Source organism: Paramacrobiotus metropolitanus, unplaced genomic scaffold (assembly GCF_019649055.1).
Source record: "Paramacrobiotus metropolitanus isolate TYO unplaced genomic scaffold, Prichtersi_v1.0 Parri_scaffold0000248, whole genome shotgun sequence".
Taxonomy (NCBI): Eukaryota; Metazoa; Tardigrada; class Eutardigrada; order Parachela; family Macrobiotidae; genus Paramacrobiotus; species Paramacrobiotus metropolitanus.
The window spans coordinates 904-71,055 of NW_026570468.1; the positions used below are offsets into that span (position 1 = coordinate 904).

General features: G+C 43.8%; 12 protein-coding genes across 12 annotated transcripts in view; 7 read left to right on the forward strand and 5 right to left on the reverse strand.

Annotated features, from left to right (window-relative positions):
- The window catches only part of LOC129601539 (uncharacterized), a 1,009-nt gene extending 676 nt beyond the window's left edge, over positions 1-333 (reverse strand). The window contains exon 1 of the mRNA XM_055500379.1: positions 61-333. Within this exon, the coding sequence (XP_055356354.1) occupies positions 61-258 (198 nt within the window). The 5' untranslated portion in view covers positions 259-333. The remainder of the gene's footprint in view (positions 1-60) is intronic.
- Positions 334-9,615: 9,282 nt separating this feature from the next.
- On the reverse strand, positions 9,616-14,136 carry LOC129601537 (WD repeat-containing protein 70-like). Its single transcript, XM_055500377.1, has 5 exons — positions 13,712-14,136; positions 13,381-13,584; positions 12,621-12,964; positions 11,503-11,790; positions 9,616-10,955 (listed from the first exon to the last, which is right to left on the reverse strand). The coding sequence occupies exons 1-5, from the start codon at positions 13,749-13,751 to the stop codon at positions 9,804-9,806; spliced, it is 2,028 nt and encodes a 675-aa protein (XP_055356352.1). The 5' UTR covers positions 13,752-14,136; the 3' UTR covers positions 9,616-9,803.
- A 222-nt stretch (positions 14,137-14,358) lies between these two features.
- Positions 14,359-16,583, forward strand: LOC129601540 (uncharacterized). Its single transcript, XM_055500380.1, has 2 exons — positions 14,359-15,040; positions 16,007-16,583. The coding sequence occupies exons 1-2, from the start codon at positions 14,586-14,588 to the stop codon at positions 16,377-16,379; spliced, it is 828 nt and encodes a 275-aa protein (XP_055356355.1). The 5' UTR covers positions 14,359-14,585; the 3' UTR covers positions 16,380-16,583.
- A 943-nt stretch (positions 16,584-17,526) lies between these two features.
- Positions 17,527-18,375, forward strand: LOC129601538 (uncharacterized). Its single transcript, XM_055500378.1, has one exon. It carries the CDS (start codon positions 17,597-17,599, stop codon positions 18,146-18,148), a length of 552 nt encoding a protein of 183 aa, XP_055356353.1. The 5' UTR covers positions 17,527-17,596; the 3' UTR covers positions 18,149-18,375.
- Positions 18,376-19,617: 1,242 nt separating this feature from the next.
- LOC129601526 (uncharacterized) lies at positions 19,618-22,095 on the forward strand. The gene is made up of 2 exons (XM_055500365.1): positions 19,618-19,922; positions 20,527-22,095. The coding sequence occupies exons 1-2, from the start codon at positions 19,623-19,625 to the stop codon at positions 22,093-22,095; spliced, it is 1,869 nt and encodes a 622-aa protein (XP_055356340.1). The 5' UTR covers positions 19,618-19,622.
- A 2,340-nt stretch (positions 22,096-24,435) lies between these two features.
- Positions 24,436-25,278, forward strand: LOC129601528 (cysteinyl leukotriene receptor 1-like). The gene has a single exon (XM_055500366.1). It carries the CDS (start codon positions 24,436-24,438, stop codon positions 25,276-25,278), a length of 843 nt encoding a protein of 280 aa, XP_055356341.1.
- Positions 25,279-25,894: 616 nt separating this feature from the next.
- LOC129601529 (uncharacterized) lies at positions 25,895-30,590 on the reverse strand. Its single transcript, XM_055500367.1, has 6 exons — positions 30,089-30,590; positions 29,745-30,027; positions 29,327-29,645; positions 26,714-27,023; positions 26,387-26,642; positions 25,895-26,271 (listed from the first exon to the last, which is right to left on the reverse strand). Exons 1-6 carry the CDS (start codon positions 30,509-30,511, stop codon positions 25,895-25,897), a joined length of 1,968 nt encoding a protein of 655 aa, XP_055356342.1. The 5' UTR covers positions 30,512-30,590.
- A 2,478-nt stretch (positions 30,591-33,068) lies between these two features.
- On the forward strand, positions 33,069-34,043 carry LOC129601530 (uncharacterized). The gene has a single exon (XM_055500368.1). The coding sequence runs from the start codon at positions 33,069-33,071 to the stop codon at positions 34,041-34,043; it is 975 nt and encodes a 324-aa protein (XP_055356343.1).
- A 1,295-nt stretch (positions 34,044-35,338) lies between these two features.
- LOC129601531 (prostaglandin E2 receptor EP4 subtype-like) lies at positions 35,339-36,301 on the reverse strand. The gene has a single exon (XM_055500370.1). It carries the CDS (start codon positions 36,299-36,301, stop codon positions 35,339-35,341), a length of 963 nt encoding a protein of 320 aa, XP_055356345.1.
- A 1,534-nt stretch (positions 36,302-37,835) lies between these two features.
- LOC129601532 (alpha-2 adrenergic receptor-like) lies at positions 37,836-38,810 on the forward strand. The gene has a single exon (XM_055500371.1). It carries the CDS (start codon positions 37,836-37,838, stop codon positions 38,808-38,810), a length of 975 nt encoding a protein of 324 aa, XP_055356346.1.
- Positions 38,811-63,840: 25,030 nt separating this feature from the next.
- On the reverse strand, positions 63,841-66,374 carry LOC129601533 (myosin heavy chain, cardiac muscle isoform-like). Its single transcript, XM_055500372.1, has 2 exons — positions 64,363-66,374; positions 63,841-63,850 (listed from the first exon to the last, which is right to left on the reverse strand). Exons 1-2 carry the CDS (start codon positions 66,372-66,374, stop codon positions 63,841-63,843), a joined length of 2,022 nt encoding a protein of 673 aa, XP_055356347.1.
- Positions 66,375-68,374: 2,000 nt separating this feature from the next.
- LOC129601534 (probable G-protein coupled receptor 19) lies at positions 68,375-68,920 on the forward strand. The gene has a single exon (XM_055500373.1). The coding sequence runs from the start codon at positions 68,375-68,377 to the stop codon at positions 68,918-68,920; it is 546 nt and encodes a 181-aa protein (XP_055356348.1).
- The last annotated feature ends 1,232 nt before the right edge of the window (positions 68,921-70,152 follow it).

Genomic DNA, 70,152 nt, shown 5'->3' on the forward strand with positions numbered 1-70,152 from the left:
GCTGGTCTGTATTCATCAGCCTATAATATTCTGAGGATGTAGGTTCCTCGATAAATATACCAGAACGTTCGGTAGCTTCGGGCAATTCATCGGTTTTGCATCTTGGGACGAAGAGTTAGGAGAATCGTTCGGGTCGCTGCTTGATTCTCCAGTACGAGGAACTTTCTCGTCTCGCTCCCCACGTTTGAGCTTCTGGTCGAACGTATTATCACTATCCGAGGAGATGGCCATCGGTTCAAGATGATCGCGTGATATCATTTTGATGGTTGAAAACGGTAAATTTAATACAACAAAAAACGTTGTCCACACTCCACAGTACTATTGTACTGTACAGTGTGTACACAGTTGTTCCCACAGAACTGTAAGCTGCAGTAATAAATAAAACAATCCCAAGTTAGCGACAGTCGCAACACCATCGCAATACTCGTAATGTTGTTGCGTCAGCCTGCATGATGGCTGCATCGCAAGACTCGCATTAAAAGGCCTACTGTAATGCCTGCCATTTATACCGGCCTAAAAAATGCGGTACATACATAGCCTAAACAAGCTGATTTAACATCTGACTGGTATTATGTATAGCAATATAATAATAGCATTAATATTATTATGTAAGTTCATGCAGAGAAACCACAAAAGGAAAACTATTCAAACCGCCTGTTTGTGCTCTTTGGCAGAAGTAAAATAAGTTGCCATTTGCCAAGTACACAGTACATATTATCGACCGGAGTGCAGCGAAGGTCCTCTAATTCAGCACCAATGCAAAACGTACTGTATCTGTGTCCGTTACGGAAGTGCCAACAAACGATAACACAAATAATAAAACAATAACAAACAAACAAACAATAACGCAAATTGCGCCTACAACCATTCGCGGTAACTTTCATTCCGTGCATAACCACTTTTGAATCCGTTAACTCTGAGTACCGGCAAATGCGAAACGGATTTATTTTTTACTTGTTAATGAATTTCCACAACAGCTGTTTGTTTTGAAATTATTTCGATCCAAGCTGTGTACATTTCTCATAAAATCTACTGAACTTCAAGGTAACAGCGCAAAAAAATGCAGTTTCTGTTGTCTCCTCCGAGTGAATTTTCAGACGTCGAATTCAGGAATTTGACACACGGAAAATTCGCTGACCACCCCTCCTGCTGATCGACAATTTGCTGAGGACGTTTTGCTGACCGAAGAAACGATGACCCGACCGGTGAATCATTGATAGTACATAGCACATAACTGGAAAAAATGCGTTGGCGTGCCTTGACAGGCCGGAGCGTTGCTGGAAAGGTTGGGAACGGTGTGGTCACACATTCAACCGAGCATTTTTGTCGTGTTCTCTGAGTTTCCCAAATTCAATGACAGGCTAGGGCGTTCGAAAGTGCCAGACAGTATCGTCCTTTATAATCAGTTGCGCAAGAAATCCGCAGAGTCGGATGCCGAGCCGAAACGGAAACAGCCGTTGTGTGCCGCTGAGCGCGTATTGGCGTTGCCGCTGGAAGTGCTAAAGGAGACCTTTCAGTCATTGGACACCGTTAAAGGCTGCGCTGCCGCCGCACCTGTCAACAGTGGGATGCCATTCTCACGTCGACGAAGCTGTGTACTGATGTACGTGTATCGCGGCAGCGGACCCGATCGTCAACGCGCGCCAACTCTCAGAAATGCGAGCATCAAACACATAACTACGACTGCATTTTTTCAGGCAATATTCCAGCGATTTCTTGCGAGCATCAAACACATAACTACGACTGCATTTTTCAGGCAATATTCCAGCGATTCTGATGATCAGCTCCAATGTGCCAAACCATGTACTCACGATCCCAGTACTCCACCGAACAATCCTACAAGACAATCAAACCATACTTATCGATTATGATTTTTCAGTTAGTGCTAATACGTTGTGCCACAGGTAAATGAAATAGTACATAAATATACCAATTATACGACGAAACAAGCATGTGTGTCATTGTGTGAAATGTTTTACTGTTACGATTTTTTCCTAAGTTCAAAAGCTGCTGCATGGAAGAAGTACGAGAAGCCCACCATATGGTCAGCATGCTCATGTTGCCTGCCCTTAAAACTGGAAAACTGGTATTTTAATTCGAAATTTAGAAGTTCTTTATGAGCCAGCATACCGGTACAGGGCACGAGTACTTGCAGAAGTGCCGGTGCATTTTGTCACTACAACAATCTTCACACTTCTCCAAGGAACCATCCAAAGTCTCTGACGAGCACACGACGCCGATCCATATCCATTATCAAGTCCCTTCGGTTCTGTGAACACAACGAACAGTATTAAATTGTCTTGAAATCTGAATTCCTAAGTTCCCATACTAAATTAACTCATATCTCCAGTCGCCACCGCCAGATTAAATCGCTTTGCACGACAGCAAAAAAACAAAGTTTTAGCCCCATTCTATTCTTAGTGGAGCTAAAGTGGCCATGAGAATTTTACCTTTCAAAGTGAGGTGGCGGTGACAGACGGACACCACATTTTTCATAGAAACTTAATATAGAGAACCTTCGCTACGCTTCGGTCGAAAGTGTTAATATTACAAAACCCACCTGCAATGCGTTCTCGGAGTAGTCGGGCTTGCCGCAGAGTAAAGGATGCATCGCTTTCACGTGTGATACCATATGCTTCGTTTCGGCCATCGCGATATCATTGCATCCCTGGTGAATGAACCCAAACGCTTTAGTGACTTCAGAGTAAGTTCAGACACATGTCAAAGTAGAAAAAGAGCTCACTGGAGCAGGGCATCCAAAGAACAGGTCGGTTTCCATGCGCACCTGCTCCTCGTGCGCAACAGCGATATGACTTTTTATTTGTCGCGCGTAGCGAAAGCCAGTTCTTTTACATGGTTCAAGATTGCAGACGTAACGTAAGCAGCAATTCTGTGAAATAAAGAACGTTCTATAAACTGCTGTAAAACGCATCTACCTAGAATTCTGGAGGATAAATATAATCATTTTGCTAATTACTGCAACCCCACCTCTACGACGGTAGGAATGACGAATTTATCTGGAATAATCTGGCTAGGAAACGGTTGTTTTGCATCCAGATCGAGTACCCATTCCGGAAATGTTTTACGCCCGTTCAGATGGTCGAGATATTTCATATCTTCCATTTTCTGTTATCAGACCAAGGGTTAAAATGAATCCTTGTATAAGTAAGCATTGAAAACAGTAAATGTAGCAATATGTTTGTTAGGCCTTTAAAATAATCAGGTGGATAATTATAATCCAATAATAATAATGGTGTTAATAATAATCCAATCTGTAGAAAATTCTTCGTATGATTCCACCGTGGAATCATACATGAATTTTCCACAGATTGGATTTTGTATGTTGATGCGGGTGGATTAATTGTGGTGAACAAAATCTGCAGGCTACGCTTTTGTCATACCAAATCATTCTCCTCCAGAAATGCTTCGAGAAATTCCTTCTGGTCGTCATCAAGCTTATCGCAGCATGACAGTGTTTGCAGTTTTTCATAGAACTCCTTATGAGCAACCGTCATGTGGTCATCCAGAAACACCCCGGAGTACTGATCGTACACCACAACCCGGCATTCCTCATTTCCGTTGCATTCCGCGGGACAGGGACACAGTAGATTAACCTGAACGTTAGTCAGTTCGTGCGCGGCTTCCAGATGAGCCTTCAGACTATCCGTCGACGTGAATTCCACTGTGTTACAAGCGTTGGTTTCGGTTCCGTACGGGCACTTGATAGGATTGTCTCCATACTGCAGATTGTAAGCGGTCAAGGCCAGTTAACAATAAATAACAAAAACATAAGTGACAGTAACCAAGGATCTTATTAGCCAGCCATAAAATTTATCGTTGGTCTCTTACCGATACTGTTCCCATAACAAGCACATGATTGGCCAGTTCCGTTTGGCGAACAATAATTTTATCAGGAATTACGGTCGTTTTCAGCACTTTCGTATCGGGTCGCGCGGAGTATTTCTACGAATAAAAAGTCCCGTTCCTATCACGTTTATTTTCAAGCAGTCCAGAATACCGTAGATTATTCCAGTGCGATAAATAGTTATCATTATTCAGTTTCAGTACAGTAAGTACTTTGTTCAGCTTTAACAACCGTTCACAAAATTCACGGAAATCCAGCCTAATTTACTCTGTATAATATGTAATTAATCGTAATTATAATACACTTAAATTCTACAATTAATTGTTAATACCCAGATTATGCTTTTAGTGATCTTTGCTCTTCGGCGTCAAAGCGCAGACCATGAACAAATTTTTTAAGGAAAAAATTACCAGCACATTCGATTGTTCCAGGGCCTTCATCGGCTTTCCGTCTTGGAACAACTCAGAGTTAGGAGAATCGTCCGGATCGCTGCTGGATTCTCCAGTACGAGGAACTTTCTGGTTGCGTTCCCATCGTTTGCGCTTCGGGTTGAACGTATCGTCACTATCCGAGCAGGTGGCCATCGGTTCAAGATGATCATAAGACATCGTTCTGGAGCAGACCATAAATTTAATACAGCAAAAGTTACAAAACTCACGAAAAAGAACGCCGCGATGGCGCCAAACGCGAATCAACGTTAAAGAGAAAGTCCCCAAGTGCAGAGTCGCATTGACTTGTTGACGCGCCGCAACAGGCTACTACTCTTACATGCGTAGAACGTATTTGCAAATGGATAGCAAACCGGATAAAAACAGGTATTTGACGCTCAAAAATATAATATTTACAGTAAAATTTAGTATTAACCGTTAATAATTAACGATAAAATAGTATTTGCAAACTGCAGTGTGGCAGTGTGCTGCGCGAAAATCGTTGGTCTTCAGTGACTCTTCATTCGCTTGTCCGTTGTGGCTTGTCTGAACAGTTTAATCTGAAACTGGAACCCGGCGGCGGAAACGTTTGCGGCGCCCGTCCGCAGTTCAGCCAACGTTTTCAGCCGTCTGTTCACAACGATGGATCATGCACACAAACAGCGAATTATGGTAAGTAATTTTATTGGTCAAAACAGACGTGATACACAAAATGAAAGAACCACGAAAAATTACAACAAGAACATCTTATTTAATTTATCAATTCCTTCCATCGTGCCCACTGCTCAGCATTGATGCCGCGTTTCCGTTGAATTTCTATCGACAAGCGCTTTCGTAAAAATTGTATTTACAGTAACATGTAAAAAAACTGACAAAACTGAATTAAATTTCTTTTTAAAAGTTGTCACTGAAGCTAATTCTTTTACTCCCGTTAACGGGATCCTTGCGGGCTCGCTCAAACTGCGCCTGCTTACTGCGTTGCTTCTCTTCCTTGTACAAAGGGCACAGCGAACGTGGTAACAGACGTAATTCGCGGTCACCAAATCCGCCAGCTTCGGTTTGACGCGTTTCTCGGGCGTCCGGATAAGCGCAGGCCCTGTTGTAGGCGCAGGTGGTGGGGACGGTATTCAGGCAGCTGGAGGATTTCAATTTCAGGCAGACTTTGTGATTCTCCTTGTTGTCGATAGACCAGATGTGGAGAGTGCCGTCGTAGGAGAAGGTCAGAATTCCGATTTGATTTTGGGCGAAAACCAGCCGAAAGTTAGCATAGCAACGTGGCCCTAAACAGAACCTTACAAACTCAAACTGCACTCGGTAACGGAGAATATCGGCAAACAGTTTGAGAAAATACAAAACTAGCTTATCGAAAATTTTTCGGCAATAAAATATAATTTAACATTGCTATAATAAAAACCACTTTGTATTACGCATAACGTTAAACATAATACTGTAATATTAAAAATAAATTCATGAAAGTTAACAATTAAACGAAAACACATCACACCAGCATTCAAAACTGGAAACGATAATCTATCAAAATCTTCTTCCTACCAGCAAAAAGTTATTGATAAACGGTAATATACTTCAAGCAGTATTCCAGATTTTTTGATGATCAGCTCCAATGTGCCAAATCATATGATCTCGATCCCAGTACACCACCGTGCAATCCTACAACGCAGCAATAAAACTTGAAGATTATGCCGGAACACGCATCTATAGCACACTTTTTAACGCAATATTGTTTTCTTAATCAACGCTCCGCACATACCTCGGCCGGACAAGAGTACTTGTACAAGTACCGCGTGCACTCCTCCTTTTCGCTCTCAGAACTGCTGTCATCAGAATCCTCAGATGAACCGTACAAAGTCTCTCTGACCCGTACAGAACCACTATCCATTTCCATTATCATGCGCTCTCGTTTCTATGAACACCAAAACATAAAATCAGAATCTGCAGCCGGCATTTTATACGAACACGATGGCTATGCTGTACAGTAGCCGCTTGCCGTCTAATAATCTTTTTAATATCAGTATTGACGCAGTATGCGTCATTTGCTGCGACTTCCGTATAGCATGTCAGTATCTTTATTTTCAAAATTAGTATGCTGTGGTTTTTGTGAAATAGTGTCAAATGCCCAGAGGAGACATATGTCCCACTGCACAGGACAATAAATAAAACTGATATTATTGTTATTATCACCGTACTGCGATGAGAATAATCCTAATTTCAGATTTTAAAAAAAATGAAATCTGTAATCTGCAGCGGCCCCATGAGTAAGATTATCAGAAAGAAAACGCTACACTCACCTGCAAAGCGTTCTGCGAGTAATCAGGCCTGCCGCACAAAGAAGGATGCATCGCTTTCACGTGCGATATTATGAGATTCGTGTTGGACTTCACGATGTCCTTGCATCCCTGCAGAAAAAGCACAAACGCTTCAGCTACTCACAGCACATGCGCTTTAGCCACGAAAAGGACAAACGCTTAAGGTACACATAGCGTGCTACAGCTTCAATTACTCACTGGGGCAGGGCATCCAAAGTAAAGGTCGGTCTGCATGGGCACCTGTTCCAGGTGCACTGTGCAAATGTGACTTCTGATTCGTCGCGGGCTGGGGAAACGGTTCCCTTTACATGGTTCAAGGTTGCAGACGTAATACAAGCAACGATTCTGCAAAACAAGCGCTTAGTACTTCTCAAAAATGTCAGAACACACCTGTGGACACTAGTGTACAGATTAGAATAAATTCTGTACGGCTGCACCACACCTCTACAACTGTTGGTTGAACGAATTTATCTGGAATCAGCTGGCTTTGAAACGGCTTAGTCACATCGCGTGTCCATTCCGGAAACGTTTTACGCCCATCCAGATGCTTAAGATAATCCATATCTTTCCTATTCTGTTTTTAAAATAAGAGTTAAACTGCTGAAAAGCGTACGAGTAAAGTAGTTGCAGCCAGAATAAATTTGGACAGCGGAAGTGAACATTATGAAACGTGATACGTAATTATGTTCCGCATTCCAGCGGAATTTATTGACCGTGTCCGTGAACATAATATAATGCACGTGCTCAGTAAATTTAAAATCCATATAAATTTTAATATTGAATTACAGCTTATCTTTTATTGAGTTTTTTCGTTTACTAAACGAAAAAGCACTGACAGCTTCGCGCGAAGCTTGACGATGCAGTACTCGGAAAGCCGGCCATCTAGTGTTCATAATACATGTTAAAGCACGAATTAAAGAAAATGGCATATTTATCATGAGTTAAAAATAATATAATAATCCTTTCAAGTTTGCTGGCTCCCTCGTAAAAAGGAGTCTGACAATAGCTGGCGCGTTCATATTTCATTAGCACACCTTAATTCTCCCATCTGAAGCCTCTTCCGAAATTTGTACCCAACTCATTTGTACCCAGACTCAATGAAAGCGTTAACTTGCCAGTAACAGCAAACACAATCTTGTACCCGTTCGCCAGTCACCATAATTTTCGCACTGATAATACGTAGTAGGAAAATAATGACCCGTTCATATATGCAATCCAGTTTTTGTACTAAACAATTTTTAATAGGAAACCGTACCAAATTGTTTTCCTTCAGGAATGCTTCAAGGTCATCCTGCTCATCGTCATCGTCAACATCCACGCAGCACAGTAAGGCCTGGAGCTTGTTGTAGAACTGCTCATGAGCCTCTGTCAAATGATCTACCAGATACAGTCCTGAGTACTGATCATATATGGCAACCGGACATTCTTTATCTCCGTTGCATTCCGCCGGGCAGGGACACAACAGATTGATCTGCACATTGGTCAACTGGTGCGCGACTTCCAAATGCGCCTTCAGCCGATCCGTCGACACAAACTTGACGTTGTTGCAGGCGTTGGTTTCGGTCCCGTACGGACACTTGACAGGACTGTCAGAATACTGCAGAAGTGGCCAGTTATAGGCACACAGTCACATATGAATGACTAATAATCCATAAATAATACATAACAATAAAATTATAACTAATAACCGTAACCAACAAGCTTTTTAGACAGCTATAAAATTTATCGTTAGTCTCTTACCGATACTGTTCCCATAACGAGAACATGATTGGCCAGTTCCGTTGTGCGAATAATAATTTTGTCAGGAATTACGGTCGTTTTCAGCACTTTCAAATCGGGTCGCTCAGAGTACTTCTACGAAGTAAAACGTCCCGTTCCTATCACGTTTATTCTTCGAACAGTTTAAAATGCATTATTCCAATGGGGTACAAATCTCATTATTCAAAAAAAAATTTAACTAAGTACAGATACTCAATACCACCATCAAACGAAAATCACTTAAACGACAACAATCTGACATCACATAAATAACGATAAATTATTATAATTATGAGAATTCAAATACAGTAGTTTGACCGCAGTCAACAAAAGTTGTGAAAAGCGCCTTGTAAATTGTAATTCACGGCGAACTGAAAATACCAGAGTAGCTGTAGAATATCAGGACAACTGAATTCGCTACGCTGCCTATTGTAGAATTTACTCTGTACAATGAGTAGTTCACAATGTCACATATACAATATTCAGATAATTAATATACTTTTTACTGATCGTTGTTCTTCGGCCGGAAAGTTCGGAGTTCGGACCAATAACAGATATTCTCAAAAAGCATTACCAGCACATTCGGATTCGGTTGATCCAGGGCCTTCATCGGTTTTCCATCTTGGGACGAAGAGTTAGGAAAATCGTTCGGGTCACTGCTTGATTCTCCAGTGCGAGAAACTTTCTCGTCTCGCTCCCACCGTTTGCGCTTCTGGTCGAACGTATTATCACTATCCGAGCAGGTGGTCATCGGTTCAAGATGACCATGAGACATCATTTCGGAAGCAGATACAGATAAATTTAATAGATAATTTTAAATTTAATAATAATAATTTTTGTTGCAAAAGTGAAAAGTACTCACCAAGCACCAAGCACCAAGCACAGATCGCATTCTTTATGAATAGTTTGACTTGAAACTCGACCCCAGGGGCGGTAACGTTTGTGGCAACTTTACGCACTACAATGATGGATTACGGGTACGAGTATGTAAACAGTGGCTAGCCGCGAGCAAGGAGCAATGTCTATTTCGTATTTGACAAATACTAAATTTGATATTTTGTGAAATTTACTTCTTTTAAAAGTTGTCATCAAAGCTACGAGTAGTTCTTTTATTGACGCTCGTCCATTTATTAAAGTATGTAATAATTAGTATGATGCAGCATCTTTTCCTGTGAGCACGAATTTAGGGTAAAATACTGGTAGCGATCATAATTAAATTTTACAACAAAGTTATCGTCCTTTTTATTCCATCTGCGACAATTCGTCTTTCGACTCGTGTCAACAAGATTTCGTCATTTACTGAAAAACAACGTGTATGTCTTACACATGATTGCTATTTGCTACATATCGGCCATCAATCAAACAGTACGAGTAGTACCACAAAGTATAAAATCCATTAGGCATCCTCCTACAACAACACCACAACAACTAAAACTTTTTCTGTTTCTTGGCCACACTCTCCCCCAATTCATGCCCCGCCGCATCCCCCTCGCCCTGCTGGAAGATCGTATTAGGCTGCGTCTTCGCGTAGGCCGGCGAAACCCAGTACGGGTCCTTGGCCGCCGCTTCGGCGTGCCGTAGCAACGCCTGTCGGGGATCCACATCCTCATCCTTCCGCTTCTGCGCGTACCCCAACTTCCGCACCAAGAACGAGCTCAACGTGCCGCCCGCCTGTCCCACGCGGCCACCGGCACCCGGTCCCGTCACCGGCAATTCCGGCCGCTGGGATTTAATGGGATCCTTGCGGGCCCGCTCAAATTGCGCTTGCTTACTACGCTGCTTCTCTTCCTTGTACATGGGCAGCGCAAACGGTGTATAAACATAATCCGCGGTCACTGAATCCGCCAGCTTCGGTTTGACGCGTTTCTTGGACGTCCGGCAGAGCAGCGCGCCGTTGTGCGAGATATTAGGATCGAAGAAGACCTTGACGGTGCCTTCGTTGGTGCTGGCGAAGATCTGGTTGAGCCGGGGATGCCACACGATGCGGATGACACTCTGCGGACCGACCGGGTGCTCTTTCACCACATTAAACGTGTTCCGGTCCAAAAACACCAGTTTCCCGTTCTCCCCGCTGCCTTTCTGCACCGCCGTGCCGCAGAGAACGACTTTATCGTTCGGACTGAAGACGCAGTCGGACTGCGAGGAGATATTGGATAATCCGCGCGCCTCGAACACGGGTTTCTTCAGCATGTTCAGATCCCACAGTTTCACCGTGTCGTCCAGGCCCCGCGAGCACAACATCCGGTTGTCGTAGGAGAAACAGATGGAGGAGATGTCGGTGGCGTTCTGGTGGGCGTTGCGGATGGTCTTGGCCGGGTTGACAAAATTGGCTTTGGTGGTGTCCCACATGGAGATGCTGCCGTCCTGGCAGCCGGCAGCGACGAATTTCCCGTCTTTGCTGTAGGCGCAGGTGGTGGGGACGGTCTTCAGCCCGCTGGCGGATTTCAGTTTCAGGCAGACTTTGTGCTTTTCTTTATTATCGATGGACCAGATGCGCAGCGTGCCGTCGTAGGAGGAGGTGCAGAATTCCGATTTGACTTTGGGGGAAAACCACCCGGAAGTCAACATACCGATGTGACCCTAGACAGAACCGGGAAAACTCTAACGACAGCCGGATAGGAAATAAAAAGCACAAATATTTCAATGTAAAACCAAAACTTCCTTCTCGAAGAAAAATTTTCGCCAGATAAAATAATTCAACTTTTTACAATAAAAACTACTCTAGTATTCTGTAGCCTGTATCTGTACGTATGATAATGAAAGCGTTATAATATCAAAAATAAATGCATGAAACTGACAATTAATCAAGAAAACAAAGCAAACAAAAATCTAAAACTGTGAATGATAATCTATCATCAGCCTCTTAGCTTAAAACCGTCAATCGTTAACAAACGAAAAAGCTATTATATAAATACAAAATATTTTTGTCAAATTCAAAATCATGAATAACGTTAACGTAACCAAAATTATAAGACACAGAAATCAGAACGACAACCATCCATTATTTTTCAGATTAAAATCACTGGTTATTTACAAACAGAATATTCGAGATACATGTTGATGTCAAGTTATGTTTTGTCAATAAATGTGAACACGATCTGTGCGTCATGAATTTAAAATTACTTACCTTGGTAGCGGCCATATCGTTGAGGTATTGGAAGCCTTTGGGGCACTCCATGACGTTAAATCCATCACGGTCGATCACTTTGGCCTGCGCATTGCCGGAGACAACCAGCACCTGCTCCCCGCCGTTGCTGAAGCTGACATTGTGGATGGCATGCGATTCACAGGGTTTACACGTGCGAAAAGCGAACAGGTTGGCCTGCATCCCGCCAAAATCCCACAGTTTCACTTCGTAGTCCACGCTGCCCGTGGCGAAACGCGCGCCAACCGAATCCACATTCAGGGCCGTAATCTGCCAGAAAAAATCAATCATCAACAAAAATCACCCACCAAAACAGCTCTTACTTTTACTCAGAGCAAAAGAAAATCAGAAATTTCAATTTGGTGTGCTTGGACAATTTCTGTTCAACATTAAAGTCTAATCGTACAGCGGCTGTTTGCAACTGCCTAATATAATATTTAAAGTTTAATGGGCAATAGCCGCCGAGATAACAATGATTGCGAACGCCGGTACACTACGTGAAAGTTAAACATTAAAAAAACAACCATATATTTAATATTTATTTCAAGATATATTTAATTTTTATTCCAAGTTCAATAAGAAAACAGAGACAAATAAGTACTGATCACCAAAGCATATAATTATCAAAAAAAAACTGTTTAAAAATCATCAGTTTCACAGACCGTGTAAAATCGTCTTAATTAAGGGATTTTACGGATGCATAGTACAGAGAGCCTAATCCCTTATTCTACGATTTCACTGCGCATAACTAAATATTCGTATTTTTGCCTAACGTTCGTATTTTGCAGCCAAAATACTTTTGCAAACGGTGAAACTTTCAAGGCTACTTAAAAAAGCAATAACAGCATCACAACTAACACAATCAAAACAAACCGACCGACCCATTTACAGAAAATCTTACGCTAACACTCAATCAATTCAAACACTGAACGGTACGAAACACAAAGCACATTTTACTGATAAAAATATTTATCTAGCACCTGCTCGGGTTTACGGTCGCGTGTTAAAGCAACGGTAATCCCAATTAGATGTTCTGCGTAATTACTGTTAAATTTCTACCAACACCAACATCAACGAAATAATTTTGTTTGGTTTCTTACCGCTTTGTCGCCGTGTTCGAAGGTGAGATCATACGAACAAGGGATCCGGAAGTCCCCTCCCCCGACATCCGCGCTCTCCTCGTCATCCGACACATCGGAATCATCATCAGCCAGGTCAGATTGGGAGGATCCCGACGGCAGAGCCGAAGAGGATGCTGAAGGCGGTGGGGATGGTCCCACTACCCCGGAGGTGCTGCCGGGGGCCGCGGACGGCTTCGGGGGTAGGGGTGGACCGGGCGCATCGTCGTCGCTGTCGGATTCCGTTCCTTTGGACGACAGTGTGGCGTTCTGGCGGGCCTCGTTGACCAGGGTGTCAATGTCGAAAGTCCGTGATTTTTTCGCACCTGAAAATTCCATCAAGCATCTCAAACATTCATACATGTAATTAAGCTTTATATAATTTATTTTTATAAATTTAAAAATATAATAAGATCTCCATTATCAATTGATTTTATTATTTAAGTCTCTTAAATACCACTACAGTGTCAATGTAGAAAGTCCGTCTTTTTTTCGAACGCGCAAATTCCACGAAGCTTTGCAAAATCCATCGTTATATCAATTTTACGAAAGTCTCTAAGAATTGTGTATCAGTTTTTACGGACATTAAAAAAAGCAGTAATAATAGCTTTCTGAAAAGAATAATAAAAATGTTATTTTTAATTTGTTTTCCTACATTTTTTTCCATTTCAATGGAAAGGATTGAGATATAAAACTGAAACAGCAAGCTACGAGTGTTTTAATTAAAATCTGGTGAGCGCACCTGAGGCGAAACCGGAGAAGCCCATCATTTTCGCCATGGTTTCGTTCTCGTCCTCTTCTTTGGCGGATGCCGCAGATGGTTGGTTGAGTGTGGTGCCAAAAACGTAGGTAGACGCTGCTGTAGGCTCCGCTGCTGTGGGATGTGCTTCTTCATCGTCGTCGGAGCCAGCATCGCGACTAGGACGGAGTCCCACATGGAATTTGTCTGCAGAAGACAACCATCCAGCATTAATTTTCACTCAATACACATATGATCTGTAGTGTAACAATATACGACACAAGTGTATTCTAAAGCAGCGATTAAGAATTTTAGTCATATCTGTAGCTCTTACGTCGCAAATGGCGCATTTCTTCCAGATCGTCTTCTGCCATGGCGAGACCGGAACGCCTGACAAATGTCCAAATAAATCAGGATGATCTATGGACGCTCCGATAGCTCCAGTTTCAACCCAGCAAAATTATAACCGAGGAATCAAATTACTATCAGGCTAACTGCTATCAGCATGAAAATAAAGTGCAGCGAAGCTAGTCAAGCTACTGTGAAAGCCCATCAAGCACAGGCGTTCAAACAACTTGAGACCGCGACAACAAGCTTAAATTTTGGGCTGCAACGGCAACTGCTAATGGTCACTGGTTCAAATATTTATAAGTTTTCTAAAACGATCTAGATGAAGAACTTGAGAACAGTTTTGTTCTTAAAATCTAACTGGAAAATAAAAGGAAACCACTGAAAACCAAGGAGAATCTCAGAATGAGATTAAAAAATTAAAACTGAACAATCACAGTGTGGAATCACGGGAATGCAGCAAAGGTGCTTGATACCATTTCCATTACGTGGTTGTGCTAACGTAAACCGCACAGGCGGTTCCATTTCCAATAATAGGGCACATTTAACCAGCTCCAACACCATTTAATCATACCGGAAAAAGCCGCATTTTCATTTGCTCACAGATCACTGAAAATCAGTCCCTAACAATTAACATAGGTTGTAAAGTGTAAACAAAGCAATTTTCTGGATGACGCGATTTTTTTCCTCAAAAGATTTCTGGTTTCAACGGACTATGATCTCTCTTATTAAAGCATATTTTCTAATTGCCCCAGTGAAGTGCTGATCGTCCGTGATTCAACTGCCTGGCCCGCACACCGTGTTGAATATACTTCAAGTATCCTAAGTTATAACTCACCATCCGATTATCCTATGTTTGGATGATGGGCGACTCGGCCAGAACTCTCCCCGACGGCGCCATCGCCTCGCGGCCGCGCTCCAACACCCTACAGTCCAACACCCGCCGATCCCCCACCGCGACCGACAGCGCAGTGCACGACACCCTCACGCTGCACGTCGAGCTGGCCGCGCACTATACACAGCTACAGACTCTGGTGGAGCGCCTGGAGAAAACGCAAAAGGATTGCGTGAAGCGGGTGCGTCATCTGGACGGGACGTTCAGCGGGATCCTGCACCGTCTGCCGGTGGAGAATCATGCCAAGAGCAACGGGGATGTGGGGGCGACCCCGGAGGGGCAGGGGGCGTGGGAGGGCGCGGATAAGGGGGTGCTGCGCGATCTGGAGGAGCAGGTCTTCGAGTTCCAGGTGTGTTTGGAGAGGAATCTGCAGTGTGTCGATACGGCGATGCGGGATCTGGTCAGGAGACGGCTCAGACGGTGAGGAGAACATAAGGCAGATTGATTTATAGTTTTCTTGATTTTCAAATTGTAGATGTTCTCTGTGTGTTAAATTCTTGAAGTTATTGCTAGCTGTATGATCTCATGGTACGGTACCAACTATCAGGTGCTGGTACTGACTGGTAAGTGGTAGTCCACAATGCAGTCAATACTCACCATCAGTATTTGCGTTTTTCACTAGACCACTTTAATTTACCAATAATTAGTATGTATCGTTGTGGAAATAGTTTTACAGAATTTTATTATGCCAGTCTTAATTGGTTTGTCTTCTGTGGATGCTGGTGGTGGTTTCAGGTTTCAAGACAACCAGTACGGTGTATACTGAATATGTACTTACTTATTTTTTTGCAGGTAGAAGCGTTTTGTACTTGAAATCTTTTTTGTATTTGTTCTCAGTTTTTTCAGCAAGCTGATGATGTTTACAAATAGGACCAGAAGCTTTGAAATTTCGAGTTTATAAAAGTAGTTTCTGCTTAGCTTTGTGTTTCAAAATTGTCGGTAAAACTTGGTGGTTGTACGTGGATATATTGTAGTGCAGAGGCTTGTTGCTGCAGAGGTTACTTCATTTGTACAGTACTTATTGCTTCTGACTTTCCATAAGTATTATTTACACACCAGAATTATCGTGAGACTCAAGTTAAAAAATCTCTTTTTTGCATAAAACTATTGAAAATACAGTTTAATATACGAAGTTTAGTCGGTTTAAATTTGAACCATAAAGTATTGCATAAACGCTTTGCTAATACCGTTATTTGGGTGTGGGTTGCAGTTTTCTTCCATAGTAAATCGCTTCCTCTGCTCTATGTACAAAAACCATAGAAATCGAGGTTCTACGATAGGTACTCGTACCTGGTAATCAGAGGAATCTTTTAAACATGTTTTTAAAAGAAAAACTGGCAAATTAGAAATCGTTTTTATGTTCTAAAACAATTTGTTGTCCTACAGCGAATACGTCCAGACCCAGACGGAATCCACCTCCATAACCGCCCGCGATGTCGCCCTACAGACCTCGGACGATCCCTCTGTCGAAGAAGACGGCGGCGAGCGTATCCTGTATGTTCTTCCCGATCTGGAGGAAGCCGTGGAGCATCTACAGATCCACGCGGAATGCCAGACAGATCTGGCTATGGAGCACTTCCTGGCCACCGTCAACGCTCCCTTCAGCGCCGTCAACCGGGATAATGTTCTGATTATCTACCGGAATCCCAATATCTACTCCTTCCTCAAACCCTACGCTATTGGGGTGGGCGGGACGGCGTTGGGCGTGGTGATGCTGTATAAAGTGGTCAAAGGACTGGTGATGCTGCTGCGTGCATAAAAACTATGTGGTGTTATGGTATTTATGTGAAATGTCAAAAGACAGCTATTGCTTCTGGATTATCTTACATTTGTTTTGTTGTTGCGGTGAGGATGAATTTGTTCGAATTCAGCGGAAATTAAATCAGCGTGCCTTTGGGTGATATGCATTCTTAATGGTATTAATTTGCACACTTCGTGGGGCTGATTTTGAAGCGATGATAAAATAATGACGGTACAGCAGCATTGTTGTTGAGATGGATTATTTATTTTGTGAATGTCTAAGAATTTATCATAAAGAATATGTATACCGGACGTAGCTCTGGTTAGTTTTTTGGCTCAAGTGAATTTAGTTCTGGGAACTGGGGGTGAACGTTATTTTGTTATCAACGCATTATTGCTTCGCATTGTAATGATTATATTATTGCAGTAGATTATCATCTATATGTACTGTATATTGCAATACGTTATACTGTAATCATATTATCCTCTGTGGTAAATAGTTACTACTACATATATTTTTAAGCGCTGGATTTACGAAATACGAGTATAATATTCTTTTCACATATTTTTACGAACTGTGCTTGTGACTTTCTTACTGTAATCTTAATCTTGTTGTATCTAAGCTAAATTTATTGTTTTGGCGTTTGAGTAACGAAGTACAGTAACAACTGTCGGAAGTATAAAATTACCCGTATTAGTTACAGGGAAAGCGTTCCGTACTACGGGCGTTTCAAGAAATACATTGCAAATCCCATTCAGGAAAAATAATTACTGCTTTGCGAAACCGGGTACATATGTTGCATGTTGACCCTCAACGTCGATGATTACACATGCCGATAAAATCACGATGTCTGCTTGCCAACCGTTGTCGCCGTAAATTGCCACATTTACACACTGAAACATCCATATGCGGTAACTTTTCCACACATCCGTGGGAAATTGTAAAGTGTTTACGCGAACCAACATGGGCAAACCACCGGCGATTGGCAGTGACCTTTGGAGTCCAGCAACAGAATGAGTAATTATATAGTGCGACCAATAATCTTGCAATGAAATTCCGGAAGCTTCCATGAATAAACGGGGAATATTCCGGCAAATGTGTTACAGAAAACATTTCTGAGATGGATATCACGAAAATCCGAGTAGTATTTAATGGCCATTGAAAATCATTACCAGCATCGATATTCCTTCATCCAACATTTATTTCTTCGTTTTTATTGACATTCTTCCAAAGTCATGTATCTAAAAAGCGGCGTATTAATTTTACTCTGTGCCATGGCGGCCCACGCCCGGCCCCGTCCCGATGAGGAGACCGTCCCCGTGGCGGTCACCGACTCCGCCGGCAACGCCGTCACCGAGACCTCCACCGTCATCGTCCAGCAGACCGTCGTGACGGAGGTGACCTCGGCCGTTCCCGTGGAAGTGACCACCCTCGTCCCGGTGGAAGGGGACACCACCGTCTCCGTTGTAGCGGAAGGGGTCACGGCCTCCGGCGCGGCGGTCGCCGGTGACAGCGTGACGTTAGGCTCCGGGCAGGTCGTCGTCCTCAACACCGCCTCGGGCATCGGCGGATCCGGCATCGGCAACGTCATGATCGTGCAGCCGACCGTGGCGCCGGCGACGGTGGGGGAATGGCAGAAGGGCGCGTCGTATAATGCCGGGGATATAGTGGTGTGGGATGGACAGCGGTATAAGGCGCTGCAGCAGCATAACGCCTACGCGTATAACTGGACGCCGCCGCAGGCCGCCTCGTTGTGGCAGCTGCAGAATGAAGAGGCCGCCGTGTAATGGGGAAGTGCCGGCTGCTGATTGTACAGACTGCGTCTGATCTTCAACTGCATGTTTGTAAATTACTTATTAACAGTCTGAACTTGCATTTATTATGTTATATGAAAAGCATTCCTATCTATACCTAGTGCGCTAAGAAACTCTGAATTTTCATGATATTCCTTGCAATAGTGTGTATAATTATATGTTACCGGTCATCGCAGCAATCAATAAAAAAGTGCGAAGTATTTCCGGCTGATGAGTGATATAAAAATATATACAATAGCAATTGCACTTTGCACTGTGACCTTTGAAATGGCAGTCACATCGGTCATTTCACATGTGCTCTCATTATTTTTCCCGCCGCGACAACACACCGCAAACCATGCAGCAACATATTTTAAATTGTAATTATCATTTTGTATTGGTTCCACTGCTTTCTCGTTGAATTTCAGGAATACTGTGAATTTTTAAGGGGTCGGCACAATAAAAATGGTTACACCCTTTTAGCATCCACAATGCGAAAGAACAGCTGTTAATACTTCCCTTAAAAATTCTCACTAGCGCAGGATACATTATTAAAACTGATCAGTTTGCGTGTAAACGGATTTCTTATACGCCTAACAGATTTTTTATACTCGTACAGTACTTGTACCCATTTAATTTTCACAGCTTCACAGAAAAATATTTTCATTTCCCGCCAAATTTATTCTGTGGAAGTGCCTACTGTACATACATGTAAATACGTGTGTTATGAATGGGATAACATAATCTGCTACTAACGTGTTACATTTATACGCCTTCCGGAAACAGTTCTTACAGTAATTAGAACGAACAGTGTACAGAATATAGATATTTGGTTAATAGTGCTTGCACACTTTACGTTAGTTTGATGACCGAAAAAAAAACACTGAAAAACATGCACCCGATCAATGGCAATTATCGTATGATGCCACTTAATTGCCGGCGAGAACGTGCCCGTTATTTCAATAAATAGGAAGGTAATTGGCTCTTAATAACCGATACTTAACTGCCTTTCGATACAACGATACGCGAGAACTTTTCGTCACTTTGTTGCCGCATAGAATCCAGAGCGTAGAGTTACTGTAATAACTCTACGCTCTGTTACAAATTACAGAGGGAAGATAATTATTTCTGGCGTATTTATGGTAGGTGGTGTCACAGTGTTACTTTTATAGAAAAAAAGCAAAATCACTATTAACAGAAAAATAAATTAATGAATCGAACAAGCCTACACAAAGGTGCGTGGTGAAAAGGTATACCGATTAATAACAATACATCATCGATTTATAGAGCATATCGTCGAAATTGAAGCGTTCCATTGGCATATATGACAGTAATGCCACTTTCGCGCGCGCGTTCAACGCGCTTGGGTTTTTGACACCGCCGCAAGGGTGTGTTACAAATTTTCCATCGTTCCGAAAAGCTAACGCTTCATTGTCATTCTAAATATACAGGCTGGTGTTAGACAATTATGGATATTATGCAGATTTATTTATATTTTATTGCGTCCGTTGTCTGTCAATGGATATGTGTGCAGGCGGCTGCCAATTATTATCCCGCCACGCCCCCGTCCGTCGTGGTACACGATGACACCTTCCGGCCGGATATTATACTGCGGTTGTCCGGAGTGGTGCTGGCGGTGGCCGACTGTACAAGCCGGTATTCCAGTGTGGTCAATGGGACGGCGCCCGGTCCGACGTTGCGGTTCAAGGAGGGCGATCGAGCGTGGATACGGGTGTATAATGATCATGACAATGAGAACACAACCATAGTAAGTAACAGCCAGCAAAAGCCGAAAGCCACATAATCTGTATTTGAACCTAATGTTTTAATGCACGTAATTTAATAGAAAAGTTAACTGCTTATACAGATATTAACTTATTGCCTGTTATTTTCTCTAAAATACGTTATTATTATGTCAAGTGTGTACGTTTTGAACACATAAGCTAACAGTATTTAGCAATTACATAATATAATTTTTGCTGCATTTTTCATAACTTTTTAACAAACTTAGTTATATACAACAATAATACAATTACGTCTATAATTTTATATTAAAGTCTACCGGCGCAGCACTATTATATACTGTAAGAATTAAGCGAACTGGATGTTACCGAGTAAAGTGCAGCACAACGGGCAACCTAATGTATTTGATAATTGGTTTCTTGCGACGCTAAACAGAAAATGTGTTGTATTTCTTAAAACATCTTTCTATTTCGTTATAATCGGTTACAGTATGCTATATAAAATAATTTAAGAAATACAACTATATAGGTAAAACATGCACATCTGAGGTTTCTCAAAATTCATTATGTCAGTTAATACGAGGTATATTTTACAGAGGTGTATTTACAGAGATATATCACTTTTTGCAGCATTGGCATGGGTTAACCATGCGAACATCCCCGTTCTCAGACGGCACACCCATGGCCAGTCAGTGGCCCATCCCACCGCATCACTATTTTGACTACGAATTCCAACTACAACCCGGCGATGCCGGCACCTACTTTTACCACTCCCACGTCGGCTTCCAGGCCATCACCGCCAGCGGCGTTCTGATCGTTGACGAGGCCGATGGCAAGAAGCCTCCGTACGACTACGACGACGATCTGATCATCCTCTTCTCGGACGTCTACTTCCAGAACGACTCCTCCATGTTGAACGATTTAACCAGCCGGCCGTTCACATGGAGCGGTGACCCGGATAACGTGGCCGTTAACGGAAAATCCCGCGCTCTTAACGCCACACAGGAGCAGCAAGGCTCTGGGTGTGAGATGGCGGTGCTGGATGTGGAGCCGAATAAAGCCTACCGGGTGCGGTTTATCGGGGGTACGGCGTTCTCTCAAGTATACGTCGCGTTTGAGGAACACGCATCGTTAGTACTGATCGAGATTGATGGGAAGTACGTTATGCCGCATGTGGTGGATCATTTAGAAGTTGTACCCGGCCAACGTTACAGCGCGATTCTGTTCACGAAAACGTTGCAAGAATTAACGGGAGCCGATGGGAAAATCCGGGATCGCTTCTGGGTGCAACTGGAAACTCGGTCACCGGATAATGACACGACAGCTTACGCGATTTTACATTATAAGGTCAACTCCAACCCGGTGGACACATTTACACTGCCGGCCACAAAACCATTGACCCTGGCTAGCGAAACCTTCACCGGTGGGTGGTTGGAGGATAAAATCCAGATGTACTATCCGGATCCGGGGAATCCGTTCCCACGGCTGGAAGAGGTCACGCGGCGGATCATCGTCAACGTCCAGGAGATCGTAACCAACGGGTCCATGGGGATCGGGGCGTTCTTCGAACAGTCTGGTTCACCGTGGTTCGAGACGATAACCAACACTATGGAACCGTATCTCGTCTCGTTGTACCGCAACAACACGGCCAACTTCCCGAACTACGAGCGGGCACTGGCCAACGGCGGTTTCGACCCGGTGACCAAGACCTTCCCGGCCAAAATGGGGGAGGTCCTAGAGATAGTCTGGTACCTGATTGGGAATAATTTCACGGGGACGGTGGAATCGCATCCCTGGCATATGCACGGTGATCATTTTTACGATTGCGGTACCGGCAATGGGACGTACGATCCGGTGGCCAATGAGGCGCTGCTGGTGGCGCGACACGGGCGGATCACGCGGCGAGATACGTCGAATCTGTACCGGCCGGCACCGTCGGATCAGCAGACGTTGGGGCCGGGGGCGGTGTATAGTTGGCGGGCTATGCGCATCCGGGTGCAGAATCCCGGGGTGTGGATGATCCACTGCCACGCCCTGCAGCATATGATTATGGGCATGCAGACGGTGTGGGTGTTCGGGGATGTTAATGATGTCACACCGCTACCGAAGGATTTGGTAGATGGGTATTTTACGTTTGGTGGGGCGGCGTACGGGAACGCTAGCCGGGCGGCACGGGTGCTGCATTACTGGCATGATTAGACTTTTGTGAATGACAGCTTCCCCTGTGATTATGACTCTTTATGAGCAGTACCGAAGAAAACTTGTGTATTTACCGTGTACAGAAATGAATGAACAATAAGGGCAACGTACGTGTAATCGAAGACTCTGCATTTAATTTGGCATTACAACATACCTATATCTATACTTGTGGAGATACAGTACTCCAGTTATTCTATCTTTCTAAAAAACCGATTCCAGTCACTTTTTTGTTGCAGTAATGCATTTAATTTAGCAAAGAATTACTGTACTTGTTAATGCACCGAAAACACTGTTATACTGCCTTTCCATCATTCTGAAGACTCGTTCAATTTGTTTCCAAGGAAAAGCAAACTTCTCTACAGTTACCAGGTGGATACATGTACTACGTAGTACAATCAAATGTTTCGATTTACTAAATGCAGACAGCGCAGAGTTACTAACAAGCGCTGCTTGAAGTTTGAAAGTAGCGCTGGTGATTTATGTGGGATGCATCTGTTTGATGCACACTGTTTTTCAGTTTATTAATTGAGTACATTTTTAAGCCGCGGACACTTGACGAATAACTGCATACGCACTGTAGCTGGCTAGCAATTACTGAGTATTTATTGGTGTAGCATTACTCCTGTGAACAACGGAAGTGCAGTTTTTGGAAAAGCCAGACTGCTGCATTATTCTTGATTTACCAGCGATGAGAATGACTTTGCACGATTTTCCCTGGTTCCTGAAACTGAGAAGGGTGTTTATCGGGATTCCACCAGAATACCAGATAGCATGTGATGCTCTGCCAGAATTCCCGGCGGCTGACGGGAACGTGTGACCGGCGATCCGGATATCCGGAAAGGTCATTCTAAGCATCGAATGATATGACATTGTGGTAAATACTTTTACGTGCACACTGAGACGTTAAGGAAAAGCAGGCACAGGTGATCTCAGCCAGATGTCAAAACATGTTGGCAAAAGAAGACGTACAAATTCCCGAAACCATAAAAATTTCATGTCCAGTTAGATTATTGTGTAATTCATGTGGCGTACGGGTGCTGTGCGTTCTCCAGCACCGGCACGACATGGATCAGTCGGTGCACGGAGAGGAATAACCGGCAAGCCCGGCCCTCACTAAAGTAAGGTGCACAGCCGGCGCTTTGCAGTTTGCTGATCTCCAGCTGAGAATTTCTACGCGTTCCTATATCGCACTCTCTCTCTCTCTCTCTTTTCTCTTCGAGCATCCCAAAATCACGGCGGAGCAAAACATTAACAGAGCATTAAGTGGGTGCATATTCGAAACAAAGCAATCAAATGATTAGTAGCACACTTTAAGCACGTAATGTTTTTAATTGAACCGTTATAAATTTTTATAGAAAACGTAATTACCGATCTGTGACCTGCACATGCATGACAGCATAACGCCAGGTAAATCTGTAAGCTGGACCCGCTAATTGCTCAGCGAATGCACAGAGAGAGACGCGGTAGTTCTTTTCCAGTTTGAAGTAAGGAACCCCTTTTTAATGTTCTTTATGCTGACGTCGTGACAGTTTGATTTATTGCCTGTCTGTACAATAGCCGCAATCCTTTCCTCATTCGTCAGTGCGATGTTTAATTTGTGCCCGGTAATTTCTGTTTCCGGTGCTGTCTGACAATTTTTTTCTGAATGAACGGGTAGGAAATTTCCCTGGTTCTTTGTTCCGGTGCCATGCATATGTTTCCCTGCATTATCTCACTTAGGTTATCATCTTGTAATCATAAGCCGTAAATTTTTCGACATCAGTAAAGCAGCAAGCCTGATTTCCGGTCTTCTTATCAACCCTTGTTGTGGACGGAGAACGCAACCCGGATTCAGCGTAATTTGGGGATAAACACAGGAAGAAACTGGCGTCCAGACGGCCTTGGTACGACCGGCAGGAAAATTATTTACTGCCTCGGTACAGGAGAATGTCTGCCGGGGAATTGCTCCAAGATAATTTAATTGCGATCACGCCGTCAAATGATAAATTAATCAGACGGCATCGTATTGCAAAAACAAATTATCCCGATCCAGCGCCATATAATGTGGAACCCGGCATTCTACTTCACAGCTTTGAAAATCAGTGCCATGCGAATTCGACCGATACTTCGCATAGCGCGGTTGTTGCACCCGCTTCATCGCTTTTCTAGCGTTTCCAAGGGAGATCCTTAACTTGTGCTTTATCAGCCACATAGCGAATACTACACATCATGGAAATATTTAACAATACATCCGTTTATCATAATACCACGGTGACCTTTTTCATTCCGCGAACTGGCTGGAACCCTCTACTGATTCTTCAGTTATCCATAGCTGTTATATCCGTTATCTTAAACGCCATGATGCTCGTCCTGCAGTTTCTCCCGCAAACCCACGTGACCTCTTTCACCATCTACCTGATTGTCATAGCCACCGGGAATATCGTCATCATGGTGGTCATGCGACCCATCGGTGTGATGAACTCCTTTACCGGCATCTGGCCAGGCGGACGGCCACTGTGTGCGGCATACACTTACGCTCAGTTTGTCGTTAGTATGATCCCCGTACTCCTGCATGTCCTCATCGCCGTTAACCGTTTATGGGCGGTCACCTACCCCGTCCATTATCGCGTGCGTCATAATAAAAAAGTGGCTTTATTGTTATGCCTGGGCGTAATGGTCTACGTCCACATGGTGCACTTTCCGATTTTCTTGCTGGAATTCTATTACTTCGGTCCAGCAGGAAAGCAGACAGGCTGCCAGCCGGGGGAGGGCGGGATCATACAGTGGCGTCGCGCCGATTTTATTATCCATCGGATCGTGCCGCTTTTTACCATACTTACTATTTACATCTACGTCATTATTAAGCGCTGGTTAAACCGACGCATTATTGCACACCAACCGGAAACGCATCCCAGTGCAGATGCTGATACGCCGAACGCTGATACCGCGGGGAGAAAATCTATAAGCCGCTTGAATCGCCGACAGCAAGATGGCATGGGTATACGACGCCGGACAGTGAAGCCGTTTATCGTTTTGGCCCTGACGTCCATCAACGTTATTGTCTGCTGGGTCCCGGCAGATACCGACTGGGCGCTACTATATTTGAATATGCGACCGCCGGCCTGGGCGCACACCTTAACGGGGACTTTGTACTCGTTGCAGATGGTGTTCGACCCGTTGATGTGGCTGTTCAGCGTACGATAACACCTGCTCATCAATAGCTACCCTAGCGTTAATTTCTTGTTTCGTTGTGCCGAAAAAATAACTGCATCACATCTCTACCGCTGCATCTGCTCTGCTCTGGCATATCTGCTTTAGACTAAATAATTCAGTTTTTGGTACGGGCCTACAATAATCTGATTAATTGCTTCAGCTCCGTCTTTTACCCGTAGTTATTTCTACGGTTACTCGCTCTTGGTAGTTATTACAAATGTAAAATGTTTACGTCAAATAAGTACATGGCACCCGATGAAGAACAAGCAAAGGGCTTACAGAGTTGGCGTAATGCGTCAATCTTTTTCAAAAGCTTCTAGGGTAGTCTAGATTGAGCATTAATTTCACTCACAAATTTCTTTTGCCGATCGGGGACTCCGTATAACAGCCAGCGCTGCGCTTCGACGATCTCAAGAATGATCACATCAAAAATGCATGTACTCCTTAAACACATAAACACGAAAAGTGATTTGTATTAACCTTGATTAGATCGTGGACAGCGTCACAAAATTACATCGAATAAATCAAACAGGAGTTATCAAAATTGTACATATACTCAAACCATTTAGGAAAGCAAGAAAATAAATAATTTATTAAACATGGCTGTTCACCAGTTCGTGTTATCAATATCATGCAACGGTGCCGCTCGATTTTTAACTTGCACCGAATACAAAACCTTTTCCGCCAACATATACAGCGTCTTCCCTGCCCAGGCAATATTAGCCACTGGTCCGGGGGGAGGAATGGAAATAGTGCCGATAAACACTCCTCCCGGGGTGTATACGCGTACTCCATTGCTGACGGTCACGTAAATGTTGCCCTTCTCATCCACTTTGACCGTATCCGGCACGCCCACATCGGTCCCCGTGGAAATGGGATCCAGCTCGGTCAGAACGGGAACACCTTTGTTGCCTTTGGACATGGCGAATACGTGCACGACAATGGGCACGGTGGCATCTGTGGAGCCGTTTCCGATTTGGAATCCTATTTGTTCATAAAACTGTCAATCGCACCTGCTAATACGGCAACGTAACGTATTGTACATACATATGATTAACGATACTACAGTCGAGATGTAACTATTGTTTACGTTATTTACCTGAATTAGCGACGTACAGCCGCGATCCGTCAAGGGAAGGGGAAAGTCCATTCGGCCGGTAGTTAGCCGGAAACTCCCAAATGCGTGTGACATTCAGAGTTCTTTTGTCGGCAAAATAAACAGAAGGCGGCAACGTGTTTTTCGGTCGGAAATTTTGATAGAAACCATAAGGCGGATCGGTGAAAAAGTAGCCATCGTACTGGTCACTTAATACAACATCGTTGGGACTACTAAAATCCAGATTTGGCTGTAATGGCTGCAAAAGCAAAATGCAAAGTAAATTAATGATATTTTTTGGAAGCAATATTGCGAAAGTATTTCACTGACGATTTTTGTAGCCACTAGTGTTTCGATATTCAGCCTCATCAACGAGCCCGATGTCGTGTTATATCCTTGCGAACAGTAGACAATCTCCTTCCGATTAATGCGTGCGCCTCCATTGGCCATCAGAATCGGGGGATTGGTTGTCACTGTGACCGGCACTGCGTTCGGCGTCGCCACATTCAATTTGGAAATGCGAATATGTTCTTCTCCATTGCTGTTAATAAAGCGGTTGGACGAGAAATACAACTCGTTGGTGGTCTCCACAAACACCGGTCCTTCGTGAAATATCGCGTCGTTTGACTGGGATACTTGCCTAAATGTGTTCATGTCCACAATGTCCGATAAAGACACTGCCGGGTTTCCGGCATAGCTTTGTGGGGCCGCATATGCGGACGGTAATGCATAAGTCGGTATAATTGCCGGGGCAGATGGATAGGAACCTACCAGAGGGACCGGTGATGGAGGTGACGGATACGGTATGGGTGGGCCCTGTGGTATCTGATAAGCTGGTAACTGAGAAAGTTGATATTGTGGATAGAGTGCCGGATTTTGGTACGGGATGGGTTGCGGAACAGCATAATGCACGTCGGGAGGGGCATGATTGTAAGGATAGTAACTGCTATTGACCGGAGCTTCATTATAAGGGTACCAGCGCCGTCTGGGTAACGGTGCATAAGGGCCGGGATAATTCTGACTGGTACCTCGTCAAACAACAAATCTTGCATAATTAACATCTATCGATGCATTTCATGCGTAAGTTATAATGCTACTCGTATAAAGTATTATAAATTTTGTTACTTCCAGCTGGACAACAGTACACAAACCTCCACCGCTCTCCTTATGGGATTGTTGTTTAATTATCACCTGGTTCTTTTCAATAATTAACAGTATTCTTCAGAAAAAACGGTTATATTATGATATGCATGTTTTTTTGCAATGTCTAAATATACTGCCGATTTTTCATACAAATTTCTACATATTTACCGCTACGTAAATACGCACATCCTTTTATTTGCATTTATGTCTACCTTGAACGCGGACAATGTAAGATCCATTCATAGCCCGCTGTAGTAGTGGGTCATACGTCACCGGCTTATAATCAGAGTTTGTTGGCACTGGAAAATAACTGGCACCGCCATCGCTGTTCCGGTTAAGATATCCGGCGTTATAATAACTTAACTGATGATTCTCTGACAGGATAACACGTAAAACATAAGAAATAGCAATAAAACAATGCCAGTATAATTTCACAAACGTATAACGATTTCCCATCCTGATATTGATGTACTGGTACATTTACTGCGTATGGCTTGTAGCTGGATGATCAAAACCCGCAAAAATTAGCAAAATTTTCACTGGACGCAATTGAACGCCACATTAGTGCGATGGCGTTGCGGTTCAAAAACCAGGTTCAAAACACAAGCGATCATTTACATTTCTGTACAAAAAAGAGGTACGAGCATGACCTTTGACACATTGCGGAGACCGATCGACTGTGAATCGTCAGTGCCACTATGGAATACGACTGATCTTTAATGCGATTACGCCTCCGGAATGATGCATTTACATACTGACACATGTTCGTAATGCTGAATTAAACATTAGCATTAAGCCCAAATATTACTTACTCTGTATATTATATGTACTGTACTAGTGCCTCCGGAATGATGCATTTACATACTGACACATGTTCGTAATGCTGAATTAAACATTAGCATTAAGCCCAAATATTACTTACTCTGTATATTATATGTACAGTACTAGTACATCAGCTGCAGCTATAATTACATTATATTACACAAAAGATACTACACAAAAACTCATAAATCATTATGTTTATTAGTTAATATGATAATCATATTTGATTTGTTGATATTGTTTTCGTGACGCTGTCCACTATACTCAAGCTTAATAAAGATTTATACTCGTATAATCATTTGTCTGTATCCAGTTATGAAGTAAAATTGTTGGACTGACGCTTGATACTTGATAGTTGCTGGGCACGGTTTTGCTCGACTTGATCGTTTCTTATATTCAGTGTTATTCGCTGCATAGTTACTGGAATGCTTATTACTTACGTATAACTGTAAAAGTAAACCCGCGCAGGCGTATTGTTTATAACATTACTTTTATTAGTGTAAACCCGCGCAGGCGTATTGTTATGTGTAATGGCAGATGCATAATGGCAGATGGAGAGACTGTATAAGTTAACCACTAGCATAATCTGTAGTTTGTGTGAAAACATTTTTACGAGTCAGATACATGACCTGCATCCGTAATTTTGTATGAGTACATGACACATTACAAGTTTCAGTTGACAAAAAAACAGGGTTGCGCTTATGTTGTGTGCATTTCTGAAATTATTATGAGTCTTTATTGAAGTTGCTTCTGTGAAGCAATCTGTTTAATTCTACTGTTCGTTGCTGTGTTGCTAAATGCAGTCATTGCCGCGCTTATCTCAAGAATCAATGTATTACTTGAACGCCTGTGCACGAAATTGCCTGTGCACGAAATTTTAAAAATTTATAAATAATTTTGGAAAGGAAAACATTTATTGTATCACCAGTTTGTGTTATTAATATCATGCAACGGTGCCGCTCCGTTTTTTGCTTGCACCGAATACAAAACGTTTCCGCTAAGATGTACAATGTCTTCCCCGCCCAGGCAATATTGGCCACTGGTCCGGCGGACGGAATGAGGATGGTGTCGATATACACTCCTCCCGGGGTGTACACGCGGACTCCATTGCTGACGGTCACGTAAATGTTGCCCTTCTCGTCCACTTTGACCGTATCCGGCACACCGACGCCGGTGCCCGTGGAAATGGGATCCATCTCGGTCAACACGGGAACACCCTTGCTGCCTTTGGACATGGCGAAGACGTGCATGACAATGGGAACGCTCGGGTCCGTTGAACCGTTGCCGATTTGGAATCCTAGTCGTTGATAAAAATTGTCAATCCTACGTGCATGTGTGGCCCATTGAACGGGGGCGCTTAAGAGAAATATTGACATGTATTGAAAAAGTCTTGTACCTGAGTTGGCGACATACAACCGAGATCCGTCGGCGGACGGCGAAAGCCCATTTGGCCGGTAGTTCGAGGGAAAAAACCAAATGCGTGTGACATTCAAACTTCGTCTGTCGGCGAAATAAACAGCAGGCGGCATGGTGTTCTCGGGACGGAAGTTTTGATAGTATCCATATGGTGGATCGGTGAAAAAGTAGCCATCGTACTGGTCGCTTAAAACAACATCGTTTGGACTGCTAAAATCTGGGTTTGGATCTGCGGTCCCGAAAGGCCGCACAATTTGCAAAGGCTGCAAAGGGAGCAAAAAGGTAAGTTAAATCCTACCTACCCATGAACAGCATGTCACTTACGATTTTTGTAGCCACGAGTGTTTCGATATTCAGCCTCATCAATGATCCCGGCGTCGAGTTATACCCTTGCGAACAATAGACAATTTCCTTCAGATTAATGCGTGCACCTCCATTAGCCATCAGAATCGGGGGATTGGTTGTCACTGTGACCGGCGTGGCATTGGGCGTGGTCACATTCAGTTTGGAAATGCGGATGTTCTGTCCACCGCTGCTGTCGGTAAAACGGTTGGACGAGAAGTAGAGCTCATTGGTCGTCTCCACAAACACCGGTCCTTCGTGGAATATCGCCTCGGTTGACTGTGATACTTGCTTAAATGTACTCATATCTACAATGTCCGATAAGGACATTGCCGTGTTTCCGGCATAGTTTTGCGCGACAGACAGGCTGACGTGCACCAGAAAGGTAAATATTTTCCAGAACATTGTCGCTGTTGGAAGGAGCAGGAAAGATGTATCGTCGAGGCTTTGCTTGAATATGTACAACGTCTAGTTTTTGTGCATGACGGTATCAATATCAACGTCTAGTTAATGATATACTGGGTATATAAACAGGTTTTCAAGCTAACTTTGCAGAAGCTGATATTGCTGAAATATAATGCCGATCCTTGTTCAAAGCGTATTATTGAATGAACAAGATGCGGTGTCGGTGTACGCGAAAGGTTTTTGTCTGTAGAGTGCCATTTAAGCGATGGTCTGTTTCCACAAGCGGTGATTTATTTTCTTATTGTGGCATAAACGCCGATTTGATAACTCTATTTGTACTTGCACAACAGATTGCTACAACCGCATTATGCCATCATTGGGTTTGTAATAATTTGTTTGGTGTCGTAAAAGCACTTTAAGGTACGAGTACATTATGCAGCCACCCAGTTTTTAAAACCCCCCGGTCAGACGCTGCTTCGGAAAACCGTTACAACAGTACGATTTGCCGAGAATCCAGTTGCTATCATGCTCTATTATCCGCTCTAACTGAAATACCCAGACCAAGTACGGTATTTACGTACCCAGACCGAGTAAGTACGAATGAAGATGTACGAGTATTTTGTCCCCTTTCAATCGATTTTCACAAAACATGATAAAACGAGAAAATCATTATTCACGAATTGCCATTTTAACCACCAAAACACGTGTTTACTCTCTTCTATGCCTTCGATACTGCCAAGAACAGACACTACAATCATTTCCTCTTTGAATTTCAGCACTTGATATAAAACCATCTAAATACCGATCTACAGTACAAGGGAATACGTACACAATAATAACATACGGGTAGACTTAAATTTTATTAAATTCACAGAATAAAAAGCAGCTTAATAAATCTATCACCTGAAACGTTCAGGTAAATGCACTACATGTCTCTAATATGAAACATACGCAAAAGAAACCGGGAGTGGAATAATAAACAGGCCCATAACATAAATCACCTGATCTGTGTCCGACCTAACCTATCTTCAACTACCAAACGACATGCGGGCAATTGATCATCAGCTTTTAAATAGAATTAGCTAAGCTAATTCCGGTTAACGCAGCGGAGGCGATCGCAAGGCTGGACGACTTGGTTGACCAGTGTTCAGCCAAGAAAACCCATTAGGGTGTGTCTTGGGATGCATATCCCGATGCTGTATAAGCAATGCAGTTTCGGTTGTGGATGTTTCATGTGTAGTGACTGTGCATTTCTGTTAGTGCATTTTCAGTTCATGTTGTGTTGGAGTAAAGGTTGTTCTCGTGTAACAAGTTGTTCTTCCCTCCCGCCCACCCTCTTTGGAGAGGAGAGGGGGGGGTGTTTTAGCAAGGACGGCGGGGCCGGTTGCGCCGGTGTCCCGTGTTCCGGTGCTAGTGTCTTCACCCAATGCCCAAATAAAATTGAATCGTTACGCGCTGCTGTTGTTCCTACCGTAGACTGCGTTAAGAGCCCATTATTCACTATTGCAGTACTCCTATATATTGCTCTTACACGCCACGCGAGAACACCAAGGTCGGCTCGGAATTTACTTCCTTTGGGCAGTTATGCCGAACATGGCCGGAACCGGCCCCAAGCCATCACAAACACAAAAAAACGAAGAAAAAAATTTTACGCAGCAAGTGACACATATTAGCGTTTAACATTTCCAAATTTATACCAATTCAAACACTCATACATAACTGTAACAGAGAGACCACTAGAAAGGGGTGTGCCGTGTGTGCAAGCAATACCCGGATTCCTGCGTCCCTCTGCATCCAATCCGTACAAGACTGCCGATTTTGCTGCTTGCCAGAAGACGTTTCTGTTTTTATGGTTTTTGCGTGACAAACAATCAAACACTAGATAAATCATAAATATCGAGAAACTTGACAGTAACGGTTTGTGTACTTCGAAATCACGAGAGCAGTGTCACGTTTTTAATGCGAAAAACGAATAGAGATCGAGTATTCTCTTGAAAATCAACATATTGTTTGCCATCCAGCAGGTGGTTTGTACTCTGAAAAACAATACTCCGATTACATTTTTAATCTCCGCTTTGACACTGACCTTACTGACTTGTCGAGCAAGTTCGTAAGGGGCACATGCCAGTATGACGAAGTCAGACGGATGTTTACAAACTGATTGAATTATTAGACAAATTTCAAAGGGAGACTGCACCCACAGTATGACATAGTTTAGCAGTGGTCGAGAAATTTAGTTACAGACGTAGTCTTGTGACGGAGCACGTCTACAGTAAAATGACCTTTGTAAAAGACAGAAGAGAACGGACCCTCGAATCGAATCTTTCACTTTGCAATATGACACCCAAAATAATATTTTGACAGCACATGTTACAGCTACTAACTGCAATCATAGAATGACTGCATAGGTTCCGTAACATTAGGTCGAAGAACGTTCGTATTTCCAAATTCCACGGTTTTCCGGCACAAAAGTTTTAAAGCTCCTCAAGCCGGAGCTTTTGTTTAGATTCATTTTATTAGCACGCGTACAACTCGGCAGTTTTCTATTACGTCATATATGGCTTTTTTTAACAACACCACGGCTCAGAACGCCAGCCAGCCGGCCGCTGCACAACTGGGCTGGACACCGTTACTGCTGGCATCCACAACCATCTCCTGTGCGTCCTTCACCTGCAACGCCATCATGCTGCTTCTCCAGTTCCTACCGCAGACACTGGTCACATCTTTCACCATCTACCTCATCGCCATCTCCATCGGGAATATTGTATGGCTGGTCGGCGTGCGGCCGCTCGCTGTTTACAGCTCGATTACGGGCGTATGGCCTGGAGGTCACGGCGTGTGTGCAACGTACACGTATTTCCAGTTCGTTATCAGTCAAATACCCGTACTCATCCATGTCCTCATCTCTCTCAACCGTCTCTGGGCAGTCAGCTATCCCGCATCGTACCGGCAGATCCATCATAAAAAGATGGCAGTTCTACTTTGTCTAGCAACTGTGGCATACGTCCACGTCGTGCATTTTACCATGTTTTTACTTGAGTTCTTTCACTACAGTCCAGCTGTTAAACCGAGTGGTTGCCAGCCGGGTGCCGGAGGGATACTCAACTGGCGACGGGTCGACATCATCATCCATCGCATCATTCCTCTTTTTCTGGTTTTGGGTATCTATATCCATATAATCTTTAAACGCTGGATGAAGAAACACGAGCAACAGGCTGTAAATCCAGCGTCCAGCCAAAATGCTACAGCTAGTACCAAAGCTGCGGGAGAAGCCGGTGGTCTAGAAAGGTTAGCAGGGATCATGCAAGCAGGACGACGTCGTTCGCTAATCAAGCGGCGTCAAGTGAAGCCCTTCATTATCCTGACTGCTACGTCAATAACGGTTTTCATTTGCTGGGTCCCGTCGGATGTTTACTGGGCACTGATTTATCTGAACTTTCGACTGCCCTATTGGGTATTTAATATAACATCGACGTTGTACTCTCTGCAAATGTTTTTTGACCCCATAATGTGGCTGATCAGTCTACGATAACAGTACCCCGTGCATTTTACTCGAAAAGATGTTTTATTGGGTTATTCAAATCAACGTTGGTTAAACACAAGATCACTTAAGCACTGGTTAAACGCCAGATCACGCAGTACGTACAAGTATTTCTTTTCCGCATATAATACACTTCGTCCAAGACTCCAAACTCTTACCGCTACAGAACGTTTCGTGAACGCAAGCAGCATTGCCTTGCATTAAAGCGACATTAAACATATTTATAGATTAGGTGCATTTTTTAAAGTTGAATAATGTATTGTCTTAATGATTTGTCAATTTCGAATAGCAAGAGTTTTTTCTTGTGAAATAAATACAATAGATCACACGTTAATGGAGATTTTGTCCATGAAAACATGTTCTTGAAATGGGTCGATTTAAATGATCAAAGAGGTAGAACGCGCTATACGTTATGGACACCCTACCGGACTCTGACGGCATATCCGAAGTGATTTTGGTGTAACTTTGAATGTCATTTGCTGTTACCGCATACGATAATTGGCATGCCGCAGTTTATGGTAATGCAAAATTTTCTAACATTGTCTGTGGGGTGCCAAGTACAGATATAACGCAACCATTTCAGGAATCAGCACCCCCAGACTTTCTATCTGGAACAATAATAGCGACACCGAATGTGTTTTGAGCATGCCGCTCTTAATTTGTGAAAGACTAATCATGTACGTAATTTAATCGACTGCTCCTTCTGCCTTTGGTTCAGATCAATCGGGGATGAAATTCGTTAATCGTTAATAAGAACTAAAGATGCTGCTAACGTTCAAAGACATCGTGCGATCAAAAATGATCAAAAATCAGTGCTTAGAACCTAAGTAGGGTAAGTAATTAAACCGTAAGCGAAGTGGAAACAAGTTCTCGATCTCATATTGTAGTGGGCTACTGGGCTCAGTGGGCTAAATGGGCTACCTGCTCTGATTCGAATTTAATTAAATTAATTAAATTAAATTAAATTAGTAATGTCTAAACACGATGCTTCAAAATCTACGCGTATACGGCGTATTTAATTAATAAATTGCACACATTTCGAATTGCAATACAATGAATGATGCAAGCAAAAGCAGTTAAAAAGCCAATATCACGATACCATGGGCGACACGCTTTTAAGGTGTGGCTAACAAAGCCTGGACCAACGTAATGCATCTTAATGTAAATTTACTGGCGCTTTGACCTAACCTTTAAACGCTTGATTTTTCTTTTTCGGCATTACCATAGGATAGTTTTGGGATAATCAGGGGCGCTGAAGAGAACTAAGTGGTATTACTCAAGCTCTTTTACTTCAGGCTTAAAAGCCACATAAGCGGGTCAAAAATTGTTTGCAGAGCCGTCAGAATAATGCTGACGTTGAAAGTCCAGAAAGGCATTTGGATGCCGGCGTAGAGCATTGCCCAGTAGATATCGGCGGGAAGCCAGCAAACCAGCACGCTAAGCGTCGTCATCGTCAGGACCAGAAACGGTTTGACCTTTCTTTGCCGAGCATACTTCCTTCTCAGTCGGCGAGACCTCACTCCCTCTGTGGCACTTGCCTTCGTCTCGCTGCCACTAACTCCTTGGCTCGTTCCAGCGTTGCTATCATTATTAACCGCCCGCCTGTTCTTCCAGCGCGTCACTGTCATGTAAATATAAATCCCGATCACCAGCAGCAGCGGAATAAACCGGTGCAGAACGATATCCGCGCGTCGCCACTCCAGAATGCCTCCCGCGCCGGGTTGGCAGTTGTTGTGTCGGCCGGGCGGACTGTAGTAGAAGAATTCCAGCAAGAAGAGGGAAGTGCACAAGATGGACATAGCTACCGTCCCCAGACACAGTAACGCCGCCGTCTTTTGGCTGTGGTGTCGCCGGTACGAGTGAGGATACTGGAAAGCCCATAGACGGTTCACCGAGATGAGGACGTGCAGGAATACCGGGATCTGCGTGATGACAAACTGTACGTACATGTACAGGATACATACGGGTTGGCCGCCGGGCCAGGCGCCCCGGACAGTGTTGATTACGGCGATGACCCGCATCACGGCCAAACCGGGAAGATTACTGATGCAGATGAAAATCAGGTAAATGGTGAAGGAGGTTAAGCGCATTCGCGGTGACAGTTGTAGCAGCAGTATACCTATGTTTAGAATGACGGCGATGGCAGCAATGGCGGTCAAGAAGCCAAGTATGGGATTCCATCCGGGTCGGGTGCCGCCAGACTGCGTGGCATTAAACTGGCGAAATGTTGTGTTATTAGCGGCATCCATCAGAAACAGGTTTTTTTTCAAATATTGATAAACAAACGGGAATGCACTGATATTTGTAGATGGATGGTGACAATCTCGAGCTCCAAATATACAGTAACTGCCGTCTTTAGTAGAGACAAAAGGATCGCGGAAACTGATTTGTAATTTTTAATTGTGCTCAAATGAATTTCGATGTTTGCATCAGACCCTGGATTCCGGAATATGAGGATGTAATCCAAATGAACCATGAGAAAGGAAGTTAATTTCCTGTATGAATTAACAGAAAAGATAACAGCCTACACATGACGCGCGCGTGGGATGTTATTTATGCTGCCGCTTGTCTGTCTACACAGAATCAATGAGATTTGCGGTAATATTCCAGGCCAAATAACAAGACATTCAACGACGACTGCCATGCTATAATTATGACCTTTTTGATGCTTACGCAATAACATATCAAAACAATAGATGCAATCCGAAAACAAGAAAAAAACCAGCTGGTGATCGCTTTGTGCGGGAATCAAAGAAAACCGACCTTATGACGCACTACGCCGCCGATAAGAAAAGAAAGTAATCCGCTCACTTCTGCTCGTTTGCATAAGTCTTACGTATACGTAGATGTAGAGTGTAGAGATATCGCAATTGCAAGGCTAACCGCTTGGCGTACGCAATCGATTTCCTGCTTATGCACTGGGATACGGTCAAGACTACAACGGAGGTATCTGTCTCCGCATTTGTCAGTTCATTTTTAACCAGCTCCTCCCAGCAAGAATTCTATTATGTGGTTACATCATTAATTGGATCGTTTAGTGGCAGTTGCCGGTGCCGACGTAAACAAGCCTATCGGAAAGGAGGTAAACCATATTTCTTTTAAAAGCTGTCCAATATTCCGGCATATTTGAAAAAGGCAGCATTCAACGGTACGATACCAGTATCCGGGACAACCGAGATTCTGTAAAGTAGCCGTAATTACGGCAGTCATGGCAAGCAAAAGTATGTAGCGGTTAAAGGTCATCCTGACGCTGTTCTCATGTTAACACTCGAACAGTGGCTGGCCAAACTACTTTCGCGGACCACCTATTCCAGACATCCGATCCATCGTCTCCAGCACTCTTATAACAACAATCGTGCACGGTTTTTCGCTTCCTGGAAAAAGTGATAGTGGCGTAAGCGCTTGTATAATCAAGCTAATTAACGCGTTAACACAAGTTAGCAGCGTGCAAATCCGTACAACGAGCTCGTTGTACGGATTTGCAAATTAGGTTAGCTGAACAAATTAGGCTCGAGCCTAATTTGTTCAGCTCATCCCTGAATCAGCGGAATATAAGACGACGGTCATGTGATAGATGGGCTGGAATGCTGGCATCAATTTCCTGATTTCTAACGGCTAAATGTCACCGGATTTTGGAATACGGTAAGAGGATTTAACTGCATACCGCAGTATAGGACAAGGTCATGGTTCTATTGCAGATACATTCCGTAAAATCGTCTACGTGGACGTTGACCTTTCATTAGAGTTCTCCTAATTGTCCTACAGTGAACCGGTAGCTGAATAATGAATTCCACTAGCAACACTACAATTACCTTCAACACCACTCAGCCGGCAGCTGCACCATCAGGCTGGACGCCCGTCCTGGTCATGATGGCCCTCATTGCTGGTATCTCATTTTCATTAAACGCCGTCATGCTCCTGCTACAGTTCCTCCCGCAAACCCGCATCACATCCTTCACCGTGTACCTGATTGCCATATCCATTGGAAATCTCGGCTATTTAGCCATCGTCCGGCCGATCGGGATTATGACCACCGCAACGGGAGCATTCCCCGGCGGTTTGGCATTATGTATGTTTTACATGTACGTGCAGTTTGTCATCTGTCAATTGCCGGTACTGGTGCACGCCCTCATCTCCATCAACCGGTTCTGGGCGATCAGGTACCCCGTATCCTACCGGCATCGTCATCATAAAAAGATGGCCATTTCGTTGTGCGCCGGCGTGCTGCTGTACGTCCACGTGGTGCAGTTTCCTATGCTCATGGTGGAATACTTAAGTATCAGCCCTATCAAGGAAGGTTGCCAGGTGACCAGCGCCTCGTGGATGCCCTGGCGCATCGCCGATATCGTTCTGCATCGCTTCGTGCCGCTGATTCTAGTCATCGGAATTTACATCTACATTATTGTCACGAAATGGAAAAAGAAGCGTGCTGTTGATCACCACGAAATGAGCGCCGTCTCCACGCAGAATGGCACAGTTTTCACGAAGGCGGATATTGTCGAGGATGATGATGAAAGGGCCGCCGAAAAGAAACCCAAAGGGAAGAAGTCCCCAGGGAAGAAGCGGCAGGTTAAGCCGTTTATCGTACTAACGATGACCTCAGTTTCCGTGCTGCTGTGCTGGATTCCCGCGGATGTGTATTGGACGATGCTGTACGTGGGATTCCGCTTACCCGGCTGGGCCTACACAATAATCAGTACTTTATACAGTCTGCAAATGATTTTCGACCCTCTGATGTGGATGATTAGCCTGAAATAACCGAGTAGTGCTATATACTGTATTATAATTTATAAGTACCTAGTTCGTAAATTTGCTGATCGAGTATTGCTGTCTACTTTTGGCTGGCGAACCTTATCAGAATCTTAGTGGCTAATGGTGGCTCTTTCAGCTGTGCACACAATAATTACGGGTCGTTAATAATGCGTTCCTTTAGGTTTCTCGCGGATCTTTCCGTAACACCTGTGTCGTTTGAGGCACCTCACATACAGTACATGAAAAATTTTTTGCACTTGATAGCGTGAATAAAAGTGTTCGTTTGTATCATATTCTCATTCGATTTGAAACAGTAATAGTCGTTTACCTGAATTAGCGATCGTACAACTGAGATCCATCCGCGGAAGGCGAAAGTCCCTTCGGTCGGTAATTAGGAAGAAACTCCTAAATGAGTGTGACATTCAGACTTCTTCTGTCAGCGAAGTAGACAAGAGATGGCAATGTGTTTTAGGTCGAAAGCTTTGGTAGTAGCCATAAGGCGGACCAGTGAAAAAGTAGCTGTCTGTTGGCCGCTTAACAGAATATCGTTTGGACTGCTAAAATCCAGGTTTGGCTGCAACTGCTGCAAGAACGATAAATAAAATTGTCAGGCTGACGTTATTACGTACGAGTTACGACAACGCTTAACGGTTTCGGTCACCATTTTTGCAGCCACGGCCCACGAGTGTTTCCATATCCAGTCTCATCAGTGACCCCGGTGCGTGTCGTGTTAAGCCCTTGCGAACAATAGACAATCCCTTTAAGGTTAGTGCGGGCGCTTCCATTAACAATCGAAGTCGAGGGACTGGTTGACACCATCACAGGCGCTGTACTGGGCGTGGCCACATTTAATTTGGAATTCGGCATTCAATTTGTCCACCATTGCTGTTGGTAAACCGGTTGGACGAAATGCACAGCTCATAGAGAGTCTCAACAAACATCGGTCCTTCACAAATATCGCCTCAGTTGACTGGGGATACTCAATATTTTCCAAGCCTTGTCGTAGTTGGACCAAAGCACCATCAGACTAGTGATGCGTTAATCTGCAAGTGTGAAGGTTCGTATGTGACACTAACTCTGTTAAGCCGAAAGCGCTAGACTTTATACACGAAGTTTATACGTATCGACGTCGAGTTTCTACGAGTATCATGTAACCGGTTTAGCACGTAATTTTGCGTTTTGTCAGCACTAATTGTGAAAAACCCATTAAAGTCGCTGGTTTTAAAGTCAATGTTCCAGAATGCCGAATTATGTATAATGCCGATACATGTCCTGCCCGTAATTCTTAGTTGAACAAGGTGCAGTGTGAGTAAGCGATGGTTTTTGTCTGTAAAGTGCCATTCAGCGATAGTTAATTGTTTTCATAAACGGGGATTGTTTTCATGTTCAAATTTCATAATTATGTCTATTGTAACTTATTTCACACAGACTGTTGTAACAACACTATGCGAGTTTTGGTTTTAATCGTTAGATGGCATAAACGCACTTTAAGGCACGTTATGCAGTTGATCAGTTTTTAAATCCAAAGGTCAATACTTTATCAAAAACGGATGCAGTCACTGCATCGCTTATCGACAAACATATATTACGTACCATATGTGCTCCGCGCTAATAATTTCAAATATGTAGATTGATTGTAGCCTCCCTGTAAATATTTTGGTATACGAACGTTAACAGTTTTCCACTCGTAAGTTTAATGTTGCTGTCGTCTTTAATTAATCAATTAACATGCCACAAGCGATACATTCATTATATTTGCTTTGTTTCATGTTGTCACGAAGCGTTCCCTTAACTGACCCGTTTTCCAATTTTTACGACCATTAAGGGTACAGGGCACATCTTAGAATCGATACTGACATGCAATAATACTCATTCTCACCAATTAAAAAGCAGCATAATAAACTTACTGACAGAAACATTTGCAGCTATGTCTGATGCGCATTTAATACTGTAGTAAAATATTAGACTACAAAAGAAACTTCGAGTATCAATTCGAAGTTTCGATTTCGAGAACTTTCGATTTAAAGTATTAAAAATCCGTTGGCAAACACTCGTAGGATATTTAAGTACGTACCTGTAAATCAAAGCATCTAGAGAATGTGGATTCAAATTCTGTCACCTGAGTATCTTATTTTGCGTACAGTAAGCGATATCGTTTTTCGCGGTAAGGTAAAGAGTGCATTCCATCGAATATCGGTACTGTTTGCTGTGCAGCTATTACGAAGACTCAGACATTCCCGTATCTTTCCAACGCCAGTTGGTTTTTTGTGCATAATGCGCAGTAGATAACGACGGGTAACGTGTGTCATCACGATCCGGAACTTATCTGCGCTCCGAATGGTCAAAACAACTATACCGCACGTATTCAAGATACCGCGCTGCACAGCTCCGTTTTCTAACATACCCGTCCTTATCTCTATGAATCATAACTTATGCACCATAGTGCGCTGCACTGGCCGTATACCAGCCAACAGAGAAAGATGTCTGACTTTTCGTATTAACGCCTTCTGAAAAATATAACTCCGGTTTCTTTTTTAATTTCCGTTTTGCCTCTGACGTTAGCGTCTTAGCGATCCGTGGGATAGCTGAGAATGAGCGCCCCGGAATGCCTGCCACCCTGTCGTGTGAAGAGACTCTGTACGGTTTAGTGTAAGAGACTAACCACTTCCCTGCCACGACTCAATCGGTAGAGCAACTCTTAAATCAACTGTTACAATAGAAACTGGAGGAAACTATCAGGAACACGAAGAATCTGGAATCCCTAAGCAATTGTGCCGGATACTCCTAACTTCCGGTCGTTACATATGCGGGTCGGACGTAGTACGAGCATACCGTGTTTACCACGCTATAATCCGATACAAATTACGAACGTCGATAATCACAGAAGATGCTTTACTCCGCTAACACACAATCATATGCACAACTCAGGAAAGTTAAAAAGCAAGTAGTCTCGAAATCTGAAATCCAAGACTGCTACCGATATTAGAGACGACATGAGAATTTATAGACTAAAAGTAAACATCAAATACACCGCTAAGCCATAACTGAGTAACGAATCACAGAACTGATTAACTGATATCCGTGTTGCAGGTAAAGGCGGACAGTCAGTGGATGTACGGTGGAATCCTCGTACGTACTCCTCTCCACGTCACCCCCACAAACGGTTTTTTGCTCCCGCAAACGTAAACAAATCCATCCAGTCCATCCCGCTGGATTGTGTAGCGCTTCATCCTCCATCCTGATCCTCTCTCCCATCCTGCACAATCCGCGCATGTCCATCCGATGCCCAATGACTGTACGCCTGATCCGGTTAGTGTTAGTGTTAGATCTGATCCTTAGCGTCAATGGCATCCGGAAGTCCATGGGATTGGCGAGTGGAGGTCCAGGGTCCAGGGAGGCTAATTTCTACTACTAACTACTATAGTGCCGTATAATTGTGATATTTCTCTATGATGTACCAACTGGCACTAGGCTTTATTTACACGTTTAAATGTACTGAAGTGCGGTGTGAATATTGGTTTATAAAATGCAAGAGACCAAAAACGATAACTTCTGCTGCTTTTAATTATTAAGCAAAATTCCCGTAGAAAATGCAATAAGGAAAACACAGAGAATCCGACACCAAAATTATACTGCGGATTCGCATACGAAATAAAACTTTAAATTGAACAGATACAAAACACAAATAGGACGTTGATAATTATTACATTTCATATTCCGCTGCACGAAACATTATTCCTTACGCGGATAATTGTGGAGGCTAATGATGGAGACAAACCTCGGGCGCACATCTTCTTTATCTTCATCAACATCCATCGGAATAACTGGGCGATACGGAATTTCTTCAGACGGAGCTCGAACCACAAGTTCAGCTACTGGCTCCTCGGGCTCTTCCTCCTGTTGTTTTCCTGTCTCGGACGGCTCTTTCTCATACTGCTCGTAGAATCCTTCAGACCATTCGTTGTATGCGTCGACATCGAAGGTATCAGGAGCGGACCACGGCTCGTCAGGGTTCTTCTTAATCAATGTGCCCGATGAGTTATTCGTCAAATGCAGTTTCATTGATCGAATCCATCGCTGCTTATCCTCGTCGTCCTCAATCACATCAAGAATCGAACCAACTTGTTCTTCCAAAGCATACTGTCGATCCCATTCCTCATTCTGACGGCGAACTTCATCCATGTTTTCCGTTGCCTGAATGTAGACCATTGAAGCAGCTAACATCTGCTCACATTCTGCCTTTGCACGATCATACGCTTCTAACGCTTCAATGCCTAAACGTCTCGCTCGACCGGTAATGATACGACGGGGCATGACGACGACAATAGAGGTACAAATTAAAACCAAAAATATTCAGAATTGAAAGGTAGGATCTGAACTGTACAATGTAAAGTGATATTAAATAGCAACTGCGACTTTTCCACCAGCTACATCGAACTGTGTACAGTACACTGTGTGTGATTTTAGGCAAACTGCCATATGAAAGGAGTGTGCACCGGAAGTACTAATAATTCGGATTTTATTTTTTATTCTAAGATCATATCGCATTTTTGCATTCAATATCAAAAATGCCCATTACCACACGTTATTCTAAAGTATTACAAATTTCATATAAAATTAATCCAATTAACATAACTTAATTAACACTGGACAGTCGCTGTCAATTTCACTCTAACAGACGATCCAAACAAACTTTATTAATAATTTTAATTTAAACAGAAAATGGCTCATCATCGATGTAGAATTTACCCGGCTTGCTCTCCGAGCTACTGGATTTTGATCTAGATCTGGACTCTTTCAACGGAGACAACTGCTGCTGATGGAAGGTGGCATATCCCTTCGCGATTGGTGGTGCTGAGTGTGGCTCCACATGTTCATCGTGAGCTTTGCGCTTCAGACCGACAATTTCTCCTCCGAACAACAATGGTGCAATTTTCGACCAACGCTGGGCACTCACATTCTGGCGAATGAAGGTTTTCGAAGCCAGACGATCTTTAGGCTGTACTGTGTCCACGAGATCCAAGGCTTTACTAATCAGCTGGGCGGCGCGAACCATCTGATGACTGGGTTCGTCTTTCTGTGCGTAAGAATATCCAAGCTCCGGTGCAGAAAACACTGAAGATGCCGACAGTGTTCGCTCCGACAACGGTGGCGAACCAAACTGCGTAGAGGCTAGAGATCCTCGTCGATGGGCATATCCGACAACAGGAATCTTATTGATAGATTCCAGGGACACTGCAGCACGAGCACTAGCTGCACGCTTCTCTTCGATATCCGCTGTATAACGTTGAAAGAAGGAGACAGATCGCTTGCGTTGAGCCATCTCACAGTATCACACATGCATCAATGTAGATAACTAAAAATTAATTCGTATGATTTGAAACTGCTACTATACTGGCTGACATTCACACTGTCAAGTCTGGTCACGGAATTAAAGTTACTAAGAAATTTAAAAATTTACGGGTTCGAATGCGGACACGACGTACAAGTGCATTGTATTGCACTGCTACAAACGCGCTATATAATTTCAACGTAACTGCGATTACCATGCGAGTGTACAGTGCGTACTTTATTTCCGGTTTGACTGTTTTTTAATTCGGATTTATTTCGTGTTTTCTATTGATTACAAGGGAACCAGAACTGCACGACTTTTTCTCGTTTTTATTATTTTTTTGGATTTTACATTTCATTATTTTAGGGTCCCTGAGGGTTGCGTACGGCCAATCCTTCACTGGGACGACGGTCTAATCCGAATTTGTCCCAAAACACACATCAGTAAAATAACAACAACAATGGCCTTCCGAATGACAAGCCATAATTCACACCAGTAAAATCCAAAAGTAACAAAAAATAAAATGAGCAACAAGATTCAGGGTCATATCACAGAAACAATAACAAGATCAAAACATGGGCAAATGACCAGCATTAAACACAAATAATCGAAAATTAATGCATTACTTGCTGCTGCTCGGCGCCAAGGAGAATAATCCGGTTTGGCCAACATTCGACGAGGCTGAGACTGCATCCAAACGGCGACTGACCTCTTCGGCCTTCTTACGGCGCTTTTCCATCTCCGCTTCTCGGTGCTTCTGTTGTAACAACTCCTGATCGGCGACAAAATTCGGTACAAAATCATGCGACGGCTTTCCGATCCGATCACGCGATGCTGAGCGGTCACGCACTGGTACTGCTGCTGGCGAAACAAACGGTTCAACACCCGGTGGCAATCCTGGATGCAACGACAACGGGACAGGCTGCACATTCACTGGGGCCACTGCAGGCACAACAACACCAGAAGGAACAGGCAGAAGGTCACTTACGCCACTATTCGCGCCTGATAAATGCCGATCAGCATGAGAACCAACGGGGCCAGGCGGAACCACAGGTCCATGATTCGGGTTTTCAACTGGTGGAGCCGGCGGCGCAGGTTGCGCGGCATCGACGTCCATAGGGACGCCGGGATCCGCCACGCGCTGAGGTGGATCATCATGTCCAGCAACAATCTGATTAGGTGGCGGCTGCCCCAGGGGTCTGCCTCCACGAATCCAAGCTGGTGGGCCACGACGGAGATTGTCGACTCCGTGGCCTCGCACATGTTGACCGCGACGCGAGTGAAATCTTCCACGGAAACCGCCACGGTGGTACCCACCACGGTATCCATGCTGCTGGTGCTGTTGGGAGGATTGGAAAACGGCATCGACGAGCTTTTCGAAGGCTCGATTCGGATCAATCGGCGGCATCACTCCGCATAACACACAACAAAAACGATGACCTTTCGCTCACACAACAAGAAACACAACAAGTTACACCGGGCACTGAAGAAAATTCTAACACGCCGGTGCGGCGCCGAAAAAGTGCAAATTTAAATGAGACAGCACTGTGCCGATTAACTCTGCAGGTGTGCGCTTTTATACTGCTAATTTACCGATTCGTACCGCTACTGGTGCGTGTGGAAACTTCCCGACAATTCTGACCAATCACCACTTGCGATTAAAGCTCTTTTAATTCTCTTAAACTCCATTACGTCATCAGCGGCTGCATACAGATTCACTCTTCCGATAAAAACTGTTAGACTAGGCACGTTAACAAAAGACTACAGATCGTCGGCCAAAAAGGCGATTTACCGATCAGATAAAATGCAAATTAAAGGTATTCGAACTACAGATCCCAACTGCGAGATTGTGAACAACACGGAAGCTTCCAAAATAGCGAAAACTCCGCAACAACAATAAGCGCATGATGAACAACAAAAGAAGCACAACACAACAACGATTAAAACTGCTCAAATTACTTAGCTTTAATGAAAATAGATGGCACAAACGGATTCTGCGGAAACATGCCCTTGTTGTCCAGAATAGTGCTCGGTGGTGGCGTTGGTTGACCGTATTCCAACTCCAATGAGAGTGGTTCTTCTGCTTGTGGGGCCATGTTCACTGCCACTGCGTTCAATTTCGCTGAGCTGGTCAGTACAGTCCTAACAGCTGAGCTTCTGCTTCTCTTGCTCGACAATTTCAGCGGCTGCTTCTTCCGATCGATTGTTCACTGCTTTGACAGTTCTATGCCATTCTTCCGTATCATCTGCATTAAGTACCGCCATTAACTCGTCGAAAGTCGCGTTTTCCATGGCGACTTCTGCAGCTGTCTTCTTCGGGATAATTGGAGGATGCTCAAAATCTGGCATGGGCACATCTTCATCGTCTGAATACGTGATGAGCGAGTCGGCAAAGTTCTGCATCTGGCGCTCATTTTCACTAACATCACCAGACTCCTCCTCTTTTTCAGCGTCTTTCTTTTCCATCGGTTTGGTAGTCATAGATAAAGGCTGGAGAATGCTAACAACCTTCGGTTTCTCCGCGCTACTTCCGCTTTCGCCATTCATTTCGTCGAGTTTGCGCTTAACGGAGCCCATCAAATCGTTAAAACGAGTCCGGCGCTCTGCTTTATTGCGTTGAAGGCGCTCCCATTCCATTTTAGTTTCTTCACTGGTTTCAGAACTGGTGGAGTGATCTGTAGTGGAACCGCTATCCGTTTCCGTATCCAGCAAACCACTACTGTCAGTGCTTGATTCTCCGGTATTTCCACTATCCGATTCAGCTGCTTTCAGCGCGTCCGCTTTAATATCCGCTTGCTTTTCGGATAAATCTTTAAGAATACAAGCAAAACCAGGATGTACATAAATGTACTGTCGTCGTAATTCCCAACATAATTCACGCGATAATTTCTCAGTCCATTTCGCAAAGTCGTAACGGTGCATAAGCTTTCCCGAACAAAATAAAAACTTCGAAAGCCAGAGCCGTGAATAATACTCACCATCCTTATCAATGCCAGGGTGTTGGGCTTCAGTGATTGCTGCATCATCGGATTCTTTAGCGACGGCCAAATCCGGGAATTTCTGAATAACCGTGTCCACAGATGACGGCTCGGATTCCGAGTCAACTCGTCCCAAACCCACAGCATTCAATACTGGTTGACGGCTGCGCAAGATCGGACGCTCTGGAACTCCTGTGCGCCGTGCAAAACCAGGACGCATCGGACGCATTGCTGGCTGTGGTTTAACTGTAGAATGACACATTGCACATTTAAAACAGTGTTTGTGAGTGTGCGATATGCGTAATACGCATAAAATAGATGTGTTAAACAATATCTCAATTTCTGCCGAACTATCAATACTTAATAACCATCGCGGGCAGCGATGTCGTGTGAAGTTGTAATGAATTATAAAATCAAAAGCATTCATAAATCTACAAGTTTAGACGATAAAATAACCTTTATTTTAAAACTGCGAAAATTTTAAAATGATATTTGACTAATTTTTGTCTGTCGACAGACACGCTTGCAGTACCTGCACCATCTTCTTCCTCCGATTCACAGCTCGTTTCCGACAGGCTAAAGGCACCGATCAAGCGAATGCGAGGATTCACCTTCCCCGGCGGGGTGCTGCTGTTCGACGACGAAGACGACGGCTGGGCATTACGCCAGTGCGTCTGTTCCGGTGTTTCATTAAAAGTCCCGCGGCGCGCATTGCCTCGAACCAGGGCACTCCGTTCAGCAGTATCGGCCGATGATGGCTGATTATCCGCCGCATTTGCTGCTGCATTCTGTGGGCCAAAGGATGATCGGCTAGCGTGCGGTCTGGTCACTCTGCCCGCTGACAGGTCCGCTGAAGTTCCCGGGCGATATCCAAAGGGATGATCACCATTACGAACATGAATGCCCTGCGCCCGCTGTTGTCTAGTTGGAATAAACGGCGGCGCAGTAGGGGGCTCTTCTGGAATTTCAGGAGATGCTTGTCGCGACATAATTAATTTGAGGGATGGGGGCAAACAACCCATAAAATTAACACTTAAATTGCCAGCACACAATTATGCATGGTGCTTGGTACTTGCGCAATGAAGAACTCGGAAGAAACTCAAATTCTGAATTTCCGACCGGCGTGCTCTTCAATACTGAACTGATTGGATTGAACAGCACTGCCACCAATAGGCGGTTGTCTGACGACGGACACACATTTCCGGTTATTTAAATCCACTTATTATTAGTTCTGAGACTTATTCCCGGTAGTTTTTATGCATGAAAAAGTTCCTTTTATAGAAATTTATTAAATTTTTACCATTTAAAGGATAGAAACAACGATTAAAGGGTTTCGTGACCGGTTAAAAGCGGGTACTCCACAAGGCGTACAGAGGCTGGGATACATTCGGTCTCTCACTGTAGTTTGTCTACCTGTGCGGTTGACACGCGACAGCTTACGGAATAGGCAATATTGTAAAATTCGAAATTTAAAATCTGGTTCTCCGACTTGACTGTAGAATTTTATCCGCTTGTATTTGTGTCTCCCTCTTTTCTCGTGCTATCTGTTTGTCGTAATCTGTTCTTTCTGTGTTCGTGTAAATTTGAAGCAATGTACTGCTTAGATCATCCTGCGCGCGGCGATCAAATGGGTACTCGCCGTCTTCGTGGAGATATTGAGGCGATGCTTCGAAAACCACTGGAGTTCCAAGAAACTCCTAAGGCTCGACGTTATGATGCGTTAAAAGCCGCTGTACAAGTGCGCCTTCTAGATGCTTTCCTCAAGAACGAACTAGTCGACATAACGAAGATGGAAGATTTCCTCTGTTCCCTGCATGATGACTTTATTCCTGCCCGTGTTAAGCTGTATCTGGAGGAAGCGATTTCCACAGGCTTCCTGCTGAAGCAACTAAATTATGACGGCCGTTTCATCTTAAATGAAGCTGAGCGTCTTCGCAGTCGACGTTCCTGTCTCACTGTGGATCAACCATACAAGCTGCGGATGGCTATTTCCGGTATTCTGTTAGAGGCTGGGTACGGTCTGAATCGTCTGGAACTGCTTGTCTGGTTACGGACGACGTATGCCGTAAAGATCGAACATTTCGGTCTGGAGTTTCGACGAGCTGTATCGGTGCTCATTCGTCAAGGACGACTGCAGACTGCTAACGGGACTCTCTTCATTCATCCCTGCGTGGATGTGAAAATGAAGAGTATTGGAGCTGGAGAACTATCCACTGAATTCGGCCGAACTCTAAGTAAGTCTTAAAATTTCAATTTTAATTATTCAGCTCCGTTACAATTTTATTAAAGCATACTTTCAACACGTTTCCGCAACGAGTAATTAATTTGCTAATTTTCTTCTTGCAGATATTGATATGAAACCGCATTCTATCGATTGTCCTCGTGGGTGCAAGGGTTTCGGTGATCTATCCGTTGTTGACATCTGGTCTACTGCTAAGGATGGTACCGGAATTTTGGGGAGCGCTGCAAGTGATCAGGCGAACAACACCGGCCCTTCCACGAGCTCTTCTTTCCCTGCTATGCCCGTAGCGCTGAGTTTCAAGTATTCTACGCCGGGTCGCAAATCTGCTAAAGTCCGACAGACTGCTCGCGCCCGTACTGAAGTATCTTCATTCAGTGAACTCGTAAAGAAGGACGCAATTGAAACTGGTAAAGTTTTAAATGCCATTGCGGATTCGCTACGGACCAATCTGAAGCATGCTGGACAAAGCGTGAACAATTTGAAGCGTCGGATGAATGAAGAGCAGACCGGAAAAACCGCGAAATCTGCTAAATCCTTTCCGTAATCGTCCGCTCTGTTGTCCAATTAATACTGCATTTGCTGATTATTTCTAAATAACCGTACAGGATGTTCATTATTCCGGATGTTCTCATACTTCTGACTTTATTTGTTCGTACTCATGCGGATAATTTTAACACCCTTTTACGGCCGATGTATTTCTCGGATTAAATCGTGATAATAATTTAGCCGTAACTCTACTGAGTATTCTTGCATGTATTATTCCATATAATTCACCACACTATCTCCGGAATTTATTATTCACATTAAAAATTAGTACATCAACACAGAGACCCAAAAATAAATTTTTCTACTCAAATTTCAGCACTTTATTTGCAAAATTTCTATCCGCATATGGGTTAGATCCTGCGACCTGGGCATGGCTGGTAAAATCTACTACGACTGGGCCACTACGGCATTCATATTTTTAAACACTTTCAAAATTCACCGTAACTGTCAATTCAAACATTCAAACCATTATTAGCGTATAAAAACGCGCAAAAATAGGTTTTTATTCCCAAAATATTCTATTTCAGTGGGATTCGAACTGTAGACATACCGCAAGCTGGTCGTCATTACTACAGCTGAACTACGGTGTATTTTGTAATTCTTAGTGATCAGTTTGACCATCGTACTGGCGCCATGTCGTGGAAAGTGTGAAGTTATATCGCCGTTTCGTTTCATATAAAATATCGCATTGGATTTATTAGATTAAATTCATAAATGCCAAAATTATATCCGGCTGTGTTGCGACAGAAAAATTTACAAAAACTAATTTTCTTCCCAAAATTTCTTCCTTTACTGGTATTCGAACTATGGATGTCCAGACAAACCAGTGGATTGATTACCATTCGACTACACCGTTATAATGATTTTTATTTGTAATTTTAACAACTGAGTAGCCATATGATAACTGTGTGTATTTTATAGCGCCTCTGCGTAATTGGTATGCTACTCACATGGCAGTCAGACCTTATTTTCGTAACCCTCTTCGCTGGGAGTTTGCAGGTTGGTACGTGCTAATATTTACTACAATCAACCGACTGACGACTGCGTAAATCTTAATACATTCGCACATCATCCAATACTCTGATATAGTCTAATAAAAACGCAATCACCATATTAATATAGTCCATCTGAATAAAATTCCAATAAAATTTGTACACGGGGCAACAACTGAATACAAGTACACCAGAATGCTCCTTTCTCGGAACCAAGGAAATAAACATGACTTATTAATTATTAAAAGTTAAAGACTCATAAACACAAGAATGCTATAGAATGATATACCATGAAATTCATCCAGGAGGACGTTCGCAAGTCCTTTAGTTAGAACCAAACCCGCGGATAAGCATATTCACAATACGGACCGCTTCCAGACAGGATCTTATCGTAGTGTTCCTGTTGCTGGCGTCGACACATACGCATGAATTTGTCGTAGGTGAGCTGCTGAATCTGCTCCTGAGTCATGCGACTGGTGTACTTGACATGCCAGTCCGGAAGAGGGAGATCCTTCTGTTTCGGTTTGGCGGTGGTATAGTAATTTCCGCCACGCTGCTCAGCCAGTCGCAAACGTAATCGTTCCGCTGCCCATCTCTGTCGTTCTGGCTGACGAGGCTTGTCTTCATCCGGTTCCTCGTCACGTTTGCGGAACTCTTCTTCTTCCAGCAAATGCTGTTGAAGAATCAAGACGCGCTTTGGCACTGCTCCAACAATGCTGACGGGGAATTCGTTAGACACTGGCATGCTGCTTGGTACTGCCCCGGTGTCATTTGCGCTTTGCTCTTCTGATAGGGCCTGCTCCTTCTGCCCGGTGACTTCTTCATCATCAAACTGAAGAAGGTCTCCCACGTCTGATTCCTGTACAGGAACTGGAGCTACGGGCTCATACGGTTCCTTCCAACAAGACTCTGCATACAGTTCCGGAGCTTCACGAATCTTGCGCAGTTCTGGTTCACGGAGTATCTTCTTCATTGCCAGCGGTTTAATGGTCTCTGGCACTTTCTCATCGGCAACAATTTCACGAGACATGATTACTTTGAATAAGCTGAGAATAAAATCAAAAACTGAAAATGTGCTACGTAAACTCCGCGAGTTAATTTTAATAATGAAATACTCAGTTCTGCTGGAAGTACTCACAAAAAGAGCACGTGCTCAATCAGAAATGCCGACATGGGCCTGTGACACCCCAATACTGTAACTCGGCTCGACACATACACGTTACTTCGTTCACCGTTTCTGATCCAAATTTTGACGATCTGTCCTTCCTTTTGGTCATTAAATATTAAGAATATGAAAAATTAATTTATTTTAAGATTTGATGAGCGCAAACAACAATATTTACTCTAGAATGAGCATATTTGATGCAGGGGTAGCATTTCACCATTTCACCCCTACACAATAGCTCGGCTCACCAGTATGTCATATCACCGGAAGTCCTTAATGGAAGCTTCCCCTTCCCGCGCTGTATAATTGCTGAGCTTGGGAGATGTTTTAAATTTAAGAGGAGACTTTAAAGCTCCTACTGAAACACTTCCAAAAGGGCAATTGTTGGTGTGGTTTACTGTTCGCGTTTTGAGTGGACATCCTTACTACTACCAGTTACTATTAAGTATAGTGCTCGGAGGTGTTCCCCTTTTTCGAATTGAAGACATTTTCCTGTCGGAAGTTATTTATACGCTTCCTTAAACTATTGTACGATTTTACATCATGTCCGCAACATGACTCTATGTTCCTGTTGTTTCGGGCTGAGTGCATCACTCTGGGATATATTCAGAACATTACCGGAAGTTGCCAACCGCTACCGAGTTGCAGTGTTTATGCGGATTGCAGTCTGCTGCACCCTTAATATTACGCTTACGACAGAGTGAAATCCGCGTTTTATTTCCGATATATGGCCGTCAATTTACAACGTAAATATTAATTTAATTCAAATTTCGAAATTCCATTTCTCAAAACAATTCACGCGCGCTTTGTGCTCCACGAAATCACTCAAAATAACTGAAGATCCAAATTTATCACAATTGAATCATCGGTACGTTAAAACAAATAAAATTAAAGGTTTACAATTCCCGGGTTTAAAGATTCAAAACTTGTAATTATATGGTGAAAATTTAGCGTGGAACGCCCGCTAAACGGATATACTGCTGTGTCAGCCAACGGAGTTGTTTTCGATCTTGTTTCTCCCGCGGCTGTCTCAAAATAGCTGCTACGGCTGCGTCCACTTCCTCAGCATTTCTGTATTGGCTGACTGGACGGGCGTGAAGCTTCTTCAGTTTCTTCGGCTTCAGCGTCGGAGGTGGCGGAGGAATTATCATCGAAACTGGAGCTGATAGCTCCTTCGGTTTATCCTCCGTCTGCTTGGTGTCCTCTGTCTTCTTTGGACATTTCCGATAAGCCAGGCGCACAGCTGCTTTTCTAGCTGCCCAACGGAGGTGCGCACGCCAATACTGAACACTGGCGGCGGCTTTGGCCATCTGTTGAGCCACTACTTCCGGCGAGGGCCCGTCTATTAAATACGACGTGATTAAATCCTTATATAATCCATATGCGTAAATCCGTATTTCAGTAGGCTTAGATTTTAACTTGGTTTAAGTAGATACACAGAGCCTACCACAAGCGACTTCTTCCGCTTCTTGTTTCTCCTTCTCCTGTTTGAGGTATTCGGTCAGTTGAGTTTCCAGGCGCTCGAGTTTGCGCTTCAGTACCATGCGGGTCCGATCATCCGCGAATAGATCTGCACCACGCTGCATTGTGTCCAGCGTCTGCACGGCTCGAGCATAATCTTCTGCCTCCTCCTTGGAGTACCACTTGCCCGCAGCAACCAAATCACGCTGTGTCTGTTGCAGATTTGCACGCGCTTCCAACATCCGAAACGGAAAGCTACAGAAGTGATCCGAGTCCACTTCCGGCGCTTTCAACAAATAATTCTGGGTGAGGAGGGATTTCTCTTCGTCGCTGGATCCCAAATCTTGTTCTCTGGCTTTATCCAGCATTTTCCGAAGCCAAATCTCGCTGGGGTTTTCTCGTTCAATCGGAGTTACTTCCGATTGAAGCCACTCTTGAAAACTCCACTGCTCTGTGTGTTCTGACTCCGAATCCTGGGCTTCGTCAAGCATTGGAATGTTCTCCATTTTAAACTGCACCGTATTTATATTTTAAAAGATTTAAAGCAATAAGAATTAACGAAAATTCGGGAATGCTCAAATTCAGCACAATAAACAGAACTTCTAATGTGTGAAACTGAGGCGTGCAAGAAATTGCATGTTTTCGATTTCTAACTGCCCTAAGCAGTCACTACTGAGGGTGGTTGGCCAGTTGCCAGTTTGTTGTGGTTTCGTCATTCGCCCTTGCAATATTTCGAGTTTTTCATTTTAAATTCTTTTTATTTCGACTTAATTCGACGTTTCCGGTTACCATTCCAATTTATTTAAAACACCAATTATAAATCTACGAGAATTTATCGATATCGGATGAAACGTAAGTACAAAACCATCATAAAGACCTCAGTAACGTGTGCGACGTACCGTTAACACCAAACATGAATTTGCAATGCAAACTACTATTTTTTGTCACAGGTTTCCATTCCGTTCATTGCCCATCTGGTGGAACTCTCTCAGTCCGAGTCATATCCTCGTTTAGTGCCACGCTGCTTCTGATCCTGCAGGATAACAGCATCCTGAAGTGGGAATTCATCCCTTGGCTGGGTTGCTTGGTTGTCGACGCGAGCCAGCATTTGCTCGTAAGTTTCTGTCGCGCCATTGTCTCCCAATTCTCCTGCGTCCAATCCGACTGCAGAGATCGTGAAAACCGGATATTTCACGATATTAATGTTGTGATTTCGGCGTAATTCATAGGCCAAATGTCCAATCTCCCGCGCGTTCTTCGGATCGGTGCACAGAAAACGCCATATGCGGTTGTCAGCTGGATGTTCGAAATTCAGCGTAGCCAAGTATTCGTTGAATTTCTTGACGGACATCACGCATCCAGCCTGGATGCACAATTCTCCAATGTAAATGCGAGTATCTGGATGAATCGTAATGTATTCATCCTTGGTTCCTTCATTCATGATTTTATGTGGCTTTGGGTAGTTGCCAACACCACGAGCAAAATCCTTATCCGTTGGAGGCAATTCGTATTCGTCCTCCTCAGTTTCCTGTCCGCTATCCGACTCAAATGCAGAGCTGGGCGATTCTTCCTCCAGCATTTCGTCACCATCAGTTTCCGATTCACTATCCAGCTGAATTTCAGGCCAATTTCCTGCCGTTTGATTGCCATCAGCCGGGGCCTCTTGATCCTTACGAGGATTCATCGTGTTTTCAGGTAAAAGTTACTGTGCAGATCAAAAGTGGAAGTGAAAACTATTCACACGCTACTGTCGTTAATTTTAAACTGGCTTTTCCGCGCCTTTCTCGAGTAACTAATTCAACATTTTATCGTACAACTTCCAACCCGGATATGGTAAAATTCAAGGAGTTTATTTGATAATATTATATGAGCTTCGGCCCTACTGTCCAATGCCCACTTGTACGATTTTGTACGTACTTCTTAGTACCATATCGTTTTCGAATTCAGTATAACCACCATGCGCCCATAACGCATTAATTAATCTAGTATATACAGGTAAAACGCTGAAACTTGACGGGAATTAAAAGATGAAATCATGTACAATATTTACACAGGTACCGTGTACCTAATTAACTTGATTTTATTTCCGCTCACTTGTTCTGCTCCAACAATGCACGCAATCCTCTTCATATTGTAAGACTTCGCTTTCAATTTCCGGCCAATATAACCGCAACTCATAAAGGATATAGTCCAGCACCCGCACATTACTGAAAAATTTGTGCTTCAATCGCCAGTGTACCGATTCGAGTAATAATGTACGCCATTGATATGGTACAATTATTCTGTGTACTTTCTCAGGCGATTTATCAACATAGCACATATATCCGCTCTTATTAATTATGTTCGGTAGGTGTTGCTGAACATATCGAGAATTATCTTCCAGGACGCCATCGGCCAGCGCCTTCCACATCTGCACGTCAGAACATTCGGACTGACGGAAACGCCAGAACTCGGGACGCTCCAGAATATCATCGTTTATGTGTCCAATCGGCCAATACTGCTCTTTTGGCTTAGCCCAATCTGGAGTTTCCGGTAAGGTTACAATATCACTCATTTTACCCGTCTGCTCTGGTTTGCTTTCCGTACAATTCACCTCCGTTTCAAATATTCCGCAAAATATGTCAGTTTTCAGTGGCATGTTGGTGGGTAATTTTGCATCGTTTGGGGCCATGTCATGTGAAGAACGTATTTTATCCTGTTCTTTTAATTGTGGTGATGCCGTAGGTTCCGATTTGATACGCTTACTCGGAACCTGACGATCTTCCACTGTTATCATCATCTGGGATGCATTCGGTTGCTCTGCTTCTTTATTTACGACATTATTTTCAACAAATTTGTCGACGCTTCGATCACGTTTCCTTTTTGCATGTTCAACGGCGAATTTCACCACGGGTTTACTGACTCGGCCTGATCTTGTGCGAACCACCGGGGCCATCTGTTGTTTCTCTAAATATTCGGCGTATTCCTTATCAAGGGGCGAAGTTGCCATTTCCGGCGTCGGCAACACGGGCGGAGGAGCCGGAGCTTCCTCTATCGTATCGGGGCATTCTTTCTCCATGCACGAAAGCAATTTCAAGGGACGCTCGTCTGCCAAAATGGCATCAACGTCACGGAAGCAGTAAGGTTTTAATCTAGATACATGTACTGTATCTAGCTTAACGTTCCCTTTTTTATTGCTTTTCACTACGTAATGAACGGGGCTACTTTGCCTAACTACTTCCCAACCGGCGGTCCACTTAGGCATTAAACTGGGATTTTTTCCTAATTTTCTGTGTAGTACATAGACTAACACGTGATCACCGGGATTATATTTTACCTCCGAAGTATTAACGTCGTATCGTATTTTATCTTTTAGTTTGTTCCTGAATTCTTCGGCGTTCACTATCTCCAATGCCTCACCAAGGCCGCGGTGCATCTGCTGCACATACACGTGCGCAGGTACCACAAAGTCTTCGTCCAACGGAAGGAAATTCGCCATGGGAAGCCGCATTTCCTGTCCATACATCATAAAGAATGGTGAGTGTTGCGTTCGTTCAACAGTTTTAGCATTAAAGGCCGCTGTGAGCGCCGGCAAAAATACGTCCCAATCATTTTGCTTTTCGTTTACGTATTTCGCTAATGCTCTTTTTAATTTCTCCGACACGTTTCTCAACAAGACCATTGCCCTGCTGGTGGCCAGACGCTGTGGGAGCGTGGGCTACACCCGAAAGCGCTAATAATTCCCGAAATAACTCTGACATGAAGTTACTTCCTCTGTCAGACGTTATGTGCGCAGGCATTCCAAAGACAGTCATGATTCTGCGATAAAAGAATAACGCCAAAGTCGCTGCGTCGTTGCGTTCAACGGCTTCCGCGACTACGTATTTGCTTCCGTAGTCAACTGCAATAATTATGTTTTTGTTGCCAGATTCCGTTGAGGGAAGTGCCGGGGCAACATCAATTGCCCATACCATTCTAGGAGGAACAGTAGGATTCGTTTGTAATTGACCAGCCGGGGCTGTCGCCGGCGTGTTCTGAGCAAGGCAAGCATGACACGATGCACAGTACTGTCTCACGGATTCGTACATGCGGGGCCAATAAAAATATTTATAAATTCTTTTATAGGTTGCCAACACTCCAAGGTGAGCTGCAAGCGGGGAATCGTGGTTTTCCCGCAGGAAATCAACTCGACGATGCACAGGTACATACATGCAATAATAAATCTTTTTATTTAACTCGAATTTATAGTACACTTCGCCCTGTCGAACTGTAAACTTATTTAAATGTAACCGTTCATGCTCAGACATTTTCTCCTTGTTATTTTCTAGTAATAATTTCCAACGAACGATGCGTGCATCCCTCGACTGTTCATTAGCCCAGTACGCGGCCTTTTCATCCTGTACTAATTTTTGTATTTTATTAGCGTCAAACGCTTCTTCCTCGAATTTATTAATTACTTTTAACTCCATCGACATTGCCGTTATTTCCATTAATTTATCGGGATACTCCCTGTCCAATACTTTGTAGCACAACTCGATCATGGATGCATCTCCGACAAACGGATATGTCTGACGATAGTCAAATTCGATATCGGACTCATCAGATGCTGGTTCCGGTTGCTCGCCTGGATTGCGGCTCAATGCGTCTGCGATCACGTTCTCTTTTCCGGGAATGTGAACTGGTTTCGTATTAAATTGCTGTACGTACAGGGCCCAACGCCCAAGACGACCCGCTGCGTCTCTCATATTGTGCAAAAATACTAAGGCCTGATGATCGGTCTGCACTTCAAACAGGTAATCTGATAAATAATGCCGCCATTTTTTAAGGGCACAAATTAGCGCATATGCCTCAAGTTCCGTAGGAAAATATAACCGCTTTTGTGTATCAGTTAATTTCCTGCTCAAATAAGCAATTGGCCTCCAGTTAGACGCAACTTCCGTTTGCTGTCCTTTAGGGCACTGCATTAAAACTGCACCAACTGCAATTGTACTCGCATCCACGACAACGCGCGAAGTGGCTTCGGGGTCATATCTAGCCAAAACCGGTGCCGAGGTAAGTGCATCTTTTAATTCCTCAACTGATCTGATTTGTTCATCGCCCCATTCGAACTCAACTTTTTTCGGTATCAATCTCTGTAATGGTTCTGCTTTCTCTTGGAAATTTTTAATAAACTGGCGATAATAGCCAACCATTCCTAAAAACCTTAAAATGTCCTTCTTATCCTTAATTGGACCAAATTCCCGTACGGCTTTAATTTTATCTGGGTCCGTACTAATTCCATGTTCATCTACAGTGTGACCAAGGAAAGTGATACTGTTTACAAACAACTCAGTTTTTTCTGGACTTATCGTCCATCCACACTCTTGGAGACGAAGGAATAACTCCTCGAGATCGCGCATGTGATCCTTTAAATTTTTAGAGAACACGATGATGTCGTCTATGAATACGAGCACATTGCGCCACTTCATGTTGGCCAATGTCAAATCCATTGCACGCTGGAACGCGGACGGCGCGTCCTTCATCCCAAACGGAAGTACCTTATATTGAAAGGTAAATTCCTCTCCTACCATGGTAGTTTTTGCTCTGTCTTCTGGCTTAATTTTTATCTGCCAGAACCCCGATTTTAGATCAATTTTCGAAAATACTGTCGCCTTATCTAGAGCATTTAAAATATCATCGACGCGTGGTAGTGGATACGAACTACCAAGGAGGCGCTCATTCAATTTTCTGAAATCAACCGTAAGTCTTCTGGATTTATCCTTTTTCTTCACTATACATATAGGACTTCCCCATGCTGAATTTGTAGGCTCGATTATCCCATCTTTTATCATTTCAGCCGTTTTGGCCTGTAACCACTTCCTGTCTTCAAACGAAGTCCTATACGGCGGCGTCCGTACCGGCGCACTATTTCCAGTATCCACTGAATGCTCATATATCGTACAGCATCCAACCGGACGTGCTTTAGTGGGCAGTACAGCTTTTGCTTTATAGAAAATTTCTTTTAACGCCTGTTTATCCGGACAAATATCTCCGATTTTAATTTTGAAAATGTCTCTTCTGTTTCAGGATCAACTGCGTTATTTGGAACTGCGTTTTGGATCTGGATTGCACGGCATTCACATATTCTTTCCTGTACCGGCACTCCGTTATTATCCCTCGGTACGCGGCAGAATTCATCATGATAATTTTCATTATATTCTGGTGTGTCAATCTGATACACCTCGTCAACGGCGACGATACTTCCCAGGTTCGTATCTTTATTTAAAATTAATTGTTTATCAGATACATTCATAACGCATACACGGCAATTGCCTTTTTCATTCAAAGATACGACACCATCAAATAGTAGCGCGTTTTTATTATTTTCGGGAATTTTCCCTTCGTACAGATACGGCTTTGTCTGCAAATTTGCCTCGTTAAATCGTTGCAGGCTTTCCGGTGATAGATCCGTCGTTGCCCGGATAATTCCTTGACTGTGCGGCTGAATTATAACGGGTAAAACCGGAAATAATTCCATCTTAAAGAATTCCACTGGGCCAGGTTCCGGCTCAACACTATAAATATCCATTTCTGGTAGTATCATGTCGTGTGATGCACTGTTTTCTGGTTGACTTGTAGTTGCTTCTACTTGCTGAATGTGTGCTCTCTGTATGCCGGCTCCACACCATCTCGTGTACACACAAGCGGGGATTTCCGTCGATTCCCGTACATCCTGCGATCTTTTAGGCAAGCTATGACGCACCACTTCCGGCGGTGGCTGGCTTTCCATTGCCAACTGCTTTACCGTCTGCTGCTGTATGCGATACTGTTTTCGGCGGCGGCTTGCACCCGATTTCCTTTTTCTACGCACAAAGCCTGCCTGATCATCCGATTGTGATTCCACTGGGCTGAAAATTCCTGAGTGAAATGAATTGTCCGCGAATTCCACTGGCGGCGGAATGACCATGTTATTCTGCTGTATTTGATTCCATATCCGGTGCTGCTCTTCGATACTGACATCTGCTATTGCAGCTTGATTCAACTGGATTTCTGGGTTACTCCAGTCTGGAATTATCTTCTTCCTTTGGCCATGAAATGCCACCGACGGATCCGGCGGAGCTCCAGAAAATACTACCGTATCACTTGGACTTAATTTGGCCATCGGCCGCACTGCCGAGATATCCAAACCGAACGGTAATTTTGACAGCGCTTGCTCTTGTGTTAATTGTTGCTTCTCCGCCTGTCTATCCTCATAGGAGACCGGAACTCTTCCCATGTCAATTGGCTGCATACTTGGCTCAGATATAAACCTGCCATTTTCAAACTCACCAGCCGGAGCAGGATTCTCCGGAGAAAACGTAACCTTTTTCTTCTTCTCCTGTGCGGCTAAATGTTCGGTACGGTGCGTACTCATAAAATGCTGTCGTAGATTCATTGAATTACGGCACACTTCACATTCTTTTTCGTACTGTTCAATCTGAATAATAATATCCGGCCAATAGAAAATTTTTACGAGATAAGGATATAATTTTTCCCGTGGTCCGTAGACCTGATTATGAATTAACAGGTCGTGGAATTTTGCAATTAGTTTCTCCCGCCACTGAAATGGCACATAAATTCGCGGACATTGACCATCATGATCGGGGATACGACAGATTAACCCTTCAAACGTGAGTAAACGGTTCAACTCGTACTTCAGAAAGTTTGTGCTGGCATTTTGCGGGCTATTTAAAAGCCTCAACCACATCCGACTATCCATACAGTTCTGCTGCTCTTTTTTCCAGAATTCCACATCCCGGAATTCTTTCTCTGTCGGAAACCTGTCTTTGTCCTGCGGCCTGGTTGGCGGCATCATCCATCTCATCAATTCTGGGTTTCTCGCAATGCGTGGCGGATATTCCCGATCGTGCGTCTCATCGACGTGTTGATGAGTAAAATCAATCGGTACAACGTTGAGAACCTTATTGCCGAATACCACGCATTCAACCGTTTTATTTGTCCTTTTAGGGAAACCCGCAAACGTATACTGTTCATCCGGTAAAATGTGTAACAACGCTGCCAACGTGGTGAGAGATTTAATTGGTTTATTATCACCCCCACAAACTTGACTAGCATTTATCGCTAAACAGCGCCCCGTTTTATTTGTCATTTCTTTTTCAGATGCGTTGGGCACTGTCGAAACTGGCTGCTGCTGCCTTTTATCCTTTTTCCTGTTCTCCTTACTTTTCTGTTGCGGCTCACCGCCTCCCCCACAAACTTGACTTGGACTGGGAGTTACTTCCATTGCCGGTACGACAGGTTCTGTTATCTTTGGCTGTACATATCCTTTGACTGCTTCCTTTACAGCTTCTTCCAAGAATTCCTTATCCCTTTTATCGGATCCGGGTGGCATCGGTTTGGGCGCCATGTTGTGTGAGGCCATGTCACCGGACTGGTTTTGCTAAACTGTCCGGTTTCGGCGGCCGCGGCCATTCTTCCTTTGCTTTCTGAATATGCATTAGGCATATTTCCGGCTTCGCTTTTGCCAAAATCAGGTGAGCTGATTCGTATGGCACAAACTGTGCTTCCTTTGCGACGCCGATTCTCTCTGTAAGCATTAATGCTGGGATAGACGGCGACGGTTTCACACCAGGCGGAATTAATGGGTCGAAATGATGCGCCCGGATAATATCTGCCATGTGGTGGGTTTTCCGTGGGTGCCAATCTGGCGCTTCTGGATGACGACGGGAGAGTCTCCAAGTCATCGTGTTCATATCCAATATAAACGGCTTAGTTGCCAGGAAATCCAGACCAAGGACAATGTGATCCCGGTCAAAATTAGAGCTGACCAGCAGGGCATGTTCAAATGCCATACCAAACTCGTGAATAGTGACCAACACCGACATTGGTTCGATCACTTGCCGTCCTTGGTAAGCTGTATGTACCACTCTTCCCTGAATATGATCTGGACACCGGTGTATTTTTAAGTTCATATCTTTCGCCATTTTATAAGACATTACAGAAATACTGGAACCGGTATCTATCATCGTTTTGATTTTTTTATAGTTCACATCAATCACGGAATACCACGCCTGTGCGTCCAGTGTCGGCATTAAGCACACATGATCCGCCAATGGGTATTGATTTACGTCCACCACTTCCACTGTATTACACTGGATGGGAGGAATATCTAAACCCGCAGGTAAGTCAAGTTCCATCATGTTTATTTGTGGCGCATTAGCTCTGTTCAAAATTTCTGGTGTTGGCTCATAAAGCCTGGGAATAGCTAGCGGATTTCTACACGATGCTGCTGCGTGTAGCGCATGACAACGGAAACAGATTTCTACTCCCCGGGCATTCGCCCATTTTTCTTTAACTACATTACGTTCGTCAAACGGTGCGACTTCTACCTGATTAGGCTGCGGGGTATTTTGCCTAATATTCTGATTATTTTGAAACGGCTGCCGATAATTATTGCTATTATTTCCGCCCCGCTGGAAATTATTCCCGCGAAAATTATTCCCGTAATTATTTGGTCGGAAATTACCCTGATTAAATCCACCGTTGTTATTTACAGGTCCGTTCGGCCGGAAATTCTGGAAATTCTGCATCAGTGGAGGCGTGGGCTGCATTTGTTGCACTGGGGCTGGCGGTTGAGCCTGCATCTGGGATTGCTGCTGAGGCTGCATTATCGGTTGTTGAGGGAATGACTGCCCGTACTGCACTGGTTGCATTTCCATTACTTGTGGCTGCTGATACACCGGATACGGTATATATTGTACTTGCGGCTGGGATACGTTCGGAACTGGGATAGGCTGCGCCTGCGGCGGCGGCGGCGGCGTTTGACTTTCTGTCTGCACATTCTGATAATTACCCGAACCGAAGTACGGCCTGGAGTATCCTCCACGATAATTCCCACGGTTTCCTCTGGTCGAGTAATAATTTCCACGTGATTGGAATTCACCACGACCGGTACGATTTTCTGGTTCATTTCCCGCACTCCGCGGTTCTCGAATTGTTACCCTTTGCTGAGGTTCATCCTCCTTTTTATCACCATCCAGTATTTTTTGTAATTTCTCACAGTCTTGTAACTGCGATTCAAACTCTTCGTACGTTTCCGGTCTGTCTTGGTATATTGTCCTGTACCATCCTTTTCTATATTTTTTCAGACCTTCCAGAAGGACTTCAATCTTCTCTTCTTCCTGTATTCTCAGCTCCTTAAACCAGATAAGGAAACTGTCCAGGTATGAGCGCACTGTTTCATTTACTTGACAGTGTCGATTATTCATTGCCCTTCTCATTTCTGCCTTAGAGGACGCACCGTTAAAATGCTTAATGATAGCGGGCTTAAAAAATTCGTTCCAAGTTCTTGTTTTATTATCTTTATACAGGTCTGCAAACCAAACGTAGGACGGTCCTTTAAATGCACCGGAAATTGCTCTGCATGTCTGCTTGTCATTCCACCCATTTGTGGTACGACATTGATCAACGGAAATCAACCATTGTTGTATCCGTTCTGGCCGGGAATCATCGAAGTTTTGTAATTTCATGCCGGATTCTGATTTATCCGTGCCTCTCTCGGTTAATTTCTCCAAAATGTCCACTATTTTTCCTTCCGTTTCCCGTTGTCTTTGTTCCCGTGGATCATTGTAAATAATTCTTTGGGAGGAACCAGAGGAAGTTGATTCTGTCGCACTCGGCGGACGACGGTGTTCGTCATCACTCTTTCCCTCTTCATCACTTTCATCCTCATCTGTTTCTCTGCGACGGGTACTCTTTGTCTTTTTCCTTTCCATTTCAATAGTGTGCTTTTGCAACACTTCTTTTCTTAAAATAGTGGGCGGATTTTTCTTTAATTTAATGAAACTTTCCTTTGTTTTAGTAACCTCTGCTGGTTTCTCTGACCGTTTAACTGATTTGGACGACTGTGCCGCGCTGGGCTCACGGTGAGTATATGACGGGTTCACTTCCGACGGGGCAAAAGTTTGCTGATCGTGGCGATCGTTATGTGTCAGGGGCATATCATCCCCCGTACCCACCGGCGCTTCCGGTTCAAAATGTACTTCCCTTGCAGCATATTGAGCCTGGTTTCGGTAATGCCGTACTTCTTCCTGCAATTCAGCATACGCAGCTTCCCCATTGTGCAAATGTTGCTGTAAATTGTGGATAGTTATCCTACACTGATCACTTTCCGTCCTAAGACGATCCACTTCCGTCTGTTTCAGGTAAGCTGCAGCCTGCGCTTCTTTCGCTTCCTTTTCTAACTCGGCACACTTTGTACATGCTTTATTTACTCTTCGTTCCTTCTGTAATTTTTCCTTTTCCGCTTTTTCTGTAGCAATTTCCGCCTTATATTGCTCAATTGTTGCCAACAATGTTTCTTCTCTGTCCTTAGAGACAGCCGCCGTTGCCGCTCTTGACGAGGACAGGTACATTTCGTTCTGAGATTTAACCATGGCCAGTTCTTCCTGTAACTGTGCCACATAATCCACATCTGGATTAATTCGCTTTTGTTCCTCCGACACCTGCCTCCGCAATGATTCAATTAAATTCGTGTCCTGTCGATTTTTGTTTGATAGTTCCGTGTAGGCATCTCTCTGTTGCTGTAACTCCCTACGCAACGTACTCGCCTGTTCTGCTAATTTGTGATTTTGTTTCTGCAGGTCAGCGTTTGCCTGCTGATCAACCTTTGAATTTCTGGACGATTTAATTGCATCGTACTCCCGCCGGAGTTCCTCCATTGCATTCTCCATATTGCGGTTATCGTCTTTCAATTGTTGGTATTCCTCCAATAATTTTTCGTATTCTTTTTTGTCCTTTGCCGCGTTTTCCCGGTAATTGTCCAAACTCTCATTCAGTGAACGGTTTCTATAGAGTGCAGTGTCCCGCTCTTTACAAGCCGTTTCACATCTTTTTCTCATCTCGTTAAAGTCCGACTGGAATTTTAATTTTGCCTGTTTCTCTTCCTGTAGAAGCTGATCCATACGCTTAGATTCACCAATGGAATCTAATTTTATCTTTGCCTGTGCCACTATTCTCCGGATTCCACGCAGGAGAAACGGAAGTGACTCTCGTGCAATTTTCTCCAAATCTTTTTCTGTTGTGGCTGTAGCTAATCTGTCATCGACACTAGCGGCCTGCTCCATGAATTCTTCATCCGTAAATTCAAAATCTTTATCTGTGAGGAATCCCTGCAATCCCACTTGTGATGCGTGAAATGTGGAATCACCTGTACGGACTATTTTCATCCTTGGTAAGTCAGACACGTCATCCAGTTTACTGGCTGGTGATTCATAATCAGAGGAGTGATCATCCTCTGTTTCCATCATTGCTTCATTAAAGTCAATTAAACTTCCCACCGAGATTGGTTCATTCCCATTCCCTATATCAGGCTGAGAGGGCGCCTCCTTTGGTGCCGACTTCTCTTCCTGATTTATGACTGTATCTGCAACCTGCTCCTTTGCGGATCGGGTTGACGGTTCTGAACCCTGCGGTGTTTTTTCTTTCTGATTCGCTAGCTGCTTCCTGGCTTCAATTTCTTTTTTGAATTCAGGCACCTTCTCCAGTGCACGCTGGGCAGCTGCCTTAAATTCTTCATCTGTGACGTATTCCTTAATGTACGGTTCGGGAATACACCTATCTGTCGTTAACCAATTCTTGATATAATTGGGCCGTTTCCTTTGATATTGTGGTAATGTTGGATCTTCCTGATACTGAACCCAAGGTTTCCCGCAATACTGTATATCTGGCACTTCAATGCCCAATTCCCGATACATCAATTCCAGTGGAATTACATCCACGTTAAATTTGAACCTTTTCTGATTCGATGCATCATACGGTCCTTTCGCATACAGTGCAAGAATTTTCGGGTCAATCTTTATGATCGCCCTCGATTTTTTCTTCCCTGTATCCGACATGGTGTAGCTGTATCGCGAGATTGGTCGTTAACCTTTGCGGTTAAACTCCCCAATTAAACTACAATTTGTTTCCTTTATTTCGGCGATTGTGCCAAAATACAGCAGCGCTTTTGCCGCCTTTAATTTCTGCTCCCGTTCCTCCTTTTAGGTTTGAAACGGTATGCAGTAAATTCCTATTAATTATTGTGGGCGACCTTTGCGGCCTTCCACCACAATTTTATTTTATTTAATTCCTACTGCTGCAGGTCAGTCACCGACTGCCTGTTTTGTTTACGTTTTAGCCGCCACTGCTGGCTGCTGATTTGGCTACCGATTTCGGCTGCCTTTTGTTTGCACTGCTGAAGATTTTATCTAGGCTGGCCGGTTACAATGGCTTTAGCCCTGATGTAATCTACAGCTACTGACTGACTGCAGGCCAGGCACACTGACACTGCGATTACACTTTATTCACCGCGGTTACTGCTTTGCGCAGCTAACCCGGAAATTACCCACTTTTCTCTTCTTTCTTTTAACACCGTAGCCGACTTTTAAGGTTTCGACTACTTTTCACTGCAATAATTTCGGTCCGAATTAAATCAATTAAATTACTGGGCGAGGAAGCTCAGCCCGGTGTGGAAGCACACCCAATGCGTGGAAGCACGCTTGAAATAAAACCCTAGGCCAGATCAGGAACGCTGACCTCCTTCGGCGTACCTTTGCGGTTCAACGCCTTTCTACGGACCATTCAAACACTCAAACCACCATCAAAATTCCATCCACGATTTTACTGTAACATCGGAAAATCACGAACCATCGGTGGGCGCCATGTCGTGTGAAGAGACTCTGTACGGTTTAGTGTAAGAGACTAACCACTTCCCTGCCACGACTCAATCGGTAGAGCAACTCTTAAATCAACTGTTACAATAGAAACTGGAGGAAACTATCAGGAACACGAAGAATCTGGAATCCCTAAGCAATTGTGCCGGATACTCCTAACTTCCGGTCGTTACATATGCGGGTCGGACGTAGTACGAGCATACCGTGTTTACCACGCTATAATCCGATACAAATTACGAACGTCGATAATCACAGAAGATGCTTTACTCCGCTAACACACAATCATATGCACAACTCAGGAAAGTTAAAAGCAAGTAGTCTCGAAATCTGAAATCCAAGACTGCTACCGATATTAGAGACGACATGAATATTTATAGACTAAAAGAAGTAAACATCAAATACACCGCTAAGCCATAACTGAGTAACGAATCACAGAACTGATTAACTGATATCCGTGTTGCAGGTAAAGGCGGACAGTCAGTGGATGTACGGTGGAATCCTCGTACGTACTCCTCTCCACACGTCAACCCCATGTCGTGCGAGTAGTTGTCCTTGGCGAAATATGAGTCATCAATGACGCTTAAGTAAGAATAACGATGTTTGTAAACCGATTAAATTATTAAGCTACGTAAATTATTCGGCATGGCGAAGTCGGAATAATGTTTACAACCTGATTAAACTTCTAAGGTGATTAAATTAATAAGCATGAGGAAGTCGGCATGGAGCTTTGAATCTGATAAATTATTAAGGTGAATATTAAGGTAGACAGCATCGACAAAGTGGCATACTGCGGAAATCGTTAGAGGTATCCCTTTACAGACCCAGTCTGGCGACAGGGTCTTCATCTCACGATGGCATTTCCTAAAAAAAAGCTGTAACTGGTTTCTCGAATCCAACATTTGTCTTTGCAATACGATACTCAAAACATTGTGATAGCAAATTTTACCGGTCAAATTAGATTCCTACCCTAGAGCGAATGGATTATATAAACTCGTGGGTTGTAACAATGAGCAGAACTGCGAGTGTAGAACATTGGGCTTTTCCGATTTCGAGATATACTCAATAAATAATATTCTTTTAGCTTTTAAGTTATTGTGAAATTTATACTAATTACATGCAACCGCTGTATCGGACTACGATAATACTCCCAATTGTGCAATATACTAAAGCAGCAGCCTAATATTATGACTTTCTTCAACAACACTACAGCGCAGAACGCCAGTCATGCAGCCTCCACACCACCCGGCTGGACTCCACTACTATTAACGTCAACAGTCATTGCCTGTGCATGCTTCCTCTTCAATGTCATCGTATTAGTTGTGCAGCTCCTCCCGCAAACCCGGTTCACATCCTTTACCAACTACCTCATCGCTATCTCCGTCGGGAATGTTTTATGGTTAATCGGCGTGCGCCCGCTGTCCATTTACAGCGCGGTCACGGGCGTCTGGCCCGGCGGCTATGCCGTGTGTGCAACGTTCTCGTATTTCCAGTTTGTGGAAAGCCAAATCCCCGTGTTCGTCCATGTTCTCATATGCATCAACCGCGTGTGGGCGATCACTTATCCCGTCTCATACCGCCGACGTCACAACTTCAAGATGGCAGTTTTATCATGTCTGGCAGTGTTGGCATACGTCCACGTTCCGCAGTTTGCCAGGTTCGTATTGGAATACTTTTATTACAGTCCACCGGTTAAGCCCACTGACTGCCAGCCCGGTGCCGGAGGATACTGATTTGGCGACGCATCGATACCGTACTCCATCGCGCCGTTCCTGTGTTCTGGTTTAGCTATTCATGTTTATATCATTTTCAAACGGTGGCAAAGGCGCGAACGGCAGGTTATAAATCCAGCCGGCGGGTCAGAAAGGTCACCAGGGATGGTGCCCCGTTCGACAGTTAAGCGACGGCAACGGTAAGTGAAGCCCTTCGTTATTCTGACTGCTACGACAATAACGGTTCTCCTCACCTGGGTTCCTTCGAATGTTTACTTTGGGTTGATTTATCTGGGCTTTCGCATACCATATTGGGTAACTAATTTTCAGGCAATAATGTACCATCTGCAGATGCTTTTCGACCCTATGATATGGCTGGTCAGTCTACGATAAACGCCTCGTACTGTTTTTGTATGCGAAATTGTAATTACACTGTATATTGTGCGACACGTGTATCGATCGGAAATGCTGATATAAAAAATTTCCTTTTTAGTGGAATAATTACAAATAACTATAAATTACGGGAGATGACAGGTTCTGTACTCCTTGTCTTATTTAATTTACGGAAAAGCATGTTCAAATCTGCTTTCGGCTAAATGTTGTTCATACGTTTTGCGCACATTCTTCGATTCGAGTCACTGAGCAATCAGGTATTGTAAAAATGTGAAAAGCAGCGGTACGTGTTATGTTTCGCTTGTACATCGAGAACTGTTTAATATTATTATTTACGTAGTATGAGCTTGCACAAGTACACAGATGCTCTTATTATTCTCATAAATACATATTATTACAATGGCACATGTACAGTTGTACTACATACCAAACAGTTCTCGACCTATTGCATTGGCATTCAGCAACGGTGTATTCGATATTTTGCAAAACAAACATGCAACGCGCAAGAAACCTAGCAGACAAATTTTTACACAGCATGCAACTTTAATTCGTTGACTGTTCCTTTAAGCCTTTTCCTTTTTTCGGTTTCAGTAGAATAATTCCGGAACAACTATTACCTAAGTCTGTCCAGCGTCCAGGAGCTAGATTTCTTAAGCCAAATTCAAGCTTAAAATTATTTTAAGTCCTGTATTTCCAGCTTAAAATCACATAAACCGGTCAAAACTGTTTGCATGGCTGTAAGAGGGATGCAAGTCCCAGAACGGCATTTGGATGCTAACGTGGAGTTTCACCCGGTAGACATCCGACCACCCTCTCACCTTACATGGTGGAGCTTCCTGAATATTTAGCCAGTAGATCTC

What these genes read in the sequence shown, in the direction of transcription:
- LOC129601537 (XM_055500377.1), bottom strand. Translation starts at nt 13,751, where the DNA reads ATGGCAGAAGACGATCTGGAAGAAATGCGCCATTTGCGAC. An exon ending in CTTCTCCGGTTTCGCCTCAG is followed by an intron (nt 12,965 to 13,380) that starts GTGCGCTCACCA and finishes TGGAATTTTCAG; the next exon opens with GTGCGAAAAAATCACGGACT. An exon ending in ACGATATGGCCGCTACCAAG is followed by an intron (nt 10,956 to 11,502) that starts GTAAGTAATTTT and finishes GGTTCTGTCTAG; the next exon opens with GGTCACATCGGTATGTTGAC.
- LOC129601540 (XM_055500380.1), top strand. Translation starts at nt 14,586, where the DNA reads ATGATGGGCGACTCGGCCAGAACTCTCCCCGACGGCGCCATCGCCTCG. An exon ending in GTCAGGAGACGGCTCAGACG is followed by an intron (nt 15,041 to 16,006) that starts GTGAGGAGAACA and finishes GTTGTCCTACAG; the next exon opens with CGAATACGTCCAGACCCAGA.
- LOC129601531 (XM_055500370.1), bottom strand. Translation starts at nt 36,301, where the DNA reads ATGGATGCCGCTAATAACACAACATTTCGCCAGTTTAATGCCACGCAG.
- LOC129601534 (XM_055500373.1), top strand. Translation starts at nt 68,375, where the DNA reads ATGACTTTCTTCAACAACACTACAGCGCAGAACGCCAGTCATGCAGCC.
- LOC129601529 (XM_055500367.1), bottom strand. Translation starts at nt 30,511, where the DNA reads ATGTTCTGGAAAATATTTACCTTTCTGGTGCACGTCAGCCTGTCTGTC. An exon ending in GTTGTATGTCGCCAACTCAG is followed by an intron (nt 29,646 to 29,744) that starts GTACAAGACTTT and finishes ATCAACGACTAG; the next exon opens with GATTCCAAATCGGCAACGGT. An exon ending in GCGGAAACGTTTTGTATTCG is followed by an intron (nt 27,024 to 29,326) that starts GTGCAAGCAAAA and finishes GAACACATTTAG; the next exon opens with GCAAGTATCCCAGTCAAACG.
- LOC129601528 (XM_055500366.1), top strand. Translation starts at nt 24,436, where the DNA reads ATGCTCGTCCTGCAGTTTCTCCCGCAAACCCACGTGACCTCTTTCACC.
- LOC129601533 (XM_055500372.1), bottom strand. Translation starts at nt 66,374, where the DNA reads ATGTCGGATACAGGGAAGAAAAAATCGAGGGCGATCATAAAGATTGAC.
- LOC129601526 (XM_055500365.1), top strand. Translation starts at nt 19,623, where the DNA reads ATGGATATTATGCAGATTTATTTATATTTTATTGCGTCCGTTGTCTGT. An exon ending in ACAATGAGAACACAACCATA is followed by an intron (nt 19,923 to 20,526) that starts GTAAGTAACAGC and finishes CACTTTTTGCAG; the next exon opens with CATTGGCATGGGTTAACCAT.
- LOC129601530 (XM_055500368.1), top strand. Translation starts at nt 33,069, where the DNA reads ATGGCTTTTTTTAACAACACCACGGCTCAGAACGCCAGCCAGCCGGCC.
- LOC129601538 (XM_055500378.1), top strand. Translation starts at nt 17,597, where the DNA reads ATGTATCTAAAAAGCGGCGTATTAATTTTACTCTGTGCCATGGCGGCC.
- LOC129601532 (XM_055500371.1), top strand. Translation starts at nt 37,836, where the DNA reads ATGAATTCCACTAGCAACACTACAATTACCTTCAACACCACTCAGCCG.